Source organism: Malania oleifera, chromosome 8 (genome assembly GCF_029873635.1).
Source record: "Malania oleifera isolate guangnan ecotype guangnan chromosome 8, ASM2987363v1, whole genome shotgun sequence".
Classification (NCBI taxonomy): domain Eukaryota; kingdom Viridiplantae; phylum Streptophyta; class Magnoliopsida; order Santalales; family Ximeniaceae; genus Malania; species Malania oleifera.
The window spans coordinates 66079095-66151183 of record NC_080424.1 but is presented as its reverse complement, the minus strand read 5'-3'; the positions used below and the strand labels follow the sequence as shown (position 1 = coordinate 66151183).

General features: G+C 35.7%; 1 protein-coding gene and 1 long non-coding RNA gene across 2 annotated transcripts; one reads left to right on the top strand and one right to left on the bottom strand.

Moving 5' to 3' along the window:
- Window positions 1-55870: 55870 nt before the first annotated feature.
- LOC131162423 (uncharacterized) lies at window positions 55871-58990 on the top strand. The gene is made up of 2 exons (XR_009138792.1): window positions 55871-56008; window positions 58520-58990. It is a non-coding gene; the product is annotated as an uncharacterized LOC131162423 (long non-coding RNA).
- A 6732-nt stretch (window positions 58991-65722) lies between these two features.
- Window positions 65723-67819, bottom strand: LOC131162422 (transcription factor bHLH93-like). Its single transcript, XM_058118876.1, has 4 exons — window positions 66800-67819; window positions 66522-66689; window positions 66258-66425; window positions 65723-66133 (listed from the first exon to the last, which is right to left on the bottom strand). Exons 1-4 carry the CDS (start codon window positions 67382-67384, stop codon window positions 66047-66049), a joined length of 1008 nt encoding a protein of 335 aa, XP_057974859.1. The 5' UTR covers window positions 67385-67819; the 3' UTR covers window positions 65723-66046.
- Window positions 67820-72089: the final 4270 nt, after the last annotated feature.

Genomic DNA, 72089 nt, shown 5'->3' with positions numbered 1-72089 from the left:
TACTCCAATGGGAAGATTTTTTAAATGGATTTTTTGGGCACTACTTTTTTGAAAAACTTGGGGATTACTCCAAGTAAACTTGGGGGGCAAGGAATTACTTTTAAACTTCTACAAATAGCCCCAAACTTCAAAGATTTTTTAAAGCGAGAAATTTTCTAGCAATCAAAATTCCCTAAAAGCTCTCAAACTCTTTTGTGTTCATCCTACTTCAAGTACTGAGTTATTGTTGATACAAATTCCGAAGTAGAGCCTTCAAAGTCTGAATCTTTCAATACTTGGAAGATATTTGGTGATCTAAATTCATTTTGAGCTTCAATTTTGTTATATTTTATTTACTTTGAAGTATACTTGTGCTGAAACTTGTACTAATTTACTCTGCTGTGAGAGTGTCTTTTGTACACAAACTTTTCTCTATCTTGTTTCTTGTTTATAGACGATTCAAGGTTATAGAATCGTTGGACCAAATGAGGGAATATCGTTTGGAGAGGCGGGCTCTAGCCTAAAGGATGGAGTGGTTGTAATTGGTATTGTTCCACCCATCAACGGAACTGAATTAGTAAATCCTTTGGTGATTTGCCAAAGGCAAGGATGTAGGCTGGGTATAAGCCACACCTCATACAACCTTGTGTCTTTCTTCTTCCTTACTCTTTATTTTTCAGCAAAACTTACAACCTGCGTGTATGCCTTAAATTGTTAAGTTCTGAGTGTATGGTTGTTAAATAGACCAAAAGATAATTCGTTTTGGCTTTATCAGCATTGATTGCGGAAACCAAAAGGGACTACATTGGTTAATCATCCTAAACTTATTAATTTGAAAGTTTGTTTAATAATTAAACACAAAGAAGAAGTGTGATTGTGAAATAACATAGGGCTTATATAAATTCTGCATGCTTTATTTATTTATTTTTTTGATACAGGGCTATTGATATAAAGATCAAGATTTTGATTATTTTGTTGATTGGTTGTGGTTGACTTGATTTTGTGATTGCTTGTTGTGATTGTTGATATAAAAAAAGTATTAAAAAGGAAAGATTTTTAAAATCCCAATTCACCCCCCTCTTGGGAAGCTATTCCTAATTTCAATTGGTATCAGAGCTTAGTTATAGCAAATTCTTAACAAGAAGCTATAAAAAGATCTAAATGGCAAACATAAGAGTAGCTCCTTTTGGAGAGGGCCAATCCTTGAATCGTCCACCAATCTTTTGTGGACACAACTACACCTTTTGGAAAAAGAGAATGCAAATTTATCTCCAACACATGGATTGGAAAGCATGGGAAGTAGTTATGGATGGAGACCTTATTCCCACTAAAATAGTAGATGGAAAACAAATTCCAAAAGAGAAAAAGGATATGATCGATTCAGATTATAAAATGCTTCAAATAAATTCGAGTGCTATAAATACTTTGTATTGCGCTTTAGATGCTAACGAATTTAATAGTCATGGCTTACAAGACGGCTAAAGAAATATGGGATAAATTAGAAGTTACATATGAAGGAACTGTTGATGTTAGGGACAATAGGATAGATATGTTAACAAGTGAGTATGAAGCAAGATGAATCCAGATGAAACCATATCAATTATGTACACAAGATTCACCCACATAATCAATTCCTTAAGTGTCTTAGGAAAAACTTATAACACCTACGAAATTATTAGAAAATTTTGAGAGGCCTTCCCTCCATATGGGAACCAAAGGCTACATCAATTACCGAAGGAAGAAACCTTAACACCACCTCCTTAGATGAACTCATAGGTTCACTCCTTACCTATGAAATGGCTCTAAAAGAAAGAAATCCTGAACCAAAGCATAAGAAATCTATTGCACTAAAAGCATCTAGCCACAGCTCAAGTGAAGAGGAAAGTGAGACAAGTGATTTAGATCAAGATGAATTAGCATTCATCCCTAAGAGACTAGGTAAGTTTTATAGAAGAAATAAAATATTTCCTAGAAAGTTCAATAAAAGGAAAACTGAAAAAGGAGAATTAAGTAGAAAAGAAAATAAAAGTAAAAATGAACCTCCAATATGCTATCACTGCAAGAAACCAGGGCATATCAAACCGGACTGCCCATTGCTCAAGAAAGACAAGAAGAAAAAGAAGGAAGCTATGATGGCAAACATATGCTTCATGGCGAATGACGAAGAGGTAAATTCCTACTACTTTTCAACAAAATCTTGCAATGAATCTTGTTATGAGTCATGCGATAGTATGCCCTCATACAAGGAATTACAAGCTAAATTGTTTTCTCTACATAAAAGATTTATAAAAATTTCCAAAAGAAATATAACCTTGAAGGATCAAAATAAAGAACTATTGAAGCAACTTGAATCATTCAAAACCTTTGAAAAAGAAAAAGACTCTTGTATTGAGAAGTTAGAGGAGGAAGTAAATAAAGTAACTCAAGAATTAGGCAAAACTCATAAAGAAAACTTGAATAAAAAGGATTTAGAAGTGAATGAACTTAAGAAATTAGTAGAGGATAAGGAAAAAATTATATATAACTTTACAAAAGGTAAGGATAATTTTGAAAAGATGATTGGATAGCAAAGGTTACATGGGAATAAAGAATCAATAGGTTATAAAGGTAAAATAAATAAAGAGAATAAGAAATTATGCATGGGATACTTCATGAAGGAAGTCAAGCACTATGCTAGCACTTCCTCAAACAACAAACATGAACACACTACTTGCTATATGTGCAAGACTAAAGGTCACGTAATGTTTGATTGCCCACTAAAAAGAAAGTATGTTAAAGTACAAGGAGAATGGAAAGTTAATAATGGAACTAACAACAAAAAAAATAAAGTTAAAAGAATTTACATTCCAAAAACTAACACAATGAATCCTCCATTGTAGGTATGTTTTAGGACAACATCGTCAACGGATAAGTGGTATTTGGACAGCGGGTATTCAAGACACATAACTGGCAATAAGTCCAAGTTTACCTCTCTAGGACAAAAGGATGGAGGATATGTCACCTTCGGCGATAATGCCAAAGGTAAGATTACTGGCATCGAGAAAATAGGTAAACAACCTTCTATTACCATTGATAATGTGTTATTAGTAGAAGAATTAAAACACAACCTTTTAAGAATTAGCCAATTGAGTGACAAAGGGTTTGAAATAACCTTTAAGAAAGAAAAATGTGTTATCCAAAATCCTAAAGAAAATAAAACCTTGTTTATAACTCATAGGATAAATAATGTTTATTGTATAAACCTTGAGAATCTAGTAAATCAAAACGAAACTTGTTCGGTAGCAAAGAATGAAATAAGTTGGCTATGACATAGGAAACTAAGACATGCTAGCATGGACCTATTATCCAAATTATCAAAGAAAAATCTTGTAAAAGGATTACCAAATACCAAATTCATAAAAGACAAGATGTGTGATGCATGCCAAAAGGGAAAGCAAGTTAAAACAAGCTTTAAAAAGAAAAAATATATATCTACTAAAGGACCCCTAGAACTATTACACCTAGACTTATTTGGTCCAATTAGAACCTTAAGCCTAGGAGGAAAAAATTATGCTTTTGTAATAGTGGATGATTATTCAAGACTCACTTGGGTATTATTCCTAACAAACAAAGATGAAGCATGTAACATGCTAATCATCTTATGTAAGAAATTACAAAATGAAAAGGGCTATAATATAACAAGTTTTAGAAGTGATCAAGGTAGGGAATTTAGAAACAAAGAGGTTGATAAATTCTGTAATGAATATGGAATAAATCATAATTTCTCAGCGCCTAGAACTCCACAACAAAATAGAGTGGTAGAAAGAAAAAATAGAACCCTACAAGAAATGGCAAGAACAATGATAAACGAAAATAACCTACCTAAATACTTTTGGACTAAAGCTGAAATATAGCATGTTATATTGTAAATAGGGTGTTTATAAGATCAAGTGTAGACAAAACACCGTATGAACTATGGAAAGATAGAAAACCTAATATCTCCTACTTTCATGTATTTGGATGCAAATGTTTTATCCTTAACACTAAAGATGATTTAGGAAAGTTTGATGCAAAATCTGATGAAGGTATCTTCTTAGGCTACTCTACAAATAGCAAAGCCTATAGGGTTTATAATAGAAGAACTCTTACTATCATTGAATCAATACACATAACATTTGATGAATCAAACAAATATGACAATAAAATTAAGACTGATGAAAAAGAAGATATTCCACAAAAAGAAGAAGATCTTGAAATAAAAGAAGAAAATAATAATGAAACTTCAAATGAAAACATTGTAGAAAATCTAGAACTACCTAAAGAATGGAGATATGCTAGAAGTCACCCAAAAGAACGAATTCTTGGTGAAACTTCAAAAGGAATAACCACTCAAGCCTCATTGAAAAATATTTGCAACCATTATGCCTTTTTATCTCAACATGAACCCAAGAATATTGAAGAAGCCTTAAAAGATGATTCTTGGATTATAGCTATGCAAGAGGAACTAAATCAATTTGAAAAAAGTCAAGTGTGGGAACTTATACCAAAACCCAAAGACAAATCAATCACAGGAACTAAATGGGTTTTTAAAAATAAAAAGGACGAAAATGGGATAGTTATAAGAAATAAAGTTAGGCTAGTAGCACAAGGTTATAATCAAGAAGAAGGTATTGATTACGATGAAACCTTTGCTCCCGTAGCAAGAATGGAAGCAATTAGAATGCTCTTAGATTATGCAGCCTATAAGGATTTTAAATTATATCAAATGGACGTAAAGAGTGCATTCTTAAATGGATATATAAATGAAGAAGTATATGTCAAACAACCTCCAGGTTTTGAAAATTCAAAAAATCCAAATCATGTATTTAAGTTAACAAAAACTTTATATGGATTGAAACAAGCTCCTAGAGCTTGGTATGAAAGACTAAGCAAGTTCCTAATTCAAAATAATTTTCAAGAGGAAAGATAGATAGCACTTTATTTATAAAAACCAAAAATAAAGACATGCTTATAGTACAAATTTATGTTGATGATATTATTTTTGGAGTAACTCATGAGGATTTGCGTAATGAATTTGCTAAACCTATGCAAAAAGAATTTGAGATGAGCATGATGGGAGAGTTAAATTACTTCCTAGGGTTACAAATCAAACAAGAAAAAATGGAACTTTCATAAATCACACTAAGTATATTAAAGACATGTTTAAAAAGTTTGATATGGAAGAAAGTAAACCTATAGGAACTCCCATGAGCACCTCAACTAGTCTTGACATGGATGAAAAAGGGAAACAAGTAGATACCAAGCACTACCGAGGCATGATAGGAAGCTTACTTTACTTAACATCAAGTAGACCAGATATTATGTTTAGTGTATGTATGTGTGCTAGGTTTCAATCGGCTCCTAAGGAATCACACCAAATAGAAGTTAAACGAATCCTTAGATATCTACTAGGCACACTTGAACTAGGCTTGTGGTATCCAAAGGGAACTGAATTTGAAATGATAAGCTATTCCGATGCCGACTTTGTTGGATGCAATATAGGTAGAAAAAGCACTAGTGGAACTTGTCATTTTCTAGGATACTCTTTAGTCTCCTGGTCTTCAAAGAAACAAAACTCTATGGTATTATCCACAGCAGAAGCAGAATACATGGTAGCAGGAAGTTGCTATGCCCAGACATTGTATATGAAACAACAACTAAAAGATTTTAAAATTCAATATCAAACTATTCCAATAAAATGTGACAACGCAAGTGCCATAAATATTTCAAAAAATCTGGTATCTCAGTCAAGAACAAAACATATTGACATAAGACATCACTTCTTGAGAGATCATGCGCAAAACGAAGACATAATGCTAGAATTTGTAAATACAAACGACCAATTAGTAGATATATTCACAAAACCACTCTCTGAAGAGCGGTTCATATTCATTAAACGAGAATTAGGAATGATGCATATACGAGAAGCAACCTAAACAAGTTTTCTAGGTGGTAGTCACCTGCCAGGCTACTGACTTTATATTTTCTTGTTTGACAGGCGCCTGCCTTCTCCTAGCAGGCGACTGCCTCACGACGGATAAGGTTTAAAACCCTGTTATATGTATTTTTAACTTCCCTTAGGTGCCTACCACTTCTCCTCTCTCTTCGAAAATCTTCATTCCTACTCTATTCCAAACAAATTCCTCTTCCAAATAAGACTAAAACCTTGAATCAAACCTCACCGCCATATCATTTGCATAAAAACCTAGGGTTTATCAGCTTCTCTTTTAAAAAAAAAACATTCCACGGATCAAACCGGTTGGTAACAAGGGTTCCTTCTCCTCCACAAGGATCAACAATGATGAAGTAGAGAAGTGGTTAGTAACTCCTCACGCTAAAACTCTCTATAGGAATTAGATTGCTTCAGCCGAACCAATCCTAGGTAAAATACTTGATGTTACATTCTTTAATTCTGATTTTCCTGAAATCATGGAACTTTTTAAGGAAATTGGGTGGGAATGATTCATCACGTATCAAGCAAAAGGATACTATCCAAACGTGGTTCGGATTTTCTATGCTAACATGGAGAAATTTGAAAATGGGATAAAAACAAATCTTCTAGGACAAAGTATTCATCTTACTCCCATATCTTTGGGAAAATTTCTTCGAGTCAAGTCAGGTGATTTTGATGTTCAAATTGCTGAGAAACAATGGATAATAACCCAAGGATTTACTCTAGAGGAATTTTGACCCCTAGACATAACTGATACACCTATCTCCTTTGGGCATCCACCTTTTTACAAACAGCTCAATCTCCAAGCTTTAATCCTACACAAACTTATTACATATAATATCCTACCACGTTTTGGTTCTCATGATCATATTTCCTTCTTAGAATGTTTTGTTATGTGGTGTATTCTGAAAGGAAAAAAGCTAGATCTTCCAAGCTTACTTCTCAAATGGATCAATATGAAAGTTGATGCCCATTGTGTCATTCTACCATATGCTGGGATCTTAAATATGGTATTTGCACATTTCAATGTTCTCAAACCATCGTTTAACTTCACTAGCAAAACCCATTACGATATCTTTTCTGATACTATTCTTAAGCGTATGGGATATAAGCAAACTTCTTAAGGATGGTTTCACAAGGGACATCTTCACATCTTATCTACACCACCTCCTCAGCCTTCTATGCCAGCCCCTTCAGTACAGCTTGACCCAGAAATTCCCTCTTGGTTCATTCCATTTTACAATCACTATATGACCTTCAGTGATGGAATGCAATCTGGACTTGGTACACTTCAAGAGAAGGTTTCCACTGTGGAAACTCATTGTTCAAGCCTTGTTCAGTGTGTTGACAAGATTGAGAAACATTTGGCTAGCTCTTCTAAAGGCAAATCTCATATGGATTTCAGCTCTGCTCCATCTAGTGATGATGAATCTGCTGAAAAATCTGATGAACAAAAAGAAAAGGAAAATGAAAGTGTGTCTATGGAAGCCTCCAATTGATTTGCTTCCTCTTTGTGATGTTTAAAACTTTTGCCTATGTATTAGTATTTCTAAGTACTTCACAGGATAGTATTTTGTTTGTGTTTGTAAGATCTACAAGTACTATGTATTACAGCTCTTCACTATATTTTTTTTTGTATCACTCCTGTTTCCTTTTTGATTGATGTCCAAAGGGGGAGAGTGTTTGAGAGAAAGCAGTGCAAAAAGAAATATGCTATGGGCTTGTAAGAATGTGATGGGCTTGTAAGAATGTGAAGGCATATGTAATGGAATGCTTGTTGTATGAATGCATATGTAAAGGAATGCTTGTTGTATGAATGCATATGTAATGGAATGCTTGTTGTATGAATGCATTTTGAAAATGACATGATTTGGTATATGCAATATATTTGGTATATGTTTGTTGAAAGGGGGATCCATGAGCATTATTTCTTATTTTTTTGCTCTAGATTTGTCATCATCAAAAAGGGGGAGATTGTTGGCCTAACAAGGCTTACAATTCTTATTTTGACGATAACAAATCATGATATGTTTAATATGGTTTGTTTCAAATGAAAGTTTTTCAGGAAGAAGGCAAAGCTTAGAGAGAGTTCAAAGCTCAAAAAGATGATAAAACTTATGATGAAAGTACTATTCAAAAAGACCAAGAAAGAAAGATCATCAGAAGCTCAAAGATGATTGAAGAACAAAGAATCAATTGAAGATTAAACGAATATAGTTTTAAGAATGGTTGAATGTAAGTACTTTAAGTAAACTTCAAATATAAACTGAATTGAAGCTCTTATAAAACAAAAGGAAACTTACAAAAGTGGTGTTAGAAAAACCCTAAAGAATGTTTAAAAAAATCAAAGTGAATGAGGATTCAAAAGAAGAAAAGTTTTTGAAATTTGATAGGCCAGGCGACTGCCTTTATGTGGCAGGTGACTGCCCAAATTAAATAAAGAGTTTTCAAATAGGCAGTAGGGTGCCAGGCGACTGCCAGAGCACAGCCAGGCGCCTGAGTGGTTAAGCCAGGCGACTGCCTAGGTTTTGGCAGGCGACTGCCAGTGTTCTGTGTTTTGAAATTCCTCTATGGCAAGCGACTGCCAGGTTGTGGCAGGCAACTGCCAGTCGAACGTTTTTTTTTCAAATACTCTAATGGGAAGATTTATTATATGGATTTATTGGGCACTACTTTTTTGAAAAACTTGGGGATTACTCCAAATAAACTTGTGGGGGCAAGGAATTACTTTTAAACTTCTATAAATAGCCCCAAAGTTCAAAGATTTTTTAAACCGAGAAATTTTCCAACAATCAAAATTCCCGAAAAGCTCTTAAACTCTCTTGTGTTCATCCTACTTCAACTACTAAGTTACTACTGATACAAATTCCGAAGTAGAGCCTTCAAAGTCTGAATCTTTCAATACTTGGAAGATATTTGGTGATCTACATTCAGTTTAAACTTCAATATTGTTATATTTGATTTACTTTGAAGTATACTTGTGCTGAAACTTGTACTAATTTACTCTGCTATAAGAGTGTCTTTTGTACACAAACTTTTCTCTATCTTGTTTCTTGTTTACAGACGATTCAAGGTTGTCGAATCGTTGGACCGAACGAGGGAATATTTTTTGAAGAGGCGGGCTCTAGCCTAAAGAAAGGAGTGGTTGTAATCGGTATTGTTCCACCCGTCAACCAAATTGAATTAGTGAATTCTTTGGTGGTTTGCCTAAGGCAAGGACGTAGGCTGGGTATAAGTCGGACCTCGTAAAACCTTGTGTCTTTCTTCTTCCTTACTCTTTATTTTTTAGAAAAACTTACAACCTGCGTGTATGCTTTAAATTGTTAAATTTTGAGTGTATGGTTGTTAAATAGACCAGAAGATAATTCGTTTTGGCTTGATCGGCATTGATTGCAGAAACTAAAAGGGACTACATTGGTTGATCATCCTAAACTTATTAATCTGAAAGTTTGTTTAATAATTAAACACAAAGAAGAAGTGTGACTGTGAAGTAACACAGGGTTTATATAAATTCAGCATGCTTTATTTATTTATTTATTTATTTTTTGATATAGGGCTATTGATATAAAGATCAAGATTTTGATTATTTTGTTGATTGGTTGTGGTTGACTTGATTTTGTGATTGCTTGTTGTGATTGTTGATATAAAACAAAGTATTGAAAATGAAAGATTTTTAAAATCCTAATTCACCCCCCTCTTGGGAAACTATTCCTAATTTCAATATCTTCTAATATCTGGATTGTCCTCTCCTTTTGTCCATCCATTTGAGGATGAAATGTTGTGCTGAATGTTAGTTGGGACCCCAAAGCCTCCTACAAACTTCACCAAAATTGTGACATGAAACATGGGTCTCGGTCTGAAACTATAGATACTGGCACTCCATGGAGTCAAACTGCCTCCTAAATGTATAACTCTGCCAGCCTGTTCATAGAGTAGTTGACTTTAATAGGGAGAAAGTGAGCAGTCTTCATCAGTTAGTCTATAGCTACCTAAATGGCGTCCTGTCCATGCAACGCCGGCGGTAACTCCGCAATGAAATCCATAGATATATGATCCCACTTCCATTCAGGGATGTGGAGTGGTTACAACTGTTCTTCTGGTCTCTAGTGCTTAGCCTTTACCTGATGGCATGTTAAATGATACTCTATAAACTTGACTATCTTGCTCCTCATGTTGTTTCGCCAGAATGACCCTCGGGGGTCCCAATACATCTTAGTGTCACCAGGATGCACTGTGTAAAGGGATCTATGTGCTTCCTCTAGGATAGCCTTCTTAATCTCAGCATATTCAGGAATGCACAATCTAGTATGGAACCTCATAGCTCCATCATCTAAAATACTAAACTCCTCTCTGTGTCTATCCTACACTTTATCCATCAGTTCTACTAATTTTGCATCATTCCTCTGAGCAGCTTTAATCTTTTCTTATAGGGTAGGTTGTAGTACCAAGTTGGCAATGAATGCCTGGCGATCACCCTCTACAAGTACCACATCGAGCCTCTCCAAATCCATTTGGATTGGATGCTAAATTATCACTGCTGACAATGCTGCTCCCACTTATCTCCAGCTTAGAGCATCAACCATGTTTGCTTTCCTTGGGTAGTAGCTGATAGTGCAATCATAGTCTTTAATGAGTTCTAGCCATCTTCTTTGCCTCATATTCATTTCTTTCTAAGTGAAGAAATACTTCAAAATTTTATGGTCAGTGAAGATTTCACACTTCCCACCATACGGATAATGCCTTTAGATCTTTAGGGCATACACCACTGCAGTTAACTCCAAATCATGCACTGATTAATTCTTTTCATATTCCTTAAGTTGTCGAGAATTGTATGTAATAACCATCCTGTGTTGCATCAATGCACACCCAAGTCCCTTTTGGGATGCCTCACTATATTTAACAAATCCATCATCTCCTAATGGAATAGATAATACCAGTGCAATGACCAGCCACTACTTCAACTCCTTGAAGCTCTGCTCACAATCGTCGGTCCATTCAAACTTTACATTTTTCCTTGTGAGTTGTGTCAATGGACCTGATAATCTAGAAAACTCATCCACAAAATATGGGTAGTACCTCACCAGACCTAGGAAGCTTATGATCTCCTAAACATTTCCTGATCTTACTCAATTCACCACCACTTCTATCATACTTGGATCTACTGATATGTCGTCCCTCGAGATCACATGCCCAAGGAAAGTGACCTGCCTTAGCCAGAATTCAAATTTCTTAAACTTGGCAAAGAACTTCTTTTTCTCAACACTTGCAATACTAGCCTCAGATGATCCTCGTGCTCCTCAAAACACTTTGAATAAACTACTATATCATCTATAAAGACCACAACAAACTGGTCCAAGAATTGATGGACCCGATTCATCAAATCCATAAACTTTGCGGGTCCATTAGTCAGACCAAATGACATAACTAGAAACTCATAGTGACCATATCTAGTCCTAAATGTTGTCTTCGGAACATCCTCAACTTTAATTTTCACCTGATGGTATCCTGACCGAAGATCAATCTTGGAGTAGACCTGCGTCCCCTGGAGCTGATCAAATAAGTCATCGATTCTAAGAAAAGGGTACTTATTTTTTTATCATCATTTTATTTATCCCCCTATAATCAATGCACATCCTTATAGTCAAGTCTTTCTTTTTCACAAACAAAACTGGTGCTCCCCAAGGCAATACGCTAGGCCTGATAAACCCTTTATTCAACAACTTTTGCAACTGATCTTTCAATTCTTTTAGTTCGGCTGGAGCCATCCTATAGGGTGCTTTAGATATCACTACCGACCCTAGAAGTAGATCCCCGGTAAACTCAATCTCCCGATCTGGTGGTAAACCAAGTAACTCTACTGAAAATACATCTAGAAATTCTCTAACTACTAGAATATCAAGAAGCTTTAATTCTCCCTCTAGCATCTCCTTTACATAAGCTACATACCCTTGGGAACCATCCTGAAGTAGCCTCCTCGCCTGAATAGCTGACAATAATTGTGGCGAGGCACATACACGTGATCCCACAAATTTGAATTCCTGCTCCCCCAGTGATCTAAAGTTCACCTCTTTTTAATGGCAATCAATGCTGGTGTAGTTAGCTGTCTGCCGGTCCATACCCAATATTATATCGAACCTCTGCATGTCTAATATCATGAGATCAGCTGGTAATATTTTCTCCTCAATGCTCACTGGATAGTTTTTAAGCACCCTTCTACACCTCACTACTGATTCAGTTGGTGTGGCTACTGACAACTCAACATCTAACGATTGTATCTCAACCCCAGATAATTTGACATACCCTAATAATATGAAAGAATGGGTGGCACCTGAGTCAAATAAAACGACAACTTTATATGATATAGTAATAAGAATACCTGTCACAACGTCACCTATAGCCTCGACGTCTCTTGGCATTAATGCATAAACCCTCACCGGGGCTGTGTTCCTCTGCTGGCCTCCACAGGGTGCCTAGAGAACTCCCTAGAAAGGTCTAGGAGCTAGTGCATTAGTATACGGTCCCTAACATGCTCGTGCCATGTGACCGGGTTTCCCACACTGGTAGTAAACATTCTCTCCTATCCAGCATTTACCCATATGTCTCCCACCACACCTAAGGTAGATGGGATAAGTTTGCTCACCCTGAAAACCATGGTGTCATGTCTTCTACCTCTGGCCTCTTCTATACCGATCTCCCCTCCATGGGCCTTGATTGGTACCCGCTTGAAATCTCGGAGGTGTGGGCCTCTTTCTCTAGTTCGGTGCTCCCACATCCCCCTGATTGCTCTCCTCTATTACTGTGACCCTATCCACAAGTTTGGAGAAATCCTGCACCTTTAGAACTACCACCTGTTTAAAGATTTCCTACCTCAAGCCCCTCTCAAATATTCTTACCTTATTAACCTCATCCAATACAATGTAAGGAGAAAAACATGATAGCTCAATGAACTTCGCCGCATACTACTAAAGCGTGATATTTTCCTCAGTCAAATTTAGAAATTTTGCTACCTTAGCCTCTCTAACGACGGCAAAAAAATAACGATCAAAGAAATTTTCTTTAAATCAGCTCCATGTTATGATTGCCGATATGGGTCTTTGTTCCGCTAGAAATTTCATGGCTGTCCATCATCTCTCAGCCTCACCCATCAATTTATAGGTGGCATACAATACCCTCTTGAAAGTTAAAGAGTTAGCCCAAGAGGGGGGTGAATTAGGTTATTAAAATTTTCTTTTAATTCTTTTAAAAAATTATTAAACCACTTGTTAATTTATCAAACACACAACAAAGCTTAGTTCTTCAATCAATCCACAAACCAATCACAACAACACAACACAAATAAACCAAATTTAAACAAACATCCAACCAATCAACAACTTAAGTATTCAACCACAAAATACCAAATCAAGATATAATATGTAGCTTCTTGGCAATTCTTAGCTTTTGCAAGAAACTCAAGATATTTGCTTGTTTGTAGCCCTATGAATATATGTAAGCCCTGTATTGATGGATTTGATTTCTCAATATGATGCACAATAGAAAATCCAACACTTCTTCCAAGAACTTGGACTTTAAATAAACTTTCAATTAATGAGTCTTGGGTGTTAACCAATCAACGTACTCCCTTACAGTTTCCACAATTTGTACTGATTAACCAACGTACTTCCTTTCGGTTTCTGCAAATTCCAAAATCAAATTAATCTTTAGTTTATTTAATATCCAATCCACATAGTGTATATGATCAAAAATTAAATTCAACTATGCAGTTAATATATGCTGGAATTTAAAAAGAGTAAGGAAAGAAAGTGACACCACATTTTTTACGAGGTTTAGCTTATCCTCAACCTACGTCCTCGCCTTAGGCCAATACCACCTAAGGATTCCACTATACCATTTCTTTCTAGGTGGAACAAACCGTTACAAGCAATACCTCATGCTTAAACACTCCTTCAATAGGCTAGAGTAGCGCCTCTCCAAGCGATACCCCATGCTCGGTCCAACAATCCAACAACCTGGAATCATCAAAGAACCACAAGAGACAACAAACAAAATGGTGTACAAAGACACTCTCACACAGAGCTGATTAGTACAATTTCAAACACTAGATACTTCAATATTTGAATATCAAACTAAAATATGATTGAAGCTTAAGTAAGATTTCACCAATATTCTTCTCTAGATGAGGATCAACAGTAGAAATCAAAGTAGGATGGATTAGCACTTCAGTATTCTCAGCAAATTAGATTTTGCAATAAGTGAGCAAGAGAGAGCTTTGAAAAAGCAAGTGTGCTTTCAGCTTTGAAACAAAATTTTTAATTTCTTGGTTTAATTTTATTTTCAAAACCATGTATTTATGGACTTATAAAAGTAATTTTGTGTTGCCCAAGATTACTTGGAGTATCGTCCAAGTTTTTAGAAAATTTAGAACACAAGAAACCTTTATTTGAATTTTAAAACATTTTAAAAAATAGCCATTAACAGAGTTTAGTAGACTGAAGTGTTGGGTTTAGTCTTCTAAAGTACCTTAAAGCACTGAAAATTATAGTTTGGACATAAGGTCAGACGACTGAATTGAGAGTTCAATCTTCTGAGGGTGTACTGCCTGTTCTGTATTCCTTCAAGAAATTCTTCAGCCGACTAAACTAAATCTTCAGTCTTCTGAAGTAATTCTTCAGTACATTGAACAAAATCTTCAATCTTCTGAAGTGACTCTTCAGTCTTCTAGCTGAGTACCTCAGTCATCTAGACAGACCCTTTTCTGGTTTTTCATTTTAGTTTTCAAAAGTTCTTTTTGCTCTCTTGCTTTCATTACTTATAAAACATTTTTCAGGGTTTGAAATAAGGTCTCTAAGTCCATAATTACCCCTAAAGATCTTTCAACATATTTCCATAAGATATTTAAACATGAAGTACTTACATAAAGACTTCTTAGGACTTTTGACATTCTAAGCACTTAAGTCTTCATGCTTGTCTTTTCATGGCTCTATCTTGTCTTCAAACTTCAATATACTTTAAGCTTTTAGCAAGTTCTCTTTAACATTCATGCTCTCATGATCTTCAAGCTATATTAGACCATCTTTGAATCCATTCCTTAATATTCTTTAAGCTTCATTTGATCATCTTTCTTTGGAGTATAATCCTTGTGAGCTCTTGACTTTGTATTTACATACGTGATTCCTAAAATATCATCACTTAACCAAATATGTTAAGTTCCTCTAACTTTTTATCATTAAAACAAGATTGAAAATTCATTTTAGGCCAACACCTCTGATCATCTGTACAATGCAGCACTGTCAATATTTTCTCCATCTCTTGTACCCAGTTTTCATCAACTGCCAGGTCGGCATCCCCTGAGAATGCCGAATGATTTATTTTGGTGAACTTCTCTATCGTACAGCCTTGATCTGTAGATGGGCCTCTCTGCTCCTTGGAACTCCGTGCAATCTCAGTCATAACCTGCTGAGCTACGCTACGCAAAATGGCATCAGAATCCCCGCCGCCCATGCTAGAAGGCCCAACGTCATCATCACCGCTAGCATGAGCACTGCTATTTCCTGGATCCATCCTACAATAACACAAAAATAATCTGAGAATCTATACCTCATAACACTATTCTTACATTAATCTAACTAACATATCGTCATACTACGTATTTTTAATTTAAGGTTTAGCCCTACCATCCGGAAATAAAAACCGATGATAGTTTACTATGGTTTTCCTATAATTGTCACCTCAGGAAAATCATAAAAACTACCCCAAAGTTTCTGTCTCCAAACCGCGAGACAAAACCCTAAATTCGTACCTTAACTTCCCAACATAAAATCACTGAAATTCTGATTTATCCCAATTTCCATCTTCTATCAGATCTATTCCTATACTCTGGTATTGTTCTCTGTTGTACACTATAGTCTACAAAACCTAGTAATCTAGGCTCTGATACCAAATTGTGACGACCCAAAAATTCATACCATTTTTTTTATATGGACTGTAAAATTATATTACTCTGATACCCCTTATAAAATCTACTATAATGTCTCAGTCCCAAAGTGGACACCGAGAATTCTTGTTCATGGAAACAAAACACCTATGCAACGGAAAACATAAATTACATCACCATAATTACAATACCAGAGTTTCAGTAGTTTCCAAACATACATACACATCTCTCCAAAATCATCCACCAAATCCCCTAGGAACTACTCAAAAATACATCTCCGAAAATCATTTACCCTATAGACAAGGCAGTACAAGGGTCTCCTCTATCTCTGAGCCTGATCTGCTAGTCTAACTGGATTACCTGAAATGTTTATAAATACAGGGATGAGACAACTCTTAGTAAGATGAAATATGTTATTACCATTGTGTGGCAAGTGAGTCTACGTGAGCAATATATTTATTAATCAGGTTGTAACTAAGATAACATACAAAGATAAGATACATCATAACTCACACTTATGTCACTTAAAGTATAGGGTTATGCAGCCCGTGGGCTAGACTTAATACTGACAAGTCTACTAGGATAAGTCAATTGAAAACCTCTGTCGTCAGAATAGCCGCCTCAATCTAGCCTACCAGGGAGTCTTCATCTCCCCCAAGGCACAATCGACTACTCATAAATTTCACACTCTATATGAGATGTGTGGTTGTACTTTAAACTGTAATAGCTACAGTACCATGCTCTGTAATCTGATCTGGTCCATCAAGGTATGATACTATATAATAATGTTATATATATTTTTTACTATTTTACCATGATTCTGTAATAAACTATGTTAACCATAACGTTGTAATAAACTGATCTGTATAAACTGTAATATCTGTATGTTATGGTTCTGTAATATCTGTATATCATGGTTATATAATCTGAATATCATGGTTCTCTAAAAACTGTATATCATAGTTCTATATAACCATGTAAAATATAATTCTGTAAAATACTGTATAGCCATAGTTTTGTAAATAAAAATGTATAATTTGTATATCATGATTCTATAAAAACTATATAATCATAGTTCTATAAAAGCTATGTAGAATTTTGTACTATACCAATATTCTCATGCCACACAATAATCAAAACTCATTAAATATAGTATGTAAAACTGTATAATTTCTTACTCTGAATTATTCAAAATCTTACTCTGGAAACCTATAATCATATACTATATTTTAATGGTAAAAATCTCTAATTTAACTGACATAACATATTTCCCTTACCTAACTGACTGTTAGGCTTGACTCCAACTCTATCCTCACACCCAAAGCGTATCAAACACATAATCCTGAAATGATGTATATTTCCTAATTCAATCAACTCGAACTCAGAATAATAACTATACTTGCATTTTCCCCTAGCTCACATATCTTATTTTACCTATTAATTCTAAACCATTAACTATTTATTAACTTTACATAAGTTCCTGAGGAAACACCGGCAGGGATTCTCAACCCATGCCTGCAGTGTTCAGAACTCCAAACCCTGAAATCACATCAACCCTAGTTCAATCAACTCAAACTCTAGTATATTAACATCTAATACATTTCCTGGGCCGAGAAATACCTAATAACCATGTAAGTTCTAAAATAACCCACTTACCCTGATTTTGGGATGCTGCCCAAGAACTCCAAACCAACAATCTGCTTTAGCAATCTTGCATAGAATCTCCCCACGAAGTTTGTGGCAGTTCCCGATCGTCAAACCAGCCTTTGATGGAGCAAGAATCGTAGAGAGAAGGTGACCAGGCTAAATTTTAGAGAGAGAATGAGAGAGGGACTATTTTTCTCTCGCCAAAAACTGATTTTCACGTATATATGATGGCTGGCCACGTGGCTTCGTTGACGAGACATGTGGCCTCATCAACGAACCCAAGAAGGAATTTTGGTTGACGAAGGTAGTGAGATCGTCGATGAATCATTAAGGTTTGAATATCCCCTCTTGGTATCTATTCGTCGATGAAAATCGGGTATTCGTCCACGAACCATACAAGTATGCTCGTCGATGAAACCTAGAGGTTCGTTCACGAACCCTAATTTCGCCCTTCTTTTGAATTTCTTTTATCCCTTTTAACTCCCTTTTCCTTATTATTATTTATTTGCTATTATTTTTTCGGGTCTCTACAATAGTCAAATAAATGACTCTCCACAGAATTCTTTGATATGCAATCACATATTCAAGTAGATCTCCTATCTCACTCGATAGATTATGTTGCTGTGGAATAGGTGTTTGTGCTACCTTTGCATCTTCTATACTTGCTTCCCTTATAATATCTCCTCTATAATTTTGTTGATTTACATAAATCCCATCTTGACTTCTTTAACCTCTAACCCCAAGAAATAATGCAAGGTTCCTATGTCCTTTATTTTGAAACAACTGTGGAAATATTTCTTAAATTGGGCACATTTATCTCCATTGTAGCCGACAAGTATAAGATCATCCATATAGATCAACACTACCAAGAAACTATCCCCATCTGAAAGTGTGAATAGCGAGTGATCCTATGGACTTTGCTTAAACCTATAGTTAAGAAGAGAAGTGAAGAGTTTCCCAAACCACTGTCGTGGTGCATGTTTGACTCTATAAAAGGAATTATGCAACTTACAAACTAATGAATCATTAGGGACTTTCATACCCTGAGAAGCTTTCATAAATACTTCCTCATCAAGATCTCCATTTAAATATACATTCTCAACATCCATTGGGTGTAGTTACCATCCTTTAATTGCTGAGATAGCCAACAAGCACCGAATTATGGTGAATTTAGCCATGGGAACAAAGGTTTCATTATAGTCAACCCCTTTTACTTGGCTATATCCTTTTGTAACTAGCCGTGCTTTGTGCCTCTCGATCATTCTGTCTACTCTTTATTTAATCTTGAATACCCATTTGCTTTCAATTGCATTTTTCCCTTTTGGTAAAGGAACTAGACTCCAGTTATTATTTGAATGGAGAGCTTTCAACTTTTAATTCATTACCTCATCCTGTACTCATTTTCCGATAGCATCTTTATAGATATCTAGTTCAACATCAATTTCTCCTAAAACTGCATTGTTAATAGAAGATAGCACAAGATTTTTAGAGAGAAATGAATTTTGATAAACCTTACCATGCAATTGGTTGATTTGAGTGGTATTCTTGGTAGGGGATTTATCGTATTCTTACATGTCATTACATAATCTTCAAATTTTTGTGGCATCTTCCTTTCACATTGTGGTCTTGAGTTCTCAACTATCATTTCTCTTTCAACTGCCTCATTTTCTATTTCAAGATCAAATTCTTCCATACCTTTTTTATTCCGTTTCATCATTTTCCTCTAACTCGATTGATCCTCCTACATCTCCAAATTGGTTTTGAGTATGTGTTGACTCTTCAAGTTCAATCACGGTAGGCAATGGTTGCACCGATACACTTTTCAAAAGTTGTACTATTTTAAATGGAAAATAATCCTCATATAATATAACATCGCAAGATTTAAAAAAAACTTTCTAGTATTGAGTTACATTACCCTATAGCCCTTCTTTCCTAATATATATCCCAAAAATACACATTTTCTAGATCTTGTAGCAAACTTACCATGTGGCTTAGGTTTAACATAAACATAACACAAACATCCAAATACCCTGAGATGATCACATGAGGCTTTTTCTATAAACAAAATCTCATATGGAGATTTTTCATTAAGCATTGGTGTGGTAAGAAGATTTATCAAATGTGATGCTATCATTACACATTCTCCCTAATATCTTAAGTGTAGATTAGCCTGTAATCGGTGTGCTCTTACAACCTCCAATAGGTACCTATGCTTTCTTTCCACCACTCCATTTTTTTGGGGTGTGTGTAGATAGTTGTTTAGTGTATAATCCCTTTGTTTAAAATGAGCTTCTTGAATTCCCATACACAATCTCTTAGGCATTATCTAACTGAACTGATTTCACCTGTACCCTGAATTGAGTTTCCACCATTTTCAAAAATTGTTCAAATAGAAATGAGGCTTCATTTTTATTTTTCCTTGAGTGAACCCAAGTACCTCTCGAACAATCATCAACAATAGTGAAAAAATAGTGGGCTTCAAAATGTGTGCTAGCTTCATAAGGTCCCCAAGTATCAACATGGATTAATTCAAATCAGTTTCTTGATTTATTTCTACTAATAGGGAATTACAATTGAGTTTATCTTGCCTTGCGACATGCATCACATGGGGAAATGTTTTTATTTTCAACTGAAACATCAAATAAACTTTTTAATCTAGAAAAGGGGATATGTCCCAACCTTCTGTGTGACAATTCTGGTTGGTTCTTCAATCTCATGGCATTTGCATAGATGTGATTTTCCTCTTCAAAATAGTAGACCCCCCCCCCCCTTTCCATTCTACCCGCTTCAATCACCCTCTTGGTGGTAAGATCCTACAAAATACATCCATTTGGAAAAAATGTTGCAGAACATTTTAAATCTAGGGTAATTCTACTAATGGATCCTAAATTGCAGGTGAACTTTGGTAAGAAAAGAACATCCTTCAGCAAAATATTTTGATTTAGTTGGATATTTCCAATACAACAACTTGTGACTTTCTTCCATCAGGTTACGTAACTTGTGAAATAAATTTTCTTGGATTTTTGCATTTTAGTAGCTTTGAATCTAATAGAGGATGATCAGATGCTCCACTATCCAAAATAAAATTTTGAGAACAAGAAATTTTACCAACAAAGTTTACGATAGGCATTCCTTATTTCTTTCTGCTGAGTATGGTCATCAGCTGATCAAACTGAGTTTGTGATATCCTAGATGGGTTAAGAATAATCTGTTGTTGGCTCACTTGTTGTTGAGAACCTACCTCCTTCCCTTTAGTTTCTATCACTGTTGCATCGATGGATGTCTTTGCTTGAAAGTTCTTTTTCTTCCATTGCCAATTTGGAGGAAACCCAACAATCTCAAAACAATTCCCTTTTGTGTGATCTGTCTTCTTAGAGTATTCACACTTTGATCTTTTGTTTGGATCTTGATTCTTTTCCCCTGCACAAACTTTGAAAGTTGTTGCCTCCATAATTGGCCTTACCATTGTCACCTCTTCTAAACTTAATAAAGAATAAGCAATTATTAATGATGGTAATAGATCTTTACAAAGAATGTTCGATCTTACCACACCATAGGAATCATTCAACCCCATTATAAACTAGTATAGTTTCTCTTCTTATTTTTCCCTATCCAAAATTCCACATGTACAGCTTGCACATCCATGTTTATGATACTTGGAAAAACTATCAAGTTGATCCCAAAGTCCCTTCATTTTTGTATAGTAAGCTGAGATCATCAACTCACCTTGTTTAGTGTTGACAATTTCTATTTTCAATTCTTGAAAATAAGGCCCACTTCCTTGTGAAAATATTTCTTCTAGATCTCTCTAGATGTCATAAGCAGTGTCATTGTAAAGACCTGAAAAATTAAAATGATTAAAATAATTAGAAAATAAAATAAAATAAAAAATAAATAAATAAAAGAAATGGCGTGAGAAAAAGAAGAAAAAAAATTATATAAAATTAAAGAAATTAAATTAAATTAAGATAAATTAAATAATTAAATAATTAGTTATTAAATTAAATAATTTTACATTGGATTTAAAAAAAAACTAATTGAAATAAGATGTATATATATATATATATATATATATATATATATATATATATATATATATATATATATAGATAGATAGATAAAGTAAAAGTTAAAGAAAGAAGAAAGAAGAAGAAGAACGAAGAAGGAGTCAGACGCCCCCCCCCCCCTCGCAAATCTCCTGCACACTCTAGCACCTCTCCATCTCCGTCTCTTTTTCTCTCAATTTTTCGATGAGTTTGCAGTGGATCGAAAAATGGAAGGTGTCGTTGGATTCCTGGCTCCGCCATCGACATTTCTACTGGAACAGATTTGTTGTGGGAACGGTTTAGGCCCTACTCCTGAGGAAAGGTAATTTTTTCCCATTTTCTCAATTTTGCTTTAAATTTACTGTTAAATCGGCGATCGAGTACCACCACGTGGTCCTAGTCACGATTGCCTTCATTTTGACGTGAATAAATTTCCAATTGGGGTTTTCTATACTCTACTCCAAAACGAGAGTGAGATTTGGGAAATTTGGCTAAATTTAAGGGGATAATTATTTATTGGGTATTTAACGTCCTAGGAAGTATTAAATAAATATTTTATTTAGTATTAATTTAATGGAATTAGGATTTTTGATTCAGGGTCCGGGTGAGCGCCGCAGGTATTTTTCAGAGTCCCTATTGGCGTAGTTCAAGAAACCAGGTAAGGGAGAAATTTATATATTAAATTAGGTTTTTTTTTCATGAATTAAAAATGACTATGTGTTATTTATGTATATATGTTTTTATGTGGGTTTAAAATGTCAGCCATGAAATTTATGTTTTCTGAGCCTACGATTGTCAATATAAGTTATGTATATGTGAAAGTGAATGAATGAAAGTGAAAAGAATTTTCTGATGAATTAAATAAGAAATGAAATGTATTTTGACCATGTAAATTTTAAATGTGGGTTGGCCTATTTTACAGGAATAAGTATAAATTTTACTGTTAAATTGTGTGGCATGAGAATCTAAGCAAAGTATATGTTAAATGTATGAGATGCGGGTTAAGTAAGTAAAGCAATGAGAATAAAATATGATATGGATAATGTTGCCTGTGTATGTTAAATGCAACCATATAAAGGTACGACAACTAAAAGTCGGGTTAGCAGATTCTAGCGCATTTCTATGTGGACTAACTGATGACAGCTAAAAGGAGCTATGTTAGCAGATTCTAGCTTATTTCTATGTGGACTAACAAATGACGGCTAAAGAGCGGCTGTAGTACAAAGGAATGAAATGAAAATGTTATGAAATGAAATGACAAGGAATGACAATGCAATGAAATGAAATGTGAAATGTGAATGATACAAATGGGAAAGAGTCACTTAAAGTGAAATACAAGGAAATGTTAAGTTATGAACACGAAAGAATGTGAATGATTGAATAATGATGGAAATAATGATGTATTATGATATTAGAAATATGTACGTACGTAGAACATGTTATGATTGGGCAAGGCGTACCTTTTGCCTGAAGGCTTGCTGAGTAAGGCGAGTGCACTAGTAGCTTCAGATGTGGCAGTAGCTACATAATGCATTAGGGCAGAGGGAACCTACTTGTATGGGTGAGTAGATTTCCCTATCCTTAGGGCCTTTGCCAGTAAACTATTGTTGAACTGTATGAGTATGAGATTAATCTAACACTTGAGGGCTTACTGAGTAAAGTGAGTGCTTTGGTATGTTTTAATTGTGACCTTAGGGTTACCTAAGTATCAGAGTAGAGGGGTGCTACTTGTATGAGCAGGTAATCACCCCTATCCTTGGGTAATCTCGTGGGTAAATCTCTGCATGTGATTGTTTAGGTTTAGAAAACGATTTCAATGTTATATGAAGATTTGCAAATGTATTTAAAATGATATTTATATATCTCATGTTAGCCAAACGCTGTGTTTAATATATTGTTTCTTCCCTTACTGAGATGTGTCTCACCCGAATATGAATTTATTTTTTTTTAAGATTTCCTCGAGATCGAGCTTTGAGAGCTCAAGGTTTTTATAAAATTATTAGGAAATAGAAAAAATAAAATGGTATATTTTTATTTTAATTTTGGGAATGTAAATATTTATGTTTTATGCTTTTATGTTTTAAGGTTATTGAGTAAGGAATGATTGTGAAAATACTAAATTGTTTTGGGAGTTATATAGATTTATGGAAATGCAGGTGATGGATAATTTAATATGGATTATAGTTAGAATTAGTAAACTCTGGTGTTATGTTATATGGAGATTATGGTTATGTCTTCCGCTGCATATGTTAGGGATCATGGATTATTAGGGATTTTATCAAGTATAACGTGCCGGACCCGGGAATAAGGGTTCAGGGCGTTATAGTCATGGTATGCAACACTATTATGTAACTCCTCGTTGAGTGAGTTTAACAACCATGCGACCACTATAGCATTGCAAATCAACCAATCATCCTCTTCTGAATCTCCTTCTTTTGGTTTCTGTAATTTTCCATTCACAAAAACCAGTTTGTGCTTTGATCGCAGAGCATTGACAATAGCTCTTCTCCATGCTGAATAGTTGGTCCCCTTTAGTGGATGAGACACTAAGAAGTCACCTGGTCTATCTAAATTACTCAAATGATAATGAGGTGGTTTTTCACTCATGATTTTGGTAGGCTTTGATACCATGTAAATATATATACATATACATAGAAAAGTTTATTTTTTCTTATGGGAAAGAAAACTTCTCATCTTTCATTAAGAAAATGGAGGTATATATACAATTTATACATCATATGATGTTTACATCTGCAATCAAAATACCTAGAAATCTACAATCAAAATCCCTAGAAAATTTTCGAATTCTATTCACAGGAGATTGTGGAGAATCATAGACGATTTTCTTGTTGCAATAATTTGAGGATCCCATCCAATTTGGGATTTTTCTTGTTGCAATAATTTGAGGATCCCATCCAATTTGGGATTAGCTTGTTGCAATAATTTGAGGATCCAGTTCAATTTGGGATTTGCTATTCCCGGAATTGAGGATGCCCACAAATTTGGTAATAACACGCTTAACTTCCACATTGTTATGGTGTTTGTCATGCTCCATTAGTAAAGGCTCTCTATCAAGCCTCTCCCTTTTTATCTTGACACCCTTTCTTTTATCACTTCATGTACATCTTGGTACATTAAAAATGAAAATCCATCAAAAACTTATTTTTAAATAAATTTCTAAAATAATTTCTTTCGCCCGTCACCCTTTTTTCTTTCATTGATGTTGTTTTTAAAATTCAGTATTTAGTGTAGTCTTTAGTCAAACATACATGCTAGCTCCTTAAATCTTCAAATCTTAACTATCAATATCTTTCATAAAAGCTGGCCTATGGACTCCTTCATGATTAATAATAGAATTTCTTTCATTGATCTTGTCTTCAAAATTCAACATTTGGTTCAAGCTCCAGCCAAACATGCATGTTGGCTCTTTGAATCTTCAAATCTCAGCTGTCAATATCTTCCATAAAAGTTTAGCCTGTGGACTTTTTCATGATTAATAATAGAATATCTTAGTCTAGGTCCTAAACAATGCAATTTTTTTTTTTTTTGCATCTAATTAATTTTCATTTCGCTAATCATGAAGTTCCTATTGATTCTATATGTTCATCATTTATAAGGAGGGTGAACATGTGTGCTCATTGGTTAGTTGTTAGTAGTAGAAACTTTTGTTTTGTATGCTAAACTAAGCTAGATGGTGGAAAACTCTTCTTATTGTTAAACCATTGACTATTTTTAATTGTTATAGTTTCTCATCATGCGATGTTTGTGCCTTTTTTAGCTGCCTCTTTTAAGAGTTTGCAATATTGACCATAACACTATTGTTTTGTTGTTTTTTTCAATATTTTTATTTTTTTGGATAATAATTTTTTTGTACATGCTTCCTTGTTGTCAACATGTACAATTGAAACTTTGCATTTTGAGGTTTGACTAACTTTACTAAAAAAAGTTGGGTTAAGATGCCTAGAAAGCAAGATTGCATATGTAAAATCAGGATATGACAACCTTAAAGCTGAATTGTTTAGAAATATTTGTAAAGCATATGATTCCAAATGAAAATGAGGGATTTTTTTCACAATAAGAACATGATCTTGAATTTAATATGAAAGAGTTTTTCCAATCAAAAGGAATTATCCATCACTTGAGTTGTGTGGAAACGCCTTAGCAAAATTATGTCATTGAACAAAAACACCAGCACCTATTAAATGTAGCTCAAGCCTTAATAAGAGATATGGTGTGATCCCAAGAAGGGATGAATTGGGATTTAAGAATATTTTTCTAACTTAAACTTCACCGATTCACTACATTAAATCTTATTTTAGAATTAAAGCGTGTATGAAAAATAAGAAAGACAATAAATAAACATTCATACACACGCCGAAATTAAAGTGCAGAATTTAAATGAGAGAGAGAGAGAGAGAGACACACACACACACACACACACACACAAAAGATTTGTTATCAAGGGTTGCCTAATCCTGCCTACGTCACTGCCTCAAGCCAAACCAGCTTAGAGGATTCCACTACCTTTGCTCACTTGCCGGGTGGAGCATTACAACCTCTTCTTACAGGGCGAGGTAAACTCTAGCTCAAATTTCAGGTTTGAGCCACAACTTACAGCTACACCTTATAGAACGGTACTCATAATTCTCCTAACCGAGTCTGAACTAATCCAATGCACGTTAAAGGCCAGTGCAATCCTTTTCCAACCACACACCGGGCATACAACAATAATAATAAAAGTTTGCATACAATAAAAGTGCTTCTCAAACTAAGCAAAGATGTAATCAATGAAGAACTAAAATGCACTCTCATATGATATTAAAATGAAGCTCAACAAAGTATTGTATTCCTCTCAAAATATTTTTCAAGTAAACCAATAAGAGTATATAAAATAATTTTCTTTATGAAAATGACCTTTTAAAATTTAATTTAAATAAGGCTTCCAAGCAAAATATATGGAAGTGAATATTAGCTCAAGCCATTGTCAAGAAGCTTCTCAAGCACAATATATATATATATATATATATATATATATATATATATATATCAATGAATATATGTGCTCAAAGCATTCTTGAACTAACCCATAGATTTTATCTAATAAAAATATTTCCAAATAAATGAATAGAAGAAGTTAGGATTTTCATTTAAAATGATTGACTTTTATAAAAACAAATTCAATAGGGTTTTCTGGCAATATATGTATGAGTTTAAATATATGCTTAAGCCTCCAAGACAAAAAATAAATTTCTCCAAAATATTTTCAAATATAAGGTATGGGGGAAATTTGATCTTTGAAGAACATGATAATAAAAAGGTTATCAAGCTATATATATTTGAATATTAGCTCAAGCCTTTCTAAATAAAACCTCCAAAATATTTTTCTCCAAAAATATTTTCAAGAAGAGTAGGAGAAATTTGATGTTTGAAAAACAACTAGAATAAAAAGTAGAGACCCACAATATATGCTCAAGCCTTTTCAAAATTAACTCAAGAAAAAGAAGCCTTTGAAGTAGAAATATACAAGTGGATATATACTCCAAGCTTCCTTCAATAACCCACAATAGTTTCTCCCAAAAAGAATTTTCAAAGTGAAAGAGTAGGAGAAATATAAAATTTAATGCACGAAGGGGGTATGAAAAATGAGGGAGCAACAAAGAATGTGTAGATATGCTCTCAAGATGTTTTTCCTCAATTTTTCAAGTGTCTTTGGCTTTTATTTATAGGAAAAAACCAAAATTAGCCGTTTTATGGTCGTTGGGATATTAAAATATGATTTAATTTGAAAACTAGCCATTTTTTGGTCGTTGGGGAGCTTTCTATGCAGACACCCTTCAGCTTTTTGGCCATAACTTTTTCTATAAAACTCCAAATTGGAACTTCTTGGTATCAAAAAAAATCTAAGAGAAAATCTCACAACTTTCATATTGAGCACATTTTAAGATAAGAAGTTATGGATTAATAAAAATGCTCATCACTAAGAAGGAAGAAATATGAAGGGAATTTTTCTACTACGGACACCTTTCAGTGCTTTGGTCATAACATTTTCTATATGACTCCAAATTGTACATTCTTGATGCCAAAGGTAAGCTGAGAAAAAATCTCACAATTTTCATGTTGAACACATTTTAAGATAAGAATATATGGATTGAGAAAAATGCTCATTTCTACTGTCCGGTAGACTGGCCAGAAGAGTGACCCCTTTGTAAAAATAGTTTTTGCCTTCTTTTAACTTCAAAACCATTTTGAAACCTTTGTATAAGCTAGGCATTTTATGAAAAAGGTTTTTTATGTTACTTGGAGGTCCTATGGTCAATTTGAAGGTCTTGGTTGAGCTTCAATTTAGATCATATGATATGCATGCACACATTAAACCCTAATTACTATTACGACCCAAAAATTAAACAAGTCTTCACACTTTTACTCCTCGAATGCACCATGGAGTACGACAGGGTCTGCTCGTTTAGGCATTCTTATAACTTCCATTAGGCATCCATTACTTGTGCTTCCCAAGATGTAAACCCGTTCACACTTAATGCACAAATGAGATGTTTGTTGTTTTTCATAATCAAACCAGGGATTAGACTCAAAAAGTCAACATTCTCCCCCTTTTGATGATAAAAACATGGGAGCATGAAAGTCAAGGAGTTTGTTGACCTTATAGGTCATGCCTGGTTTTGATAATGACAAATACTCATGTATTTAATGGATATCTAGTTCATGTGTAGGTCTATATTAGCAGATATATTGATGGCACGTGAAAGCTTAAAGTTGGAAGACCCAATTCATATTGTACTCTATTTCATATTGTAATATAATTCATATGCAGAGGGTCTGTAATAGTAAATAGGGTTTGGTTTGTAATAATCTCACACACATCACATGCATGATCTAACATGTAAGCTCAAACCAACCGTAAAGTAAAAATGACCTTAGAATGACCTTAGGGTTTACCCTTCGGTCGACCGACACTGGACTCTTTCGATGTCTTTAAATTAGGCAAAAATGACCCTAGGACACACACTTTTGCACCTATGAATGTTAGACACTTGAATAAGGTTTGTGTGATTCAAAACAGGACCGGAATGCACACATTGACCACTTTCGGTCGACTGGCCTTGGCAATTCATTCTACTTCGGTCAACTGACAAACCTGGGTCAACAGTTGACTAAGGTCCCGGTCGACCGAACTAGTGTAGTTCAAAATCCCCTGGTCGACCGAAACCTCCTAAGGTCAACAAATTGACCATCTGGTCGACCAAGCCAAAAATGAATACCAACTACCTGGTCGATCGAGGGTCCTCGGGAGAAATCCTAACTGTCTGGTCGACCGAACCATTCAGTTCAAAATGGCCTAGTCGATCGAACCTCTGTAAAGTGGAAAATCGCCCACTTTCGGTCGACCAAGTCTTTATTTCAAAAGTGTCCTAGTCGACCGAATCATATGAACTCTGGTTGACAGAAATGGTTCTGGTCGACCGGACCTCTCGAGTTGCCCTGATTTTTACCGCGGTTAAACATTTTTTAAATAGGGTTAAAATATTTGAAATGTCATTAAACTTTCCTAATAATTCCTAATAGGTCCCCAATGGTCATAATTCATGGGGTGTCTATATATACCCCTTCATTTGGGAAAATTATGAACTTTATTAAGCAAAAAGTGAAAAATCCCTCTCAAGCTAAAAATCTCCTTATTATTCGCATACTCTGAGAAACCACTCATTCTTACTTTCTACATCTCTCCAAATCCTTTGTAAGTGTATTGAGTATTGGTATTTAGAGGTTTGCTCTCTCATTTGTTGAGTGTTTGAATCGATTTTTTACGAGAGCATAACCTAAGTATCCTTAGAAGGCTTTGCTAATAAGCCTACCCTAAGAAGACTTGTGTTAAATTTCCGAGTGTTGCATTCTCATTGCAATAACTTAGGAAGTTTGTATTTGTTTTTGGCTTGCAAAAATATTTTAAAACTTACTCAAATATCTTGTAGAATCTTTATTGGTATATTTGTGAAAAGATATTTATGTTTGAGATATTAATCTTTGTGGCAATATTTATTCAAGTATACATCATTTGTTGAATACAAAGATTGCATAGCTTTTGCAAACCAAACATATACACTATATTGGTGATTGACATATTCTACTATTTGGAATATTTGAAACCTGAGTGATATCTTTGTTTGAGCACCTTGATTAAGAACATACTGAAATACAAAGATTGCTTGCTAACACTCTCACGTACGCATAACACTGATAGAAAGTACCTTTGAGAGTTGAACTATTTAGACCACACTGAGCTTACATATTAAATCATTGTGGTGTATGTGATTGAACGCATTTGGGTACATATCTGCTTTACTTGAAAGCACTTTTATCTGTACCATTTGATTGTAATATCTGAGTGATTCCAGGCATAGCCTGAGGGGGCAGTAATCCAGCCTAGTAAGGATTGTTGTAAAGGTTGAGGTCAGCCCTGTGCTAATTGACCTGGTTTGTATAAGTGCCGCTCCACTCATTTAAGTGAGCAAGTTATTGTGGTAATCCTTGTGCTAATTAGCCAAGGCGGGGACGTAGGCAGTTGGCCGAACCTCGATAACATATCTGTGTGTCACCCTCTCTTTACTGCTTTCTGGTGCTTGTGTGATCGATTAAACTGCTTTATTTAATTTTTGATATATTTATATTACTTGCACTAGATTGACCATACGGTTGTGAACATACTGCTGTTAGGAGGAATACCTAGGGGTTAAATTTTAAAAATACCAATTCACCCCTCCTCTTGGGATCACGATAAAGCTAACAGAGTTGTCCCAAGAGGGGGGTGAATTGGATTATTAAAATTTTCTTTTAATTTTTTTTATGAATTCTTAACCTCTTGTTAATTTATCAAACACACAGCAAAAGTTTAGTTATTCAATCAATCCACAAACCAATCACAACAACACAACACAAATAAGCCAAACTTAAACAAACATCCAACCAATCAACAACTTAAGTATTCAACCACAAAATACCAAATCAAGATATAATATGCAATTTCTTGACAATTCTCAGCTTTTGCAAGAACTCAAGATATTTGCTTGTTTGTAGCCCTGTGAATATATGTAAGCCTTGTATTTATGGATTTGATTTCTCAATATGATGCACAATATAAATTCCAACACTTCTTCCAAGAACTTGGACTTTAAATAAACTTTCAGTTAATGAGTCTTGGGTGTTAACCAATCAACGTACTCCCTTATGGTTTCTGCAATTTGTATTGATCAACCAACGTACTTCTTTTTGATTTCCACAATTCCCAAAATCAAATTAATCTTTAGTTTATTTAATATCCAATCCATGTAGTGTATATGATCAAAAATTAAATTCAACCATGCAATTAATATATGCTAAAATTTAAAGAGAGTAAGGAAAGACAGTGATACCACGTTTTTTACAAGGTTCGCCTTATCCCCAGGCTATGTCCTCGCCTTAGGCCAATACCAACTAAGGATTCAACTATATTGTTCCTTTTCAGGTAGAACAAACCGTTACAAGTGATACGCCATGCTTAGACACTCCTTCAATAGGTTAGAGCAATGTCTCTCCAAGCGATACCTCACGCTCGGACACCCCTTCAATAGGTTAGAGCTATGCCTCTTCAAGCGATACCCCACGCTCGATCCAACAATTCAACAGCCTGGAATCATCAAAGAACTACAAGAAACAAGAAATAATTTCATAATACAAGAATACTCTCACAAAGAGCAGATTAGTACAATTTCAAACACTAGATACTTCAATATTCAAATATCAAATTGAAATAAGATTGAAGCTCAAGTAAGAATTCACCAAGTTCCCTCTCAATATGAGAAATCAGCAATGGAAACTCAGAGAATGGTGATCAGCAATATAGAGATTCAGCAATTCAGTTGAGTAAAGATTTGAGCAAGAGAGAGCCTTGATAGCAAGATGGTTTTCAGTAGATTTTTCAATTCTTGGTGTAGTTTGATTTGCAAAATCATGTATTTATAGGCTTAGAAAAGTAATTTCGTGTTGCCCAAGATTACTTGGAGTATTTTCCAAATTTTTAGAAAATTTGAGCCATAAGAAACCTTTATTTGGATTTTAAAACATTTAAAAAATTTAACTGTTAACAGTGTTCAGACGACTGAAGTATCGGGTTCAGTCTTCTAATGTTCCTTAACACACTAAAAAATTTGAACTGGACATAGGGTTAGACGACTGAACTAAGGGAACAGTCTTTTAAAGTTCCAGATCAAACAACTGAACTGAGGGTGTACTGCCTTTTCTGTATTCCTTCAGAAAAATTTTCAGTAGACTAAACTAATTCTTCAGCCTTCTAAAGAAATTCTTCAGTAGACTAAAGTAAAACTTCATTCTTCTGAGGTACATCTTTAGTCTTCTGAGGGTGCACCTTAGTCGTCTTGGCAGACCAGATTCAGATTTTTCATTTTAGTTTTCAAAAATCCTTTTTACTCTCTTACTTTGATTTCTTATAAAACATTTTCCGGGGTTTTAAAATAAGGTCTCTAAGTCCATAATTAACCCTAAAAGAGTTTCAAAGTATTTCATAAAATATTCAAACATGAAGTACTTACAATATTGTCCTTAAAGCCTAATACTCTACTCTTCAAGCCTTTCATTGTATTTTGCTTTAAGTTCCTTTTGACTTAAGCTTTGAGTCAGCTTTGAGTGTCCACATATTTTGCTCATGTTGGTGTTGCTTAAGCTTCTTTTGGATCACTTTACATATGAATGTATCTTGTTGAGTCCTTAGTGATCTTGAGCTTTCCATTGATTTTCTTTTGAGCTTTGTCTTTCCTGAAATATCATCATTCTAACAAACACATATTAAATCAACTCTTATTTGTTATCATCAAAACAAGATTGAAAAGTTGTGTTAGGCCAATAGAGCAAAATTGAGTTTGCCTGACAAGGCTCCCCTTCACAATATGCATAATTCAAAAAGTATTCAATACAATTCATATTCAAACATGAAGACTTATGAATTTTCAAGTTGAACATTTTAATGCAGGTCAATGTGCAGTTAATGTTTGAAGTTTTCTTTAAAAAGATATTCAATTAAACACATGTATCATTTTCCATTTTGTAAATAACAAAGAACAAGGAGAAAAGAAATTTTGCTCATAAAATATCTTCCCCTTTTGTCATCAGCAAAAGGGCTAATAAAATTTCCTCTTAAATAAAAGGATCATTTAAAAGCCAAAGCCTTTAGAAAAAAATTTTCATGATAAAAGTGAATTTTAGAAACTATGTTGTACATGTCATGAATTTGCACTTAAGCACACATGAAAGAAATAAAGATTTATCTTATATAGGTTCATATCTTGCCAAAAAAATTCCCCCTCCCCCCCCCCCCTTTTTTATATTACTTTTAAGTACTAAGGACCAAGCTTGCTAAAAAAAAACTTTAATGATCATGCAAGCAATGTTTTTCTGGTATACATTTAAGCACAAAATATTTCACAACATATATAGAAAAAAAAAATTAAAGAAATTGTGGCAAAACAACATATTATCAATTAAGATTTTTAACAAAACCATTAAACTTTAATGCACATAAGCCATAGAGCATACAATATAGATCTAAGCAAAAATATGGTGAGCGCAAGGATATAATTTTAAGTTCGAACACTCCCCCTTTCGATTTGAATACATGATTAGATACTTTGGAGTGCTTATACTGATTTTAATTGGGAAAAATTCATTACAACAATATAGGCAACAGATTTAAGTCATTAAAAAAATTTACTGATTATAAATCAAGCAATTTTAATCAACCAATAAAATCCCTATAGAATTCACATGCATCGGATAATTGAAATTAAGTCCTACAATATTAATGTTCATACATCCCAAAACAATCTATATCATAGTATAATTCCATAACAAACAGGATATGATGTTCATGGATTTCATAAAAACTTATGACTCAAAAACAAAAACAATGATGCATATGCTACTATAAAGCTCTATTTTATTTTCTCTAAAGATGGGGCTCAACTCCCCTATATATTTGCATGCATACATGAATGCAAGTTCAATTCAAGGATGTTGTTCATTTAAGCTAATTTTTCATACATTCATCCTACAAAATTTTTCAGCATGCAGTAAATATAGGCATTCAACACACAAGCATGTCATATTGCATTTCAATTTTAACACAACTTAAAATATCAATGAGTGTGTGAAATGAAAGCTACGCCAATGTCATGCATTTTCTCCAAGTTTATGGACCATCATCAAAACATGATACGTTTAATTAAAATGATGATGTTTAATCATTTAGATCCTAAGTGAAGTACATAATCCAAAGATTTGACCAAATCATGTTCATGAACTTAGACTATCCTAGGAACATAAAATGTGCATAATTTATAGCATCCAAGGAGAATTTCATGAAAAGTGCACATATCTTTCAATTTAGCACATAGCGTATAGGCTTCAACATGTACCAACTTATTCAAATAATTTGCATGCATTTTAAAATTATTCATGAAGTTCAATCAGCATGCAACATTCTAAGTGACCCCTTAAGATTTAAAATACTAGGTTGGACATGCATGGTCACTATACTAATACTACATAAGACTTATATAAGAATTTAAATTTTTTTTTTTTTTAAAAACAAGTCTTATGAAGACATGATTTTGGTTAACTAGCCAACATGTATGACTGAAGATAATTATTTGATTTCAACATGCAAAGGCCTAGTCTACTATCAGCATGCATTTCACAAAACCTGCATCATGTAAATGGCATTCAGGACAAACATGCATTTCAATATACCCAATCAACATACTATCCATAAAATGATATAACATCTAGCAAGTAATGGATAGTAGCATTAAGCTCAAATAACAAATCATGTACAAATAAATCATTCATCAAATATAATTAAACTTTAAGCAAAGAATGGATATTTAGAGTTAAGTGCAGCTCAAACAAGAATTCATGTCAAAAATCATCCATCCATTAGATAATATAGACATTTAGCGAAGATGGATATTGACATTCAGTTCATACAAAGCAACTAATATAAATGAAATGATAAAGTATTTAAAACAAGCACATGACAATTAATTGCATATTGGAATAATTTTTAAATTTGTTGCTCCCTCACAATTATGTAGCTTAAGCATTAAATGTTTATGCTCTCAATTTTCATTTTTCACTTCAAAAATTTAGCCAAGGCTCTAGATTTTCAACAACATAACATTAGCTTTGAGTTCTTGGGTTTGACAAATTTAGCCCCTTTTACACTCAACTCATTTTCCAAAAAAAAATTATATTTTCAATAAATATTATTTGGCATTTTATTCTTAGATTTAATCTAATATTTTCAACTAAGGGGATGAGCTTTAAATAAACTTAAATATGATTAATCATATAAGTTCCATTATGAGTTTAGGGCTATATGATACATAGCACTAGATTAATTTCCTAAAACTCAATTCAATTTGGTGGACAAAACAATATGCTATATTTAAATTATTTAAACTTTAAGCATATATATATATATATATATATATATATATATATATATATATATATATATAGCAATAGCATTACAAATTATTTCACCAATTAAGAGTCATTGACCATATGAAGGAGATTTACACATTAAAGCATGCAATGCCAATATTTTCAAAATTTAACCAATCATAATATATATGATTTAAGCAATTGGAGTGGATATTATCAATTAAGATTTTCATATTGGCTTGCATTTCTAATAATCTTAGTATAACAATAGTGTATAGTAAAATTTAAAATTTTAAGCATAAAACACTATTTAAGCATTTAAAGTATTATATCCCCTTTTTAAAATAAATTCAAACATCTTATGAGCATTAATAAAGTTTCTCTTGAAGACTCCTCATAAGATAACATGTAATCATAATATGATTCATATAAAAAGATTTAACATAATATACATCATATGAATCATTTCATGAAACATCCAATAAAGTAGAAGGAGGATAGATATACCTTTACATTTTACTCCTTCTTAGTCAATTAAGCTCGAAATCCTTGGAAATGACGATCTCCTCTCTCACGGTCCTTTTATTATTCCCAAAAATTCCTTAGTACTACTACAAGATATAATTCTTTTCAAAAACATTAGAAACTAAGGCACAATATGAAATGTATGACACTCAAAATGATATACATTGAATTCATGTCACACTCATTCAAATCATTTTCAAGTATGGCAAACTTTGCATTTCAAAAACATTTTCCTTGAGATATAATTTTCTTTATCAATCACTTTCCAAATCCTCCAATAAATAAAATAAAATAAAATAAAATAAAACTCATTTTCAATATCCAAATAGTAAAATCTACATAATAAAAACAGGGGATATGTAAAGGAATAACCCTCAAAACAGGGATACACCAAAAACAAGCCCTTGCAATCTTTATGCAAAAATGGTTAAGTTTATTGCAACCGGGCTCTAATACCTATTGAGAGATATGGTGTGATCCTAAGAAGGGGGTGAATTGGGATTTAAAAATATTTTACTAATTTAAACTTCACCGATTCGCCACATTAAATCTTATTTAAGAATTAAAGCATGTATGAAAAATAAGAATGATAATAAATAAACATTCATACACATGCAGAAATTAAAATGCGGAATTTAAATGAGAGAGAAAGAGAGAGAGAGAGAGAGAGAGAGAGAGAGAGAGAGAGAGAGAGAGAGAGAGAGAGAGACACACACACACACACACACACACACACACACAAAAGATTTGTTATCGAGGTTCGCCCAATCTTGCCTACATCCCTGCCTCAAGCCAAACCAGTTTAGAGGATTCCACTACCTTTGCTCACTTACCGAGTGGAGTGACACTATTACAACCTCTCCTTACGGGGTGAGAGAAACCCCAGCATAAATTTTGGGGTTGAGCTACAACCTACAACTATACACCTTACATGACGGTGCTCCTAGTTCTCCTAACCAGGTTTGAACTAATCTGGTGCACGTTAAAGGTTAGTGCAATCCTCTTCCAACCACACGCTGGGAATACAACAATAACAATAAAAGTTTGCATACAAATAAGTGCTTCTCAAACTAAGCAAAGATGTACTTAATGAAGAACTAAAATGCACTCTCATATGATATTAAAATGAAACTCAGTAGAGTATGGTATTCCTCTCAAAATATTTTTCAAGTAAACCAATGAGAGTATAGAAAATGATTTTCTTTATGAAAATGACCTTTTAAAATTTAATTTAAATAAGGCTTCTGAACAAAATATATTAAAGTAAATATTAGCTCAAGCCATTGTCAAGAAGCTTCTCAAGCACAATATATATATATATATATATATATATTCGTGAACTAACCCATAGATTTTATCTAATCAAAATATTTCTAAATAAATGAATAGGAGAAGTTAAGGTTTTCATTTAAAATGATTGACCTTTATAAAAGAAAATTCAATAGGGCTTTCTAGCAATATATGTATGATTTTAAATATATTCTTAATCCTTGAAGACAAAAAACAAATTTCTCTAAAATATTTTCAAATAAAAGGTATAAGAGAAATTTGATCTTTGAAGAACATGATAATAAAAATGTTGTCAAGCTATATATATAAACTTGAATATAAGCTCAAGCTCTTCTAAATAAAACCTCCAAAATATTTTTCTCCAAAAATATTTTCAAGAAGAGTAGGAGAAATTTGATCTTTGAAAAACAACAAGAATAAAAAGTAGAGGCCTTCAAGCAATATATATAAACTTGAATATATGCTCAAGCCTTTTTAAAATTACCTCAAGAAAAAGTAGCCTTTGAAGTAGAAATATACGAGTGGATATATACTCCAAGCTTCCTTCAATAACCCACAATAGTTTCTCCCAAAAAGAATTTTCAAAGTGAAAGAGTAGGAGAAATATGAAATTTAATGCACAAAGGGGGTATAAAAAATGAGGGAGCAACAAAGAATGTGTAGATATGCTCTCAAGATGTTTCTCCTCAATTTTTCAAGTTTCTTTGGTTTTATTTATAGGCTAAAACCAAAACTAACCATTTTATGGTTGTTGGGGTATTAAAATATGATTTAATTTGAAAACTAACCGTTTTTCGGCCTTTGGGAAGCTTTTTGTGTGGACACCCTACAGTTTTTTGGTCATAACTTTTTCTATATAACTCCAAATTAAATGTTCTTAGTATCAACAGAAATATAAGAGAAAATATCACAACTTTCATGTTGATCATGGTTTAAGATAAGAAGTTATGGATTAAGAAAAACGCCCATCACTGAGACAGAAGAAACATGAAGGGAATTTTTCTACTACGGACACTTTTCAATGTTTTGGTCATAACTTTTCTATGTGACTCCAAATTGGATATCAACATAAAGTTAAGAAAAAATGCCACAACTTTCATGTTGAACACATTTTAAGATAAGAAGTTATGGATTAAGAAAAATGCTCATTTCTATTGTCCGATAGGTTGGCCAGTCGACAGACCCCTTTGTAAAAATTAGTTTTTGCCTTCTTTTAACTTCAAAACCATTTAAAAACCTTTGTATATGTTAGGAATTTTATGAAAAAGGTTTTTTTATGTTTCTTGGAGGTCCTATGGTCAATCTAAGGTCTTGGTTGAGTTTCAATTTAGATCATATGATATGCATGCACACATTAAACCCTAATTACTATTACAACCCAAAAATTAAACAAGTCTTCACGCTTTTGCTCCTCGAATACACCATGAAATACGCTGAGATCTGCTTGTTTAGGTGCTCTTATGACTTCCATTAGGCATCTGTTACTTGTGCTTCCCAAGATGTAAACCTCTTCACACTCAATGCACAAAAGAGATGCTTGTTGTTTGTCATAATCAAAATAGGGATCAAACTCAAAAAGTCAACACTTAATTTTTCAAGCTTCTTTACCCTTAAAATTTGGGGGGGATTGTATCCTTACAGCCACATATTTGATTAATAGAACACCATTTTTAGTTTTAAAAGGCAAGTCACCATATGAGATGTTATTTGGAAAGCCACCGTTATATGATCAATTACGTATTCTTGGTTGTCTTTGGTATGCATCAACACTTAGTCAAAATAGATCAAAGTTTGATCCTCAAGCAAAGGCATGCATTTTTTTTGGCCATCCTCATGCCATTAAGGGTTACAAGTTATATGACTTGCATTCAAAGACAATTTTTGTATCTTGTAATGTGATTTTTCATGAAACCATCTTTCCCCTTGCATACAATAAATAGCCTCACACTAACACACCTTTTACTCTAATAATCCTTGTCGCGACGTCCCGGGAGCGCGTGTGCCCTGGGCGGCGAAATTAAAATCAATTTTGATATTTTCAGGAAAAATATGGTATAGGAGTCGCCACTAACCTTTAGTGTGGTTAGAACACATGATTACTATCCCGTTAAGGGTAGAATCGGTCTACATTAACAGAGTTAGGCTCGGGAGTTCGGTTACGCGAGGGGAAGGTACAAGCACCCCCTACGCGCCCGTTCTTACGAACGGTACCTAATTAATTTGAAATTATCCCTAAGTTAATCTAATAAGTCTTTAAATTACTCCTTTTTATGAATTTATAAATATACATAAATAAATAAATAAATATAATATAATGTACATATATTCCCTCAGAGCTTAAAGGTACGTAAAGCCCGAAGGCTAATACCCTAGCATTAAAATCATAGGGATAAAAATCAAAAATACTTTATAAAATACGCTCCCAAATTTTAGAAATTTTATGGGTTTTCCTAAGTATGAAAATACTAGTTTGGGAGGTTTTGGATAATAGATATAATAATTTAAACATAATAAATAAATAAATGAATAAAATAATAATAAACTAGAGTATTAGGATACCACAATATGTACTAATCAACATATATAATAGAAGCTAAAATATCTAACATACCAATAATAGTAGAATATAAACATATAATATAGACTAAGATAATGAGCATATCATAATATTAAAATACTACATGTGCGTTATAAACAAAAATACTCAAACATACCATAATAAACATAATCACGATGATAACAATAATAAATATCCACAAATAATATAATACGTAATAAATTACTATAATACTATATATACTAAACATACCATATAATAGCATGATACCAAAACACCAAATATACTATATTACCTAAAATATTAAACTTACCATAATAAATAATACATTATATATTAACATACTAAAAATTTCATAATAATAAATATATAGTATTACTCAAGATGCTATATTAAAAGTTACCTAAAATACTAAATTAAATGTATGATGTTACTTATGAATCTTGATTTGTTAAATACCTAATATGACTAACATTCTAGAATACTAAATACACATACGACTATAGTTCTAAAATACCACATGTACTACAACTAATCTACTAAAAATCCTAACATGATATATAACATGACCAAAATTCTAAAATACTAATAATATAATATAAAGTTAATATACAATATAAACATGAATAAAATAAAAAATATCTTACACATAAGAACCGCAACAAGATAATAACCCGAAACCTAAGAATACATATTACACATACAACTTGAATAGTGTGCAAAAATAAAATAAAATAAAATAAAATATGACAATAGAAAATATTACAAATGCAATCTTACCTTGGCAATAAAAAGAAAAAATCCTACAATAATGAAGATAAACAAATTAGTATTTATAAATATGGACATTAATTTTTAAAAAGCCTAAAACAATAACCAAGCAAAATTTAAACTTTATAATAAAAACATGTGTGTGCTGTGTGTGTTTTACTGTGTGTGCTCTGTGTGTGTGTTGCTGTGTGTGTGTGCTGTGTGTGTGTGCAATGTGTGTGCTGTGTGTGTGTGTGTGCAGTGTGTGTGTGCGTTTCTGTATGTGTTGTATGTGTGTGCGTTTCTGTGTGTGCTATGTGTGTGTGTGCTGTGTGTGCTGTGTGTGGGTTTTTGTGTGTGTTTTGTGGGATATACACACAGATGCAACAGCAAAATAAAAAAAAATAAAAAAAAAAACTTAAACTTTATGGAATAAAACACAAGCTGTATATATTTGTATGTGAATGTATGTATATACAGCAGAGGGGCGGGAGGTACTTACAGTGGGGGTATTTGCAGAGGGGGAAAACCGCCGGAGAACGGGAGAATCTTGCCGGGAGCAGGAGTTGAGGGAGGTTGCTGGGGCCTGGTTTGTTGGTTGGGTTGATGGTGGACGTTGGGTATGGAGGCCGTGGCTGCGATGATGACGGAGAGGGGAAGACACACGAGCTTCTCGTCGGGGAGTTGCCGGGGCTGGGCTGCGCGTGAGTGAGGGAGATGGACTTGTGCACTGCTGTGGTACTGCTGGCTTGTGACTCTCTTGCCGGCTGCTGCGCTGCTGGAACTGTTGTGGAGGCTCGTGATGGTCTTCTGCAGGTGCAGACCGGAGGATGGCCGGGTGGGACCTGCTGGTGTGGAGGAGGCTGAGAGAGTTGTAGATGGCTGCTGGAGATGCTCTGCTGCAGTGTTTGGAGGGTCTGTGGGAGTAAGAGGCAGGGAGGCTGGTTCGTGTGAAGGTGATGATGATGGAGAGGAGATAGGAGGTGGCTGGGAACGAAGGGGGCTGCGGGAGCTGAGAGAGAAGAGGGAAGAAGATCAAGAAGAAGAAAAGAAATTTTTTTTTTTTTTTTTGCTCTTAGCTTGCCTGTGCGCTGCCCGTGTGGCTCTTGTGCGCCCCCCCCCCCCCCCTTTTGCTTTATAATAATAAAAAAATGAAAACCCTAATACACCTTCCTTCTTTGATTTTCCCTTTTTTTTTTTTTTTTTTTATTCTTATGGTAATAATGAAAAAGGAAATAATAATAATAATGATTATCATAATAATATAAGTATCCATAAGATAATAATAATAATAATACTACTATTAATAGTAAATAATAATAAATAATTATGGTAAAAATAATTAAGATAATATCAGTAAAATAATAATAATAATAATAATAATAATAATAATAATAATAATAATAATAATACTAATAAAAATAGAGTAATAATACAAAAAGTAATAATAATAATAATAATAATAATATAACAATAAAATAAATGGAAAACAAAAATAATTATAGTAAAGTAAAAATAAAATAAAGATAATAAAAGTACTAGTAATAATAATAAAAATGAAAAATAATAATAATAATGATAATAAAAATACTAATAATATAGGAAAATAATAATAATAATAATAATAATAATAATAATAATAATGAAAATAATAAGAGGGGGGCCCGTATTCTATTTGGTTAGGACAAAAATAGGGTGTCTACAATCCTAAATCATGTACCTGAGTACGAATGTCATGATAACATCTTCAATGGTCAAAACTCGGAGAATCATCCACAAGCAAAATCAAGTCCTCTTCTTGACAGATTCTATTGCTCCATCTTCGATTTTTCCTACCACATATACAATTCCTATTTTAGTTTCTACAAAGCCAAATACACATCACAATGAGTCGCCCTCAGTAGAAAACACCCTTTCCAATCCTACAAACCACTCACTACCACCTGCCAACATTCCTTTCATTCTAAAAAGGTCTACCAAAAATAGGAAACATGCTAGTTATTTAAAGGACTTTCATTGTTATGTTGTAGACCACTTCAAGGATGAATCTTGCTCATCAGGTACGCTATATCCCTTATCATCAACTCTATCTTATCATTGTTTTGTATTCATCTCACAAATGCTTTACACTAGCATTATCCATGCATCATGAGCCTCGTAGTTTTCAAGAAGCTTCTAAAGTTGCACATTGGTGTGATGCCATGGATGTTGAAATTAGGGCACTAAAGAAAAATAAAACCATGACTCTCACTAATCTACGGGCACGAAATACTCCCATAGTATGCAAGTGGGTTTATAAAGTGAAACATAATGCTGATGGAAGCATTGAGCGATGTAAGGCTCGTCTGGTCACAAAGGGTTACACGCAATGTGAGGGGATTGACTATCAAGAGACCTTTTTCACCTGTTGTGAAGATGAGCACAGTGAGATCAATATTTGTCACGACCTACTCATTTTTCACATATATATATATATATATATATTTTTAATAATAATATCAACATAAAATCAATACCATATATCTCACATTCCAGCTTAGCAGGTCACCATCCACCTGGACTCGTGGGTACTAGGGATATATCAGAATATATCTATAGCAGAAGCCTACGCAGCAGAAAGCATATAATCATATATATCTCATCATAACATGCATTACAACATACCATAGTTACTACAATCACTATCTCTCAGTGTATACATCCCAAAAATCATAACTAGGGACATCCCCACAAAATCTAACGGTCCCTACCAAAAACTTACCCTTCAAAAAGGGCAAATAATCAGCACTAGGTCAGCGGGGCTTTTCCCGCTCTCCTATCAGGAGCTCCTGAAAAGTTAATAAGATTTAAGGTGAGACACCTCTCAGTAAGGGAAATAAACTAATACCAATGTGTGGCAACATGAGTATTCTATGTTCTATATATACCATACATAACATATTCAATACTGTTTATCAAATCTGGGAATACATATATATATCAACACATGGTAGAATATACTGCATTTTTATAAACATATCTTATCTCATACAATAATAATAGCACAAAAACATCCCTGGTAGGTTAGCTGGCTGTTGTCATGTATTACCCCCACATGACTGGGTTGTGTGGCCCGAAGGCGGGACCTGGTAATGGTTGGCCGACCACTGCCAAGTCAAACAGTAGTCTGTAGGTCCGATGGGTCTACCCAGACTGGTCTGTACACCAAGGGTGATAACAACACACTTCTTGAAAATAACCACATCGACCATCCAATCTCACACCACTCCGTACAACAGCGTTAACACAGATATCATGATCACGAAAACCATGGACACATAGCAACGGTACCGTGCAAGTGCTAGCCTAGACCAAGCCAACCAGGTTCTGATATCATATACATATACTAAAATCGTGATACATGGATATCTCATATCAATAATTATCAAATCAATCATATCATTTTTCACATATACATATTTCATCAAAATCATCGGCCCGTACGCCAAAATTACACATTTTATCATAGCTCGGCCCGTACGCCGACAAATCACATAGCTCGGCCCGTACACTGGCAAATCACATAGCTCGGTCCATACACCGGCAAATCATATAGCACATCCCGTACGCTGGTAAATCTCATCCACATAGCACGACTCGTACGCCAGCAAACATATCCACGTAGCACGGCCCATACGTCGGTGAATCATATATATAAAATATCTCGGCTCGTATGCCGATTTTCCATCATGAAAATCCATATCATCCACATTCCTAGAAAACAGTATTTCACAACATTTTTATTCATGCCACACAAATGAATTTTCACATATTCAACATACGATCATTTTCACAGTATTTTGCAAATAGAAATCATATATATAAATATATTTATTTTTCCTGAAATCAGATGTTATATATATACATATACATGCATTTTCTTAAAACGAACTAGCTTAGTTTATCCCCTTACCTGACCACTGAGAAAGCCCACAAAACAATCTAGTCTAACGCTCGTAAGATTTCCTAACCAATACCCTGAAATCGAAAATTCCCAGTATTAAACTTCAGTATTTTCATACGTACAACATTTTCTATAATAGCCACAAGGTCAAATTTGGCTTAAAAAGTCTTACCTCAACTTAGGGATGATTCCCAACGTTCCCAATCAATACCCCTGGAAACGAAAACTCCCAGTATTAAATTTTAATATTTCAATGAGTATAACACTTTTATCAACTGTCACAACTTCAAATTTGGCTTAAAAAGTCGTACCTCAACTTAGGGATGATTTCCAAATTGCTTTCTCCAATGATTCGCTTCGGAAGATTTGCAAACAACTTCGCTAGGAGCGTCGTGGTGGCTTCGATTTGTTGATTCGGCGTAAAACTGGCCCGGAATCAAAGAGAGAGAGTGAGAGAGAGAGAGAGAGAGCACTTCCAAAAGTAAAGCAAGCTTCCTAGAGAAGCTTGTACAATTTTACATATATATATATATATATATATTAATATCATATTAACTACTAATTAAGGCAAAGCTTCTTTGAGAAACTTGTACAACTTTATATATATATACACACATATATATATTTTTTCCTTATCATACTATTCATTTTACTTGTTAATTTAATTATTTTATTTTATTTTATTATTTCATTATTATTATTATTATTTATTTATTTTTCCCGGTTACTACATTCCTCCCCTCTTAAAAGAATTTCGTCCTCGAAATTTACTGTTCCCGTAACTCGCCATCCTTTAACCAGGAGAAAGGGTCTACTCATTTTATTACCTACCCTCACTTATGGCGGAGGAATGCCGTGGTTACATTTCGAGTCTTGGAAGATTACAAATACAAAAGAAAACCATTCTCCCAAAACTAAAATACTACACTAATTAAACCATTACATGTACCTGCAAAAGAAACTACCTAACTACTTGCATTTTATTCCATCAACTTTCTTGGAATAGATGCGGATATCTCTGTCTCATCTGCTCCTCGAATTCCCAAGAAGCCTCTTCTACCTCATGATTCCTCCACAAAACCTTTACCTGAGGAATTTTCTTATTACGTAAATCCTGTACTTTCCTGTCTAGAATCTGTACTGGTACCTCCTCATATCCCAGTGAATCACTAAGCTCCAACTCATCATAACTGATGATATGAGAAGGATCTGCAACGTATTTCCTCAACATAGCCACATGGAATACGTCGTGGATCCTGGACAACACCAGAGGTAAAGCTAGCCTATAAGCTACCGGTCCCACTTTATCTAGAATCTTAAATGGACTGATAAACCTATGACTAAGTTTACCCTTCTTCCCAAAGCACATAACCCCTTTCATCGGAACTATCTTCAAAAATACGTGATCACCCACATCAAACTCTAAATTCCTGCAGCGATGCTCAGCGTAACTTTTCTATCGGCTCTGAGCTGCATTAATCCTCTCTCTAATAAGCCAAACCTTATCACGCGCTTGCTGCACAAGTTTTGGCCCCACTACTCGCCGCTCACCCACTTCATCCCAAAACAAAGGAGAACGGCATCTCCTACCGTACAGAGCCTCAAATGGTGTCATGCCAATGCTAGACTGATAACTATTATTATACGCGAACTCTACCAGCGGCATAAACTGAGTCCAACTACCCCCAAAGTCTAGTACACATGCTCTGAGCATGTCCTCTAATATATGTATCGTCCTCTCAGTCAGCCTTTCTGAATGAGGATGGAATGTTGTACTAAACGATAATTGAGACCCCAGAGCCTCCTGCAAACTCCTCCAAAATGGTGATGTAAATCGCGGGTCTCTATTCGACACAATCGATATTGGCACCCCATGAGAACGTACTATCTCTTGAATGTAAATCTCCGCTAAACAGTTGAGGGAGTAGCTGATCTTGATAGGTATAAAGTGGGCGGTCTTAGTCAAATGGTCAATAATCACCCAGATGGCATTCTGGCCATGTAATGTCGTTGGCAGTCCTGACACAAAGTCCATCGATATATGATCCCACATCCACTCTAGGATGAATAACAGCTGCAACTGCCCTGCCGGTCTCTAGTGCCTGCTGGCACGTCAAACACTAGGCTACGTACTCGGCGATTTCTCTCTTCATGCCACTCCACCAGAATCACGCAAGTCTCTATACATCTTCGTACTACTAGGATGAACGGTATACAACGATCAGTGAGCTTCTTCTAAAATAGTCTTCCTGATCTCAGTATCGGCAGGAACACATAATCTGGAACGGAACCGCAATGCTCCATCATCTGCAATACTGAAATCCTCCCCTTGACCCATCTGTACTCTGCACATCACCTCTGCTACTACTAGATCTTCCTTTTGAGCAGCTTTAATTCTTTCTTGCAAAGTAGGCTGTACCACTAGGCTGGCAATACATACTAGGAGATCACTCTCTACTAAATCTATGCCGAGTCTCTCTAGATCCATCATGATCGAATGCTGGATCCCCATAGCTGCCAACACTGGCTCCTTAGATTTCTTACTCAACGCATCAGCTACCATGTTCGCTTTCCCCAAGTGATAACTAATGGTACAATCAAAATCCTTAATCAACTCCAACCACCTTCTCTGCCTCTTATTCAGTTCCTTTTGCATGAAGAAATACTTTAAGCTCTTGTGGTCGGAGAAAATCTCACACTGCTCGCCATACAGGTAATGTCTCCAAATTTTCAACGGGTGTACTATTACAGCCAATTCAAGATCATGTGTAGGGTAGTTCTTCTCATATTCTTTCAACTACCTAGACGCATACGCAACTACCCTTCCACGCTGCATCAATACACAGCCAAGTCCTTTCAAGGACGCATCACTATAAATGAAATGTGTCTCACCCCCAGATGGGATAACCAAAACTGATGCTCTAACTAACCTCTGTTTCAGCTCTTGAAAACTCTGCTCACAATAGTCGTCCCACTCAAATCTGACATTCTTCCTCATCAGTCGTGTCAAGGGTCCTGACAAAGCTGAGAATCCCTTGACGAAACGATGGTAATATCCAGCTAGCCCTAAGAAACTCTTGATCTCCTGGACGTTTCTTGGTCTAGCCCAATTCACTATTGCCTCAATCTTGCTAGGATTCACAGAAATATCGTCTCCAAATATAACATGCCCTAAGAACACGACCTTCTCAAGCCAAAATTCACATTTACTGAACTTGGCGTACAACTTCTTTTCCTGAAGTGTCTGCAAAACCTGCCTCAGGTGCGTCTTATGCTCCTCACAGCTCCTCGAATAAACCAGTACCTTATCAATAAAAACAACAATAAACTGGTCTAGGTATCGGTGGAACACTCTGTTCATCAAATCCATAAATACCGCAGGAGCATTCGTCAAACCAAATGGCATAACAAGAAACTCATAATGCCCGTACCTAGTCCTAAAGGCCATCTTCGAGACGTCTTCTACTTTCACCTTTACCTGATGGTAGCCGGATTTGAAGTCAATCTTCGAATACACCCTTATACCTTGGAGCTAGTCAAATAAATCGTCAATACAAGGTAGAGGATACTTGTTCTTGATCGTTACTTTATTAATTTCCCTGTACTCTATACACATCCTCATAATCCCGTCTTTCTTTTTCATAAATAACACTAAAGCTCCCCACGGAGATACACTGGGTCGTATGAAACCCTTATCAAGCAGATCTTGTAACTGATTTTTTAATTCTTCCAACTCTATTGGTGCCATTCGATAAGGTACTTTGGAAATAGGCGATGTACCTGGAAGTATATCTATGAAAAAATCTACCTCTCGATCGGGTGGCAAGCCTGGTAACTCATCTGGGAAAACATTTGTAAACTCCTTTACTACAGGCGTGCTAGTAAGTTTCAATTCATTTTGTGACATCTCTTTCAGCACAGCCACAAACCCCTGTCACCCACTCAGCAGCAGTCTTTCGGCCTGAATAGCTGAAACTAGCTGAGGCGGGGATTGTACTTGCAACCCTACGAACTTAAATTCTGCTTCCCCGGGAGATTTGAATATTAATTCTCGTGCACGATAATCTATTCTAGAAAAATTAGCTGCTAGCCAATCCATGCCAAATATAACATCAAACCCGTGCATGTCCTGCACTATCAAATCGGCAGACAAAGCCTTCCCTTGAATATCAACTGGACAACCTCGAAGCACCCTATTACACCTTACTACTGACCTAATTGGTGTAGATACCAACAATTCAACATCTAACAGTTGTGTTTCAACCCCACATAATTTAATACACCCGGAGAATACAAACGAGTGTGTAGCTCCTAAATCAAATAATGCAATAACTTTAAAAGAAAACATAACAACCATACCTGTCACCACGTCACCCGCTGTCTCAGCCTCACCCTGCGTCAGAGTATATACCCTGGCTGGAGCTGTATTCCTCTGCTAGCCCCCACGTGGCACCTGATAACCTCCCCAATATGGTCTAGGAGCTGGAATTGCATCTGGTGGGGTAGGACAGTCTCGTACCATGTGCCCTGATCTACCATAACGATAGCACACCGCAGCTGCATCTGGTGGGGTAGGACAATCTCGCACTATATGCCCCGATCTACCACAGCGATAGCACACTACACCCCCGGCTCGACACTCTCCCCAGTGCCTCCTACCACAAGTCTGACAAACTAGAGGACCCTGCCCTGTCTGCACCTCACGTCCTTCCGTCTCCTGTCTCTGTCCTTTGCCATGGTTTCCTCTCCTCCACTGACCCGGTCTATGACCCTGCTGGTAGCCTGTAGATACAGATTTCTTCCTCTATCCTTGCTCCTTTGCATCAAGACGCTCACCAATCTCTCCTAAAGCCGCCCTGTTGACTAACTCAGCAAAGTCCTGGATCCGCAGCACCACCACCTGCTTGAATATACTCCGCCTCAAGCCTCTCTCAAACTGCCTCGCCTTCCACACCTCATCAGGAACAATGTATGGGGCGAAACGAGAGAGCTCGATAAAACATGCTGTGTATTGCTGGATGGATAACTGTCCCTACTTTAGACTTAGGAACTATTCTACTTTAGCCTCCCTAATAGTGGCTGGAAAATATCTGTCAAAGAACAGATCTTTAAATCGATCACTTGTCATAGCTATCGGAGTCACTCTCTACTGCTCCAATAGTCTCACCGCAGTCCACCACCTCTCAGCCTCTCCTGTCAATCTATAGGTGACAAAGAGGACCTTCTGTTCATCAGTACACTTTAGTACAGCCAAGATCTTCTCAATCTCCTGCATCAAGTTCTCAGCGGCTACAGGATCAACTCCACCTGAGAACACTAGAGGATTTATCTTAGTGAACTTCTCTATGGTGCACCCTTGGCCTGTAGATGGACCACTCTACTCCCTCGAACTCCTAGTGATCTTAGCCATAACCTGCTGAGCCACGCTACGTAATACCACATTAGAGTCGATCCCAGCTGCACCTGATGGTCCTGCTCCATCATTGCCACTCGCATGGGCACTATTTCCTTCTAGATCCATCCTGGAAAATACCAGTTGCAATTCAGTAATCCTATCCTCATAATTTACCGACATACCTCACCACTTATCTCAACATTTCTAACTCATTTCTAATCACCAGTCCTACATTCTAGGAACACAACCCGATAATAGCTTATTATGGTTTTCCTAAAATCGTCACCCCATGAATAGAAACTACCACGGAAGTCCTACTTCCATACTGTAGAACAAAACCTCAAATCACTTCCTAAACTCTAGTATTGTTTCTGCTGCACTCTAGAGTCTATAGAACCTAGCAACCTAGGCTCTGATACCAAGCTGTCACGACCTACTCATTTTTCACATATATTTTTTTAATAATAATATCAACATAAAATCAATACCACACATCTCACGTTCCAGCTCAGTAGGTCACCATCCACCTGGACCCGTGGGTACCAGGGATATATCAGAATATATCTATAGTAGAAGTCTGCGCAGCACAAAGCATATAATCATATATATCTCATCATAATATGCATTACAACATACCAGAGTTACTACAATCACTATCTCTCAGTGTATACATCCCAAAAATCATAACTAGGGACATTCCCCACAAAATCTAACGGTCCCTACCAAAAACTTACCCTTCAAAAAGGGCAAATAATCAGCACTAGGTCAGCGGGGCTTTTCCCGCTCTCCTATCAGGAGCTCCTGAAAAGTTAATAAGATTTAAGGTGAGACATCTCTCAGTAAGGGAAATAAACTAATACCAATGTGTGGCAACATGAGTATTCTATGTTCTATATATACCATACATAACATATTCAATACTGTTTATCAAATCTGGGAATACATATATATATCAACACATGGTAGAATATACTGCATTTTCATAAACATATCTTATCTCATACAATAATAATAGCACGAAAACATCCCTGGTAGGTTAGCTGGCTGTTGTCATGTATTACCCCCACATGACTGGGTTGTGTGGCCCGAAGGCGGGACCTGGTAATGGTTGGCCGACCACTGCCAAGTCAAACAGTAGTCTGTAGGTCCGATGGGTCTACCCAGACTGGTCTGTACACCAAGGGTGATAACAACACACTTCTTGAAAATAACCACATCGACCATCCAATCTCACACCACTCCGTACAACAGCGTTAACACAGATATCATGATCACGAAAACCATGGACACATAGCAACGGTACCGTGCAAGTGCTAGCCTAGACCAAGCCAACCAGGTTCTGATATCATATACATATATTAAAATCGTGATACATGGATATCTCATATCAATAATTATCAAATCAATCATATCATTTTTCACATATACATATTTCATCAAAATCATCGGCCCGTACGCCAAAATTACACATTTTATCATAGCTCGGCCCGTACGCTGACAAATCACATAGCTCGGCCCGTACACTGGCAAATCACATAGCTCGGCCCATACACCGGCAAATCATATAGCACATCCCGTACGCTGGTAAATCTCATCCACATAGCACGACTCGTACGCCAGCAAACATATCCACGTAGCACGGCCCGTACACCAGCGAATCATATATATAAAATATCTCGGCCTTTATGCCGGTTTTCCATCATGAAAATCCATATCATCCACATTCTCAGAAAACAGTATTTCACAACATTTTTACTCATGCCACACAAATTAATTTTCACATATTCAACATACGATCATTTTCACAGTATTTTGCAAATATAAATCATATATATAAATATATTTATTTTTCCTGAAATCAGATGCTATATATATACATATACATGCATTTTCTCAAAACGAACTAACTTAGTTTATCCCCTTACCTGACTACTGAGAAAGCTCCCAAAACAATATAGTCTAACCCCCGTATGATTTCCTGACCAATACCCTGAAACCAAAAATTTCTAGTATTAAACTTCAGTATTTTCGTAAGTACAACATTTTCTAGAACAGCCACAAAGTCAAATTTGGCTTAAAAAACTTTACCTCAACTTAGGGATGATTCCCAACGTTCCCAATCAACACCCTTGGAAACAAAAACTCCCAGTATTAAACTTTAATATTTCAATGCGTATAACACTTTTCTCAATTGTCACAACTTCAAATTTGACTTAAAAAGCCTTACCTAAACTTAGGGATGATTTCCAAATTACTTTCTCCAATGATCCGCTCTGGCCAATTTGTAGAGAAATTTGCCAGGAGAGTTGTGGTGGTTTCGGTTTGTCGATCTGGCGTAAAACTGGCCCGGAATCAAAGAGAGAGAGAGAAAGAGTTGTAGGAGAGAGAGAGAGAGAGAGAGCACTTCCAAAATTAAAGCAAGCTTCCTGGAGAAGCTTGTACAATTCTACATATATATATATATATATATATTAATATCATAATAACTACTAATTAAGGTAAAACATCTTTGAGAAGCTTGTACAACTTTATATATATATATACCTTTAACTTATATGTATTACATATATATCATAATAACTTATTTATATATATAGATGCATATATATATATATATATATATATTTTTTTTTTCCTTATCATACTATTCATTTTACTTGTTAATTTAATTAATTTATTTTATTTTTTTTTATTATTATTATTTTTTCCCCGGTTACTACAATATTAGCCCTGGTGACTATTTATAACTGGCATTTCCATCAACTAGATGTAAATAACGCTTTTTTACATAGGGACCTTGATGAAGAAGTATTCATGACCATTCCTCCAAATTATCATACTTCATCACAATCACAAGTTTTGCGTTTAAATAAATCTCTTTATGTTTTAAAACAGGCCTCAAGGCAATGGTTCTCCAAGCTCTCTAATACTCTGATTTTCGATGGATTTATTCAGTTTGAAGCAGATAAATCTCTGTTCATCAAGAAGATTGAAACTTTTTTACTACTCTATATGCTTACATGGATGATATTGTGCTTGTTTCTAATAATGCATCACCAATTCCTGAATTTACATCATTATTAAATACTCAGTTCAAATTAAAGGACTTAGGTCCTCTAAAATATTTTCTTGGCTTGGAAATCTCTCGAGCAAAATAAGGTATTTCTGTGTGCCAAAGAAAATATGCACTTGATTTGTTAGAAGATGTTGGAATGTTAGCAGCTAAGCTAGTAAACTTTCCAATGGATCCCCATTTAAAACTCTCTTGGTATGAGGGTGATTTGTTAAGTGATGTCACACATTATAGGAGATTAATTGGTTGATTACTTTATCTCACAGTTACAAGTTAGGCCTAATATCTTTTACTCAGTACAAGTTCTTAGCCAATTCTTGACTGAACCAAGAAAACCACATCTTGATGTTGCTATACGTGTTTTGAGATACATTAAAGGTGCACTATCACAAGGATTTTTCTACTCCATTTCTTCTTTTACACATTTGAAAGTTTTTTCAAACTCTAATTGGGTAGGTTGTGTTAACACTAGATGCTTAGTAATAGAGATTTGTGTTTTCATTGGTGATTCTCTTGTAGCTTGTAAATCTAAGAAACATACCGTTGTTTCTCGTTCCTCTACAGGATCAGAATACAGAGCTATGGCTACTGCAGGTTCAAAATTAGTTTGCAGTCTACAACTATTCCATGAACTTGGCATTCCTCATTCACAGGCTGCCTCGCTGTTTTGTGACAACAAAGCAGCCATCCACATTGCTGCTAACCCAATATATTATGAGCGAACAAAACATATCATGGTAGATTGTCATTTTATTCAACAACTTATTCAGCAAGGTGTCATCAAAACTATGCATGTCAAAACAGATTGTCAATTGGCTAATATCTTTACAAAGGCATTGGATTCTCAAGTTTTCAGCAATATTTTGTCCAAGATGGGTATTCATAATATTCATACTCCATCTTAAGGGGCATGTAAAAATATAACTTCTCTATTTTATGCTCTCTGCTCTCTACCAGCACTAGAACCTTTGCCCAGGCTGCAGACATTCAGATAACTTCTCTTATCTGCTTTATGCGCTCTGCTCCAATGATTTCTTTTATGTTTTCTTTTGTTATTCTTTTCAGTTATTCAGTTGTTATGTTATTCAGTTGTATGTATATATCTCTAAGCACAATAGTGTGAATAAGAAAATGGGTAGTATTCTCGCATCTCTCTGTTTTTAGCTTCCTCTTCATTCATCTCTCTGTTTTTTAGTTTTTTCTCTACAATCTTTCTACATTCATGAAATGGTGTCAGATTGCATTCGTGAAAACATCTTCTTATGTTGATCTTGTTTAGATGCATTAGAAAGTCATATTTATTTGGATTTTTTTTTTTTTTTGGTGGGGAAAATCTCTCCTCCTTCCTATCCACAAATCTCTCTTTCTCTATATGCGCTTTTTTGAAAAGAAGGGTAAATAAGAGGAGAATTTTACATAGAGGATTTATGTTGTGATGATCTCTCTACATCAAAATATGTTCTGCTTCCTGTTTGGCTTCAACTGCTACTTCCTAGGAAAGGCCAGTAGAAGGCAAATATCTACATACCAATGCTTAGGTCTACAATGTGCTGACGCTGCCAGGCAACGGCCTTGCTGCTGCAACTATATGACAGCATACCCTGTGAAACCAGAAAAATCCGCCAATGTTTGATTGCAGGCTACCTAGCATTTATTTACTTAGTTACAACTTTGTTGATTCTTTTTATGATATATATAATTAGATTCTATGGACATCTGTTTTTTTTTTTTTCTTTACATAGGAACTCCTGCTCATTGACGCCCCCCACGGGGACCCGTCTATCGGCACCAAACCCATGCGTCGACAACCTTCCTCCTTGATGCGCCTCCCTCTAAATCTAAAAACAGTCACGACTTATACACTATTGAGTAAGACTTTCAGTCAACCCGCTTCCCAGGACCCATCTCAGAACCCTTCACTCAGGACACAACTTCGTTGCATCTCTGGGAGCATCAACTAAGTGCATCTACCAGGATTCGAACCCTCGATGCTCCTACTTGATTGCTCAATAGCTTTACCACCATGCCATGCCCATGGGGGCATATGGAGTTCTACTTTTTTTTTTTTTTTTTTAATGTTTTTAGGTGACGTCCTGGGTGTCCACGTCTGTTTTAACGGTCTGCGACTAATCCCACGTCCCATGGAGTGGCCCCACAACACCATGAGGAGGTAAATTCAGGAACCCAGCAGCAGGAATCGAACCCGGGAGGGGAGAAAGCCCTGACCTCGTGAAAGATACTCCCAAGGTCCGCCCTACCAACTGAGCCACGCCCTGGGGGCAAGTATTGTTACATCGATTGGTTGTGCTTTTGTGAGATATAGAAGCCTAATTGGACAAACATGGAGATGGTAGAGTTACTAGAGAATATATTAATGTTTGGGTTGGTAATTGTGATGATTTGATGATAAATGGATTTTTATTTGGTCTTTTTGGGCAAAAAATTTAGGGGGGTTACGTGGGGCTGAACCTGCCAGACACATTAGAATCATCAAAAAACTCTTTTATCAGCTTATGAATTGCAATTGCTTACTCGCTTGTATGAATTCTTATGTCAAGATAAGTTAGAAATCATGTTCTTCGGTAGAGTGACAATGATTCGTGAATTGTTCTTGTGATATGATACTGATTGGACTTTGTTACTTTAACAAAAATATTAGCATAATTTTTTTTGCTAAAATTTTGGTAAAAAAATTATTTTGTATGTACATTTTAAAAATGTTACAGGATCATTTAGTTGTGAAAAATATTTTTTATTTTTTATTTTTAGTTTTACAAATAATTACAAATAGGTTAGCTAATTTTTTAATTTTATAGTATTTGTAGAAAAAAACGAAAGACAATAAAACATTTTTGCACTATTAACTTGTCAAAAATAGTTTCGTTTCCCATTTTTTATTTTTCATAACATTACAAAAATTTCATTAACTTTCCTATTTTTAAAATTTATTATGTTAAAAATTTGGAAAAAAAAGTGTTTTATTATTTTAATTTTTTATTTTTTATCCTGTGTTTCAGAGCATAGAATTCATATTTTATATAATATATATATATATATAGACACACACACACACAAATGTGTGTGGCCACTGGCCAGTGAGCCTGTATGGTGGCGCCTTAATGGGAGCCCATTGCCAAAATACATGGGCCGAGCGTTCAGGCTTTTAGGGAGTTGGGCCGTGGCTAGGCTCGGCCCCATGACTTAAGGTTTGGCCACTTTTAAAGTTGGTTTCCAACCTCAGCACGGGCCTCGTTAGACTGGATCGACCCCTTTTGGGGAAAGCCGAACAGCAATGAGATGATATTGAGTTGCTCGGCTTTGTTTCCACTGTCCAGGGATCAACGGAGGGTTATAGGTTTTTTCCAGTGAATCCTTAAACCCTGACACTGGTACATGTCCAAATTAACCCTAAGACCTACTTCTTGCAATTTCTATTGCCTGCTTCGAATTAATTTAACTGTCCCGTCGAATAAAATCATCTCATATCTGTTTTTTTTTTATTTATATTCCCCATGATTTTGCTTGTTTTAAGAATTTATAATCTTTTAGCTGTTCTTACTTCTTGGGAAATTTTGCGATCTGTTGAAATATTCGATGGTACGGAAGCTATATTATTGGATAGAGGATGGAACTCTAGGTCCTTTTTCTTTTTTTGTGGGGGGGGGGGGGGGGGGAGGGTACGGAAGTTAGATCATGGAAAAAGATTGGTGCAATGGAGATTGGGTGTTCACGGGCATGGTGTTTTTTTAGGCCCTAGGGTCTCAAGTTTGAAGATGGATTAGGAAATGGGGGATGATGATTGATATGATATGGATGGATGCCTGGGTTCTCCTCTGGGTTCTGAAAATCCTGGCTTTTATATTACTTGTTAAATGACTTTTCCATGTACTTTGTTGCTGGTAATTGGGATGCTTCTTTGCAAGTTCATGAATGGTGACCGAGAATAACTCAAATTCTTTTCACATGTGATACAGCCGCCATCCATCTTGGATATTAAAAAGGAAAAAAAGGAAAAAAGAACAGAGTGCACAAATGTTGAACATCCTTTTTGATGATTGGGAGACAATTCCAAAAATGAGAATTGAAAATGGGATGAACTGGGTGGCGTAAATTCAAATTCCCTTTTGGTATGGTACAATTGTCTTGAATAGAGGGTGAATAGAAAGCAGAGACGGGTCAATGGAATTTTATTGGTACCTTTCAGGCCTTTTCTCTTTCTCCAATATAAGTACCTATGAACTAAATTTATAAAAAAACAAAAAAAAAAAAAAAAAAAAACCTAAACAACCATTTCTGTGTAGCTGCACTTTTACTATCATTTTTGTTGTTTGTTGTGAATATGAGGGATGCACACATATGGATCAAATTAAGATGAGGATAGAACTCATGTATAGTTTTTATTTTATGATTAGTGAAAACTGCCTTAGGATTTCAATTCTTAGTAAATGTAAATAACCCTATCTCAAAATCCCATAGTATCCTCTTGTAGTCTATCAATGAGACCTCCGGAATATGAGCACACAACTCAAAAAATTTCACCATGTGTCTATCAGTGCCATCACAAATTTTCTTTAGGTTCATAGCTGGTTGCCCCTCACGAGATAGCTCCTTTTCTCATTGTTGCTGCTCACTACACAGCATTAACACCGCCAATTTCAGCATCACTCTTGCACTTCTCCCATTGGATCCCTTACTGTCATTAGTTAGGACTTTTTCCCTCCCTTCTGCTCCTTGTCCACCTAACCAAAAATAAATCTTCTATTTGATTTTTTTTCGTTCTTCCTTGGAACCCAACAGAGCGCAGCTAAGCTAGTGTATATGATTCACAGTCTGATTCATTGAACTTTCTCCCTTTGTATGATTATCTCTTTGGAGGTTGTTGAACCTACCTAGGTCTATGGAATTTTTAAAAATAAAGATAAAAAGGTTATAAAGAATTCAGCACGTGTTTCCTTTGCCCAATAGCATAGACATTAGAGAAGCAAGTTCATTGGCACCCCTTCAAGGATGAACATTTATTCCTACTTTTTCCAGGAATCAAATAATTGTCCCAACACATTGATGAGAAACATGTGCTACTATTACTTTGCTCCTGCTGTCTCTCTTTTTCCCATTTTCAGGTTCATTCTTCCTCTAATACTATAAACTTACGATATCCATAAACTTAGTAGTGAGATAGTAACATTGATTTTCTAGTGCATCCGTGCCCTTGCCTGGTCCACAAAGCTCTCGCATATGTGGTGTTCAGGGAAGGGGCGGACCATAATAGGTCTGTGGTAGGCAGTCGTACCTTATTATTTTTCAATAGACTGTTTCCAAGCCTCGAAACTGTGCCCTCCAAGTCACATAGCGACAACTTTATAATTGCGCGTAGGCTGCCCTTTGCATCCGCATCTTTGCCTCAAAACAAAATTCTGATGATGACATATGTTGCCCAACTCAATTTATGGTATATTTTCATTGAATTCTCATCTCAATCACCATACATACATACCATCATATGTATATGTATGCTTAGAAAAAATATATATACACCTATATGGACGTACGTATGTATGTGTGTGTCTATACACATATTTAGTGTGGCATTTTATTGAATGAGCTTGCAAGGCTGTTTCAGGGCTTCTTGTCTTGGCAATTTATTCATTTATATGACTTAAGAAATTCAGACGAATCAAAAAAGGCTGCATACGAGTTTCAAAAGGATATTTGTCTGTTTATGTTGGTAGTCAGGTGTATTCTGTGTGCGGAAATATCTCAGTATCTTTCCTGGATCCTTTGTGGAAATGTTTCAGCCTCTTCTAGCTGTTACCTTTTCTTTTCTTTTTTTTTAATTTTTTTATCTTTTCTTTTGCTGGGGGATGCACTTTTTGTAGCATGAATTATGTGTATATGCATAGGTTGGGCTTTTCAAAAGTGAGGCAGATTCTTGGGACATGTCAGAAGATTCTCACCATTTGATTAGAGGTGATGGGCAAATGAGTTGAGATAATGTCTTTGCCAATTTGACATGCATCAAGATAGATAGGGGCGGAGCAGCGAGAGCAAAAGTGTATATTGTGGGGGCAACACAAATAATAATTGAACCATCAGAGAAAAGGGTCAGTAAAATTGTATCCTTGCAATCTAAGGGTTGTTCTGGTTTTGTGTTCTGTAATACATCACTTAACTGTAGTGCAGTTGTCCACTCACTGAAACAGCGAAAGTGTACTATCATCAGTTGATCTTGTTGTATCATTCATTTGGCATAGTTTTTATGTAATTTTGATTTTTCTTCGCATGCCCAACGAAAGAAAAGAATCCTGTTATCCCTTCAAGAAATCTTGATAAATTATATTTCTTATAACTGATAAATAGTAGTTTTTTGTCTACTGGTTGAGAATCAGTTGCAATGACTCTAGTGTCCAGTCTTAACATTGTCGTGAAGCATGTAACTTGTATGTATTTTTTTGGAATACAAATACAAGACTTGTTTACAGCACTTCTGTTAAACATTAAACTTGATGTTGGGACGGTGGCAGCAAAACTTGGTTGGCAGCTACTCCACCAATCCAGCCCAATATTGTTGAATTTTCTGAACTGCAGGCAACCTACTCCATCTACCAACCAATTTCGTTGAAATTAATATTCACCTACCATTCATCCTTTTCTATAAATAGATGTGTGTGTGTATTTATATAATGTAATATGTGGCGTAGAGAGGGTGAATAACAATGAGAGAAATTGTATTTTTGAAAATTCCTTCCTCTATATTTTGTTTCAAATTATTTATTGAAATCAATTGAGTGTATTTGTGTGCAATCATCATTGAGTTTTAATTACAACCAGTGATTAAGTGAGCCACCTCCACCCATCAATGGTATTAGCGCTTTAGGTTTGTCGGAATTCGCTAAACAGAGGTGAACAGAGGGGAAATTCGATTTTTTCTTAGATTTGAAGTTACTCTAAATCCAAAATTGAGCATACTATTGTGAAATTCATGTCGAGACGAGTGCAGCGATGAAAACTGTGCTTCAAACGGAGTCCGGGAGCCCTTACACGCTCTCTCACGCACCAACAGACGAAACAACGCCCTCCACACGCGCCGACGAGGATACTGACCGCCGACACCATGCCCCTCACGTGCCCGCACTCATCTTCTTCGCCGGGCTGGTGAGATTTGACCCGGATAGGCGGAAACCCGATCCGCGACTCGGCCTAGCAACCAGTGACCCGGAACCGACCTCGCGAACATGACCCGACCCGGCTGACCGACCTGCGCCCAGTCGCTGAGACGCAGCACGCGGAGAATCCGCCACGTGTCCTAATGGTAATATCTGACGTCATTAAACTCTGTTGTTAAGTCAAACAGTTTAAAAAAAAAATGGTCCAAAACTTCTTTTAGCCAGTTTAGTAATTTTTAAATCAATTTTTTGCAATCCAAAATCGGTTCCTAAAGTTTTTTCGACCTTCTAAACACAGTGGTGGCATCAGATTTGCCAAAATCTATCCCCATCACTCTATTTTTTGATATATTAAATCTAATGGCTAATGGTACTACACAAGCTGTTATTCCAAAGCTGACACGGGAGAACTATGAAAATTGGTCTATTCAAATAAGAGCCCTACTAGGTGCTCAGGATGTCATGGACATCGTTGAAGATGGGTACAGAGAAGCCCCCATCAAAAGAAGAAGAAACAACTATTTCTGATACTCAAAGAACGATCTTACGAGCCGATCGAAAGAAGAATTGTAAGGTGAAGTCCATAATTTATCAAGGTCTTGATGAGGCCACGTTTGAAATCATCACCTCTGCCAAGACGTCTAAAGAAGTTTGGGACTCTCTCCAACGAACACACAAAGGTGCAGACAAAGGGAAGATGGTTCGTCTTCAAACATTGTGAGGTGATTTCGAATCTTTAAGAATGAAATCTACTGAATCTATTGCTGACTACTATACACGAGTTATGGTAGTATCCAATCAATTTAGAATAAATGGAGAGACTCTCAACGACTAGAGAATTTGTAAGAAAATTTGCGATCTTTGGATCCAAATTTTGATTATATAGTTGTGACAGTGGAAGAAACAAAAGATCTAGAAACCATGTTCGTAGAAGAACTTGTGGGCTCACTCTAAGCCCATGAGCAAAAAGTCAACAGAGTGAGTGAAGATAAAGCACTAGAGCAAGCCCTCCAAATGAAGTTGTCCCTCACTACAGATAGATACGACAAAGGGGGGATGTCACAGCGAGGAAGAGGAAGAGGCCGAGGATCCCATGGAAGAAATTTTGGAAATTTTGAATCTAGAGAAGGCAGTAGAGGCGGAAGAGGTCCCACTAGAGAAAGACGCAATGAACAGAACTATGTCCCACGAGGCAGAGGACAAGGAAGAAGGGCATACAATAACCGTCTGAACGTAGACAAGAGAAACGTTCAGTGCTACAACTGCCACAAGTACGAACACTATAGTAATGAGTGCAGAGGTAATCCCCAAAATCACGAAGTAAATGAAAATACTAACTTTGCAGAAGAAGAGAAAACCAAAGGAGAATCGATGATGTTGATGACACACAGTTCAACTCACCAAGACCAAAATGTTTGGTACCTTGACTCTGGAGCCAGGAATCACATGACTAGTAGAAAGAACCTATTTAATGAACTTGATGAGAAAGTTTAGGGAGAGATATCCTCTCTAAAGTCCCAATTCGAGGAAGGGGAAATGTCCTAATCAAAAGGAAGGATAGAGACCATGCTTTTATCTCCAACGTGTACTATGTACTAGCCATGAAGACTAATATATTGAGTCTCGGACAGCTTGTGGAGAAAGGCTACCAAATTAGACTTAAAGATAAGAAGATGGTGATAACAGACACTCGAGGTAAGCTCGTTACTCGAGTACAAATGGCAAAGAATCGAATGTTTTCGCTTGCCATTCAACATGATAAGCCAAAGTGTTTGATCCTATCATCAAAGACTGGCTATGGCATCTCAGGTTTGGACATTTGAACTTTGAAAGTTTGAAATAGTTGGGAAGCAAGAAGATGGTAAAAGGCTTACCAAACATCCACCACCCAAATGTGATATGTGAAAGTTGTGTTCTGAGTAAACAACACAGAAATAGCTTTGGAAAGCAAGCCGACTGGAGATCTACCATGCCATTTCAACTAGTACACACAGACGTGTGTGGTCCATTGAGGCCGTTTTCAAATGGACAAAACCGATACTTCCTCACCTTCATTGACGATTACAGTAGGAAAACTTAGGTCTACTTCTTAAAAAGAAGTCAAAGGTATTCGACAAGTTCAAAGAGTTCAAAGCCCTTGTGAAGAAACAGAGTGGCTTTCGCATCAAGTCACTCCGATCAGACCAAGGAGAAGAGTATAAGGACGAAACTTTCTTGTAATTTTTTAGGTAGCAAGGAATTTAAAAATAGTTCACACCGACCTACACTCCCCAGTTGAACAGTGTAGCTGAGAGGAAGAACCGCACGATCCTTAACATGGTCAGGAGCATGTTAAAGGATAAGAATATGCCCAAGAGTTTTTGGGCAGAAGCAGTATCATGTGCAGTTTATCTGCTTAATAGGTGTCCTATGAAGAGTCTTGATACAAAGACGCCACATGAAGCTTGGAGTACTCACAAGCTCAGTATGAGTCATCTTAGAGTGTTTGGTTCCATAGCATACGCCAAGATCCCAGAGGCAAGAAGGACAGAGTTGGAAGATAAAGGAGAGAAATATATCCTTGTTGGATACGGCGACAGCACCATGGGATATTGACTATACAATCCCATCAACAAGAAAGTTATTCACAGTAGGGATATCATTGTTGAAGAAAATGAATCTTGGAAGTGGGACGAGGATGAATCTTTCAAAGATGCGGAATTGATGCTTGAAGGAGAAGAACCCACATAGACAAGAGAAGTGGCTATCAAGTCACAAGTTCCCGAGTTACAGACACCTCCACACGGTTCACCATAGAGGAATGAAGCTCCATCACCAATTGAACGTGAAATCTCATATATGAGGCCTAGAGGAGCCTCTAATCTAGCTGTCTTATATGAAACTACAGAACCTATAGAAGAGTATATTACACTATACTGTCTATTGTTGACCAACGACCCAGTTAGCTTTGAGGATACCAACGAAGAAGACAAATGGAGAAAAGTGATGGATGAGGAGATTCAATCCATCGAGAAGAACAAGACTTGGGAGTTGGCAAATCTCCCGAAAGGCCAAAAAACTATTGGTGTGAAATGGGTCTACAAGACCAAGAAGAACGCTCAAGGAGAAGTTTATAGATACAAAGAAAAACTTGTCGCCAAGTGCTACAGGCAGAAAAAATGGATTGATTATAGAGAAATCTTTGCCCTAGTTGCCAGACTTGAAACTATCAGATTACTAATATCACTATCAGTACAAAATTGATGGAAGATTTACCAGATAGATGTGAAATCAACATTTTTGAACAATTTTCTAGAAGAAGAGATCTATATTGATCAGCCACCTAGATATGTGAAGAAGGGAAAAGAAGATAGAGTGTACAAGCTGAAGAAAGCACTCTATGGTTTGAAGCAGGCACCTCATGCTGGAACATGAGGATTGATGACTATTTTCAGAAGAATGAATTTCAGAAGTGTCCTATGAACATGCGCTATACATGAAGATGGAGACATACGGAAACATGTTGATTGTCTACCTATATGTTAATGATCTAATTTTCACCGGCAGCAATCCAGAGATGTTTGCCGCTTTCAAGAGGAGCATGGTCAAAGAATTCGAAATGATGGATATTGGCCAGATAGCTCATTTTCTTGGCATAGAAGTCGTGCAAAGCGAGGGAATCTTCATCTCCCAGAGCCACTATGCAAAAGAAGTATTGAAGAAGTTTGGGATAGACAAATGCAACCCTGTGATAAATCTGGTTGAAACGGGATTGGAGTTAAAGAAAAAATGAGTAAGGAAATGTTGACCCCACATATTTCAAGAGTTTGGTTGGAAGCTTGAGGTATTTGACATCCACTAGACCAGACATACTCTATGGAGTTGGACTTGTCAACAAGTACATGGAGACTCCTGACCAGTCTCATCTGAATGCAGCGAATAGGATACTCCGCTATGTCAAAGGTACCATCACTGATGGTATGTTTTATTCATCAAGAGGTGATTGCAAACTTATTGGCTATTCAGATAGCGATTGGGAAAGAGATCTTGATGAAAGAAAAAGTACGATTGAATTCAAATTCTTTATGGCAGATACAACGTTTACATGGTCATCAAAGAAGCAACCCATTGTAACGCTGTCATCATGTGAAACTGAGTATGTTTTTGTTTGTTTAGCTGTTTTTCATGATATATGGATGAGGAATGTACTGAATTATTTGAAATTTCTTCAAAATGACCCCATAGAAGTCTACCGATCAGCGATTGCACTTGCAAAGAATCCAGTTTACTATGAAAGAAGTAAACATATTGGTACTCGGTATCATCTTATAAGGGAGCAGGTAAAGAAACTGATATCTTGCAGAACATATGATCAAATTGCTGATATTTTCACGAAGTCATTCAAGCATGATATTTTTGTAAGACTAAAGATAATACTCAGAATAATAAAGCCAAGAGAGTCAAGTTTAAGGGGGGATGTTGAAGATTAAACTTGACGGTGGGATGGTGGCAGCAAAACTTGGTCGGCAGCTGCTCCACCAACCCAGCCCAATATTGTTGAATTTTCTGAACTGCAGGCAACCTACTCCACCTAGCAACCAATTTCGTTGAAATTAATATCCACCTACCATTCATTTTTTACTATAAATAGATGTATGTGTGTAATGTAATATGTGGTGTAGAGAGGGTGAATAACCAGCGAGTGAGAAAAATTGTATTTTTGAGAATTCATCTATATTTTGTTTCAGATTATTTATTGAAATCAATTGAGTGTATTTGTGTGCAATCCTCACTGAGTTTCAATTACAACTAGTGATTGAGTGAGTCACCTCCACCCATCAACTTCCACCTTTCTCATATTATTCAAGATAATATATTTAGTTAACCGGTTCTTAGGCCAATGTGGTTCATCTTCCCATCCTCATTTGCGGGTATGGGTTTCCAAGTTCCCTGTGAGCACTTTGTTTAGTCTTAAATTTATTTATTCATTTATCTGACTCTAGAATAAACAAAACAAAAAAAAAAACAAACAAAAACAAAAGAAAAACAAAAAAAACACAAACCCCCTGTTGAAAAGATATTTGCTATCTGATTGCATTTGAATTGTGCTTTGTGCTTTGTTTTGACAAGCCTTTAAGATAGTGTGTGCAACTTTGTCATTGTCATTATGAGTGGAGGAAATAGATAATTATAATGAAACAATTGAGAATATTTTCAATTCTTATTTTCAGATCTACTGATATAGGATCCTGTTTTTGAGCTCAGTCGGGTCACAGAGGCAGTGCCCATAGAGGAAAAGAATCTATAAGAGCCTATCACATTTTCATGCATTATGTTCACCGCTGTGCACAATTTTTCCAGGGTCCATAGGTAGAGCCCCCTGCGGTACAGATTTCGCTTGACCCAACAACTCATTTTGTATTCGCAGATCATATATGTTAGTTAGGTTCGTAGAGTTTGGACCATTTCTGCTCTTCATTTACTTGAGGTTGATGGTATTTGGGGTTTAGGTTTGAGCATTTGAGTGATTTTAATTTTCCTTATACTTTAATTTGATTCATAGTGAAAATTTGTAGACTTCTAGGCAGAACCATGTAAATTTTGATATTTGTTTTACGTTATTTTAATAAGTGAAAGGCAAGCAATTATTATTTTTTTATACTTGTCTCACCCCCTAAAAAGAGAAAATTGCATTCTTTGTGTTGGAGACCATAAACTTTGGAAGCATTTATTAATTTTTATATGTATTTAGAAGCAGCAGCCTGTTATTCTTCAAATCAATAGGAAAAAAATTCAGTTACATTATCATTCTCCACATTTATTAGGAAATCCAAAAACTGGTCCATTATGTTGTGTGTGTGTGTGTGTGTGATGGGGATAGTGAAAAGGCCCTGCATAGGTAGACAGGCTTTGAAAGGGGTAGTTTGGTCAGTTAAAAAATTGTGTGACATACACATAGTATCCTTCAAACATTCCCTTTCTCAATAATAAAAGAATTGCAAGTGAGAAATACTTGTTTGCTGAGGCGTGTGGTGGACCAAAGCTGCCTAAAAGCCACCTTTCATTGATATACAATTCAATCGCAGCAGACACAAGTACATAAATTGGCTGTTGTGAGATAGCTCTGATGAACAGAGAAGCCACTTATTTCTACAACATAATCACTCTGCAACCTCTCTCTGGTAAAAACTCATTGAAACGACAGTGACTTAGCAAACCCATTACCCATCTCTCAGAGCTTCACCCCAGTTATTCCCCTTTGCTCTCTGTTTCTCTTCTTGTTTTCTACAGGCACCTTCCTCCGTATCCTGCATTCCTAAACAATGCTTGCTTTATGTCTTCTGAACTCAGTACTGTTCTTTGATCTACTTCCTGTCAATACAGAGCAAACACTGATTAATCACTGGCTCTGAAGAAAATAATAGATGAACAGATGAAAGTTTCCTTGGAGAATCTAAAAGGACCAAAAGACAAGATATTGGATGAAATAATGTACCTCTGAACAAGAAGCATGCATTGCAAAATCATTGAAACAGCTTATAACACACTGCTCTACTTCAAGGCCTAATGCTTCAAGGGTGTTCACCGTGGATAATAACAATCCTGGCTTCCCCGCACAGCAGATTTCAATCCGGGTATCCGTGTTCCTTCTTTCCACATCAAACTGTAAATAAAAGGAGTGGGGAAAGATCCAATTCAGTCGTGGGATTTTTTCTTGTTGGGATTAGGATTAGCAAGAGCAAAAAACAGAAAAACTTACCTTGGGTGAATTTCTAACCAAGATTTCATTTGGATTTAGGTCCTTGAATATGCCCATCAAGTTCAACTTTTCTGAATCCACTCGAGCTTCTTCCTGCAAATTATTGATTCTCTCCAAGAGCTCTTTCACGTAATCAATGGTGTCTCCAAGTATAGATGTTCTGTCCATCTGTTGCAGAGGCGTTTACAGGCAAGTCATTCCCATGAATAAGAACATAAAATTCGCAACAAATCAACCATAAAACAAAAGCAAACACAAAAAGCTCGCAGATTGATTACCTTGCTTATTTTAGGAACAACTGATCTAAGCATGGAGAGACGATCATTTAGTCTCTTCCTGCGCCTTCTCTCGGCCATTAGATTCTTTGAAGGCTGCCCATCGGCCTTCCTGGCTCTGTTCTTCCGTTCAACAGAGTAACCCATGTTGAAAACCGGAGTTTCTGTGGACTGAACCGGTTCAGCTTTACATGCAGCCGTCATCTCCAAGCTGTGAAGAACATTTTCCGGTTGACCCAGTTCTTCGTCCTCCATTGTCGACAATGGGAAGTCTTCTTGGGCCGGCCACGGCGGCGTATCAAGCTTGTTGTAAGACGAATCTGTGATCTCCATTGCAGAGTACCCATCACCGAATGGGCAGTAGAGCTCGTTCAAGGGGTAGCTAAGGCCTTCCTCTAATGGTGCGGAGAAGCCTTCAAATGAAAAATTTGGAAGAACAGAAGATGGGTATTCATCAAAACCATCGAAGCTGCCGGCATTGGAGTAGAACTCACTCATAGAACTAATTGCTGAAGGATTAATGGTTTCCCAAGTGTCCCTTCGTAGACCCAGCAATTCCTCGAAGAAAGCATGTTCATTTAACTCCATATCTCTCTCTCTCTCTCTCTCTCTCTCTCTCAAGGCAGCCTGAAGGAGATACTACCTTGAGAAGAAGTCGAAGCGAGATAAAGAATATATAGGTGCAGAGATTGAAGGGGAGTTCATGAATATTAAATGCAATATGGTATGTATAAATTTATAATGGGGAGGTTGATAAGCAGCTAGAGGAGGCTAGGAGATTGAAATGGAATCTACTTTTTACTCTCTCTCTCTCTCTCTCTCTCTCTCTCTCTCTCTCTCTCTCGATGATATACTGTCTTTTTCACCGAAATCTGCAATCAAACAAACTAAATATTTTATTTGTTTGCTCTGAAAACTTTGACCCACTCGTCTGTCCAAAACGAAAAGGATGGAGTTGGCATCATAGACCGTCAGGTTCTTTGTATGAATAAACCTCTCTAAATATTTATTAGCCACATGAACAGAGAAGTGAGAACTACCCTTGAGTTCTATATCCCTTACTGTGCAAACTGTGAGCTGTGAGAGTTTGCCGACTTGGGTCCCATACTTTCATTACTCAATGCCTCCAGTTTTTGGCTTAGCTCCCAATTTCAAGTGGGTTGCTGGGCCTCTTTTGTTCTTTCCTCTTCACTTTTCTCTTCCTGTACATGTGTTCATCATCATCATCATTATTCTTATTATTATCTCATATTTTTTTCACTTCTTCCTATTTATCCATCTTCATCTTGCTTCTTAGTGCATGGTTGCGCACACACACACACACAAAGACACACATATATATAGAAAATATTAGTGTACCCCGGGTACACTAAGACGATAAAGCCTCAATAGCACATTGGAATAGTTTCTTCGTTAAAAAATTAACTTGTTTGTCCCACATTGAAAAATAGAGTGAAGAATGGATCCTCCACTTTATTTTTTCAAATTTATGAGTAGAATTCTCAACACATTTAATAATTTAACATATAGTGTATTTCAAAATTCTTGTGGATGCACTTGCTTCTATTGGCTTGAACTTTGATTTGCTCTTGATGATATAAGTATAGCTAGTAGCTAGTTTAATGAGTTTGGTGGAAGAGAGTTTTCGTAGAATGACTTGTAAAGAAATTGGCTAGAGAGTGCTCTATTAGCGATTTCCTAATGCATGAAACAATATGAGATGATTAAGTGAAAACAAGAGAAATTATAGACTCTTGTGCATACATAGGTGTAGGGTAATCTCTTTATATTTAAGCTTGCATTTGCTTAATTTTCAATTTGGGAAAAATGATGATTAGAGAGTGTGGATTTTGTTTGTTGCTTCGAGTTTTGAATGGTATAAGTAACGCTGATTGTTATTTCAGTTTTGTCGGTTATTTGGTGGTTGCAATGGTTAAATTATTTGTGTTTGCTATGGAAGTTTACCAATTGTGTACAACTAACATTTACTCCCACATATCTTAAGTCGTGTTGACCTTTAGGCATAGTTTCTCTACTTGTACTTGGTGTTATAGTACTTATCTTTATTTGAAAGGTCGATAAATCCAACCTTAATCTTATCATTGTCAATTATCTCCCACACTCAATATTAACTTTAAACTACGTAGGTCAATGATGAGAATGTCGAGCTTTATTTTTACTAAATATTATGAGATTTTTAACGGTAGGAAATGATGGGACATGACTCTTTGATAAGACTAATGGTATGGTGGGTGCAATAATGATGTATCTCCATATTTGGAGGCGATTCCCTCTCTGTAGCCTTAGATGCCTAGTTGGTTTCTTTCCACGAGTACATTTTAGTTGTTCATGCACATTTCATCTCGATCCTTCACTATTTGCATTTAAACATTATTTAATGGAAATTTGTTCCTTCTTACTCTCAAAAGTTCTTGTTCTCCTTTGGAACCCTACGACTTCTCCCAATCTCGCTCAATTCTCCAAACCACTTTTGGGCTTTTTTTCTTCAATTAAGTGTTAGTACTTAAGGATTTAAGTATGTTAGTCAAAATCTTCCTCTTTTCTTGTTCTTCTTTGGCCATTTTCACTTGTCTTGTGCATCATCCAAATCTAATGATGAGTTGAAGACTCTTGTACTCAACTTATTGACATAAGACTAGCTCCTTTATTGTGTGCATTGACAATAGTGCATTAGTGCCTTTGCAGCATTCCTCAACAAGTGGAAACTAAATTTTTTTAAGTTTAACATAGGCCACTATGCAAGTTAGCTATCCTCTTACTAAGTTAATTAAGTTATAACATGATCGGTGATGATGATATTGATTAGAATTTAAGTATCATTAGTTCTTTACGCTAGTTATGAAGGTACGGTAAGTGTGTACCATTTATGTTTGATATTCAATCTTATACTATTTTTTTTTTTTTATTTGAGTAGCTTCATTGATGATTAATTATGTTAGACGTTGTAGCTCGTGGAGTATATACGTGAGCCTCGCAGAGGATATGCAATATAGAGTCAAGAGGGGGGGGGGGTGAATGGCTCTTTTTGCGTATATTAAATATTTGTACAAAATAAAACTCTTGGCAATATTTCAAGTAATTATATCACAATATAAGTAAAAGTAAATCATGCACAAGATTTAAAATAAAGAGTAGAGAGAGAAAAACTAAACACCAGGTTTTGATGTGGTTTGGCACTCAGCCTAGGTCCACGCCTTAGCACCAAGTCAAGGATTCCACCATCCACTATCAACACTCTTTCCCCGGTGGAGCAAGCATTACAACTTTGGTACACAACCCTACACTTGGGAACAAATCCCTACTTGCTCACAAGGAGCCTTTAGCAAGCGTTTCACCAAGAACCCTCACAATGGTTCACAAAGAACCTTACACGAAGTAGATGATTACAATGAGAATGCTCCTTGAATGAGCAAAAATTAAATACAAAGTAAGCCTCACACTTCTCTCTCAAGAACTGTATCAAACAAGATTGGAGAACAAGAGAGTTTGAGCACTTGTGAATGAATGACAAAGATGCAAAGTGCCTAGGTTTTGGATTGAAAGATATTTTTCACTATATGCTTGTAATAATAATCAAAACCCTTGCTAAACAAGTCTATGGACTTGTATTTATAGCCAAAAAGCCCTTATAGTTGTTAACTAACTGTTGAGAGCAACTCCCAAACAAAACTAGTTGTTTTCTAGTTGTTACAGCACTAGGCACGAGGCCATCGGTCGACCATTCACTTTCTCTGGTCGACCATTCACCCTATGGTCCACCATTGCCCTACATTGGTCGACCATTTACCTAGTTTGTGAGGAAAAATTAGCTACTAGAATTGCTGGTCGACCATTCCCCTGATTTGGTCAACTATTCACCTCCTTTGGTCGATTATTGCCTTGTTCTGGTTGACCAGTGCCTTGAATCAGAAAACGACATCAACATAAAAGTTGTGGGATTTTTTCTTAGCTTTCTAGGGACACCAAGATCGTGCTTTTTGGAATCTTCTAGCAAAATTTATACCCCAAATACCGAAGGGTGTTCAAGACTCAAGGTTGTACTACGTCAGTCAACGATTGCTCTATTTTTCCTTGTCAAAAAGTCTTTTAATGACTTAAAACATTCTTGAACAAAGTAGATGAAATATATTAAGTCAAATTAAGTTTAAAACTTGTCCAAGAGAGTTTCCCTTTGAATATAAGATATATTGTTTATAATAACACATTTGAAAGCTCGTTTTGATATTTTATATGCTTAATATGTCCTTTATAAAATATTCTTAACACTTTAGGACATAAAGCTCATTTTTGACACAAATGGGACCAAGTATGAAAATGTTTATAAAACCAAGATGTTTGAAAAATTTGTCCCTTTGAAAATGTATTTTGAGTTAGGATTTATTTGACAAACTCTTGTTTTAACTTAGAAAACTATGAATATTGAGTTTGTGACTTTAGTGCAATCCTATATACTCATGTGTCCTATGCATTTGTTCAACTCTTGCTCAGAAATCATACAAAAAACAAAACGCAAGAGTTACAAAAAGTTCCTACCACACACACAACCCTTATTACAAATAATTTTACAATTAAACTTCATTTGGTTGTACTTGGGTCCTTCCGAGTAAGTGTCAATTTAATATTTCTTTCTTGACATCTACTTGGTCCAATCTTTGTCTTTGATCTAGTACTTCATGTACGAGTACCTGTACTAAATATGATCTGCAAAGATAAGAAATCACCAGGAACAATATATAGGTTAATATTTTCAAAATACTTTAAACAATAATGGTGTAGCCACCAAGGCTAACAAATTAAATTGATGGAGCCTACATAATCTTACAAGTGGAATGATGTAGAATTTAGCTCACAAGAACGAAATATTTATCTCGTCAATTCACATAAGTATGTTGTGCCGAGTGACTTGAATGTCAATGCACAGCGAAAACCAACAAATCAATTGGAACAAGTAATGCAAGCAACCAACGATGAATATACAGAACAAGCACTCACAAAGAGAATAAAGGGAAGTAATAAAATAAAAGACACAAGAATTTACGTGGTTTGGCAATGTGCCTATGTCCACATGAGCAAGCGGCTGATTTTCACTATCAAATTCGTCAAGCTTACATCAAGGGTTACAAATATAGTTTATATATCAACCTCATGAGCACAAAAGACTTAGAATACATCTAAAATACTTCTATAGCAAATCTTGAAGGAAAAACCTCCAAATCCCTCAATCTTTTGAACTTTAAATTCAAAAATCTATAATTTGTGCCGAACGAAACCG

Excerpts from the sequence above, each read along its gene's own strand:
- LOC131162422 (XM_058118876.1), bottom strand. The coding sequence starts at position 67,384 with ATGGAGTTAAATGAACATGCTTTCTTCGAGGAATTGCTGGGTCTACGA. Across the intron at positions 66,426-66,521 it reads TGGTTAGAAATTCACCCAAG|TTTGATGTGGAAAGAAGGAA; the intron begins GTAAGTTTTTCT and ends TTTTATTTACAG. Across the intron at positions 66,134-66,257 it reads TGCATGCTTCTTGTTCAGAG|GAAGTAGATCAAAGAACAGT; the intron begins GTACATTATTTC and ends CTGTATTGACAG.